General features: G+C 45.0%; 5 protein-coding genes and 1 long non-coding RNA gene across 10 annotated transcripts; 2 read left to right on the forward strand and 4 right to left on the reverse strand.

Moving 5' to 3' along the window:
• Positions 1-962: 962 nt before the first annotated feature.
• On the reverse strand, positions 963-9,555 carry LOC103718048. 3 transcript variants are annotated; one of them, XR_003387822.2, is made up of 5 exons: positions 3,602-9,555; positions 3,147-3,240; positions 2,343-2,449; positions 2,068-2,186; positions 963-1,946 (listed from the first exon to the last, which is right to left on the reverse strand). It is a non-coding gene; the product is annotated as an uncharacterized LOC103718048 (long non-coding RNA). The 3 variants fall into 3 exon arrangements; XR_005511213.1 differs by having other exon boundaries at positions 3,463-9,555; XR_605769.3 differs by having other exon boundaries at positions 3,147-9,555.
• A 2,140-nt stretch (positions 9,556-11,695) lies between these two features.
• Positions 11,696-13,465, forward strand: LOC103718796 (peptide-N4-(N-acetyl-beta-glucosaminyl)asparagine amidase A-like). Its single transcript, XM_008807776.4, has one exon. The coding sequence runs from the start codon at positions 11,696-11,698 to the stop codon at positions 13,463-13,465; it is 1,770 nt and encodes a 589-aa protein (XP_008805998.2).
• A 13,661-nt stretch (positions 13,466-27,126) lies between these two features.
• Positions 27,127-28,914, reverse strand: LOC103718804 (peptide-N4-(N-acetyl-beta-glucosaminyl)asparagine amidase A-like). The gene has a single exon (XM_008807788.2). The coding sequence runs from the start codon at positions 28,912-28,914 to the stop codon at positions 27,127-27,129; it is 1,788 nt and encodes a 595-aa protein (XP_008806010.2).
• A 2,315-nt stretch (positions 28,915-31,229) lies between these two features.
• Positions 31,230-34,075, reverse strand: LOC103718811 (peptide-N4-(N-acetyl-beta-glucosaminyl)asparagine amidase A-like). Its single transcript, XM_008807799.2, has one exon. It carries the CDS (start codon positions 33,260-33,262, stop codon positions 31,415-31,417), a length of 1,848 nt encoding a protein of 615 aa, XP_008806021.2. The 5' UTR covers positions 33,263-34,075; the 3' UTR covers positions 31,230-31,414.
• Positions 34,076-37,375: 3,300 nt separating this feature from the next.
• LOC103718056 (ubiquitin-activating enzyme E1 1-like) lies at positions 37,376-51,134 on the forward strand. 3 transcript variants are annotated; one of them, XM_039124954.1, is made up of 7 exons: positions 37,376-37,629; positions 37,709-38,158; positions 39,715-39,932; positions 47,011-47,805; positions 47,915-48,783; positions 49,215-49,647; positions 50,299-51,110. In XM_039124954.1, exons 2-7 carry the CDS (start codon positions 37,849-37,851, stop codon positions 50,893-50,895), a joined length of 3,222 nt encoding a protein of 1,073 aa, XP_038980882.1. In that variant the 5' UTR covers positions 37,376-37,629; positions 37,709-37,848; the 3' UTR covers positions 50,896-51,110. The 3 variants fall into 3 exon arrangements, with proteins under 3 accessions (XP_038980882.1, XP_008804930.2, XP_026664906.2); XM_008806708.4 differs by having other exon boundaries at positions 37,498-37,629; positions 37,836-38,158; positions 50,299-51,134; XM_026809105.2 differs by lacking the exon at positions 37,376-37,629 and having other exon boundaries at positions 50,299-51,134.
• A 1,329-nt stretch (positions 51,135-52,463) lies between these two features.
• On the reverse strand, positions 52,464-55,246 carry LOC103718067 (protein VAPYRIN-like). The gene is made up of 2 exons (XM_008806718.4): positions 54,120-55,246; positions 52,464-53,060 (listed from the first exon to the last, which is right to left on the reverse strand). The coding sequence occupies exons 1-2, from the start codon at positions 55,041-55,043 to the stop codon at positions 52,611-52,613; spliced, it is 1,374 nt and encodes a 457-aa protein (XP_008804940.2). The 5' UTR covers positions 55,044-55,246; the 3' UTR covers positions 52,464-52,610.
• Between the last annotated feature and the right edge of the window lie 8,442 nt (positions 55,247-63,688).

Consider the following 63,688-nt stretch of genomic DNA (forward strand, 5'->3'; position numbering starts at 1 on the left):
CCGCATTGATCCATAAAAAAAAAAAAAAAAAAACAAGTGCAAATTTCGTATTGAGGTTAGCCAGTTAGCCTAGGGATAAGCCGGCTCTCTTAGAATGTCTTGATCTTAATTTTACCAAATTTGTTGGTATAGGCGTGTGAGGAGAGAGAGATTTTTTTTACCGTCCTTTAATTTTTGTTTAGACATTGAAGAACATCATTTTACCACAAGCTGTTTATCAAGATCAATGCCCCCATTATCCTGCATCTGAATATTGAATACAGGATAATTACAGAGGTTATGACTGATTGGTTCTTTAATTATATGTCTAGGGCTCCAACATGTTCTATCTTATACTAAATTCAATGCAGAAACATATATAATCCTATGCAGAACGAACCCGGACTGCTTAAAAGAATTTCTATCATTTATTTTTCGAGATTCTTCCAAAGTTCTTTCTTGTTGAAGCTTCCTTTGTTGTTACATTGAAGGACGTTTTGGAAGAAGATAATTTCTCACAAAGTAACAAGACAAGATGAAAAGAGGAATAATTCAGTTACACATACATGTCACTTTTAGTATGTTGTTCCTCGTAATCATTAAGGTCTACTTGAGATATATAGCCGCCTTGTAGATGACAAACATAGGATTCGCTTGCATTCTTTTAACCAAAGGGCAGAGTAAATAATATTGCATCTATTGATCTTTAGGCTTTTATTTATTGGCCTTCCTTTTGTTAGCTATTGTTTTAAGGTAGACACTCCAATAATTTTATTGAAAGAAGTTCTGTTTATATTTTAATCTAAAGTAGCTCAATCATGAATACAAAGTCAACTGCACTTCGTCCTTTAAAAATATTTTATATATGAACTGTGCGAAGGTCTCAATTCCTTAGGTTGGGGTGTCTGCCTAAAAATTGGATTGGGATACCAAAGCAACATGGCATGGTTTTCACCACTGCCGCTGAACATGGGAAGTCCAGGAGACATATAACCCTCCCGTTGATGCTTGAGAAACGGGAGGGTGTGTGATCCACATAAATTTCATTAAGATGATGAAATCAAGGAAGTACAAGATATTAGAAAAGAAAGAAATGCAAAGAGAGGGTAAGTTAAATGTACCAGATACTAGAAACAAGTAAAGCTAGAGGAGAGATTCAAGTAAAGAAACTACTTCAGCCATTTTGCCATCGATGTTGTTGGTGCATGGCTGAAACAGCTGAATTTGTGTGCTCAAGACATCCATAGAGCTGGTGACTGTTATCAAAATAAGGCCGCTCTGTTCTTCCCAATTGCCATATGATGCAGAATTCAAGCGAACACAGATCAAGTGGATAGCCAGGAATAAATCCCCAGGTGATCAGAGAGAGAAATATCTCTCACAATTATGATCTACCACGACCTAGATATTGGAGCTATCTGAACCTTTCTTTCACCATCGACTTGAATCTACCACCATTTGTGTATTGGTAACCTGAGCTCCAATACCATATTAACTTACTGCTAAATATTAAAAGCTCAAGCTGATAGGAAAAAAAATCAACAATGTATATAAAGCTTAACGAATCCACCTAGACTTAGAGTGTCCCCCATTTCAATTCCCTCATTCCCCTAGCCTTCTCCTTTCATTATATTCAAATCAAACCACCTGGTTACATGCACTGGTACGTACTCAAGCCTTCTCTGAATCCATGTTCTTCAATAACAACAGTCCAACTACCAACGCTACCTTTTTCCCCACCATTCTGAGAAGTCCTCAAAACGGCTCCACTGTACTCCCTCATGTTCCCCGCCACTTTGTTGTAGGTTCATGGATCACCATCGCATCAAAAGTGGCAGGTCAATTCAATCACCCTAACCACCGCTCTTCATTCTATTCTGGTCTTGTTTGAACTCCGCATTTTTCTGTTTTGGAAACACTTTTGTTATCTGTTGTCACCTCAAACTTCTGTTTAACAAAGTAAAGTTCTGTAGATCAAATGCAGAAAAACATAATGAGAAACATTGCCATGTTTTTTATACAGAACTTAGTTTTCATATAGTCACACTGCATTACGACAATTATTTTATGGAAAATGTTATAGATCACCTGTTGCCGACCGCTGCTCAGTTTACAGGAAGACATGGAAGCTGGTGATTGGTTGCATGCAGGTGAGGCCCGACTCATCAACCCCTCCATGTTAGACACCAGTCCGAGACAGCCACATCCTGGGTGAATCAAACAGTGATCAGATTGTTAGCAAGTAATCAATATCATAACTCTTTATCTTATAAATACATGGTATATTAAAACATGAAACTCATGCAGGAAAAATAAGTTATGTTTTTTTCCAAAAAAGTAAAGCAGGGAGTTTAGATATGTACTGTGAAATTACACATTTTCACTCCCTTTACTTTCTGATGTCCATTAGCAGCCAGATGTCAAAACTTCTTAAGCAGCTAAATTCCTCTACCCAAAGGCTCCAAAGGCTCTTAACCAAAAAAAAAAAAAAGGCAACATTAATATCACCAGCAACTTCCAAAATTAATGCAAGATGAACCAGAAAAACACAAAAAAAAAAAGACCAATTTGAGGAGACTAGACAGTTAGCCAACATAAGGCCATTACATTTGTGGTGGCTTGCCACCATTTTGCCAAAAAAAAAAAAAAAAAGCAAGCAAGCAAGCAACCAGAGGATAATAACATTTCTCAATCTACTCTAGTTCCTGATAGTTGCTGCTCAACCCTACTTGAGGAACTTACTGATCATCCAACTTAAGCATAAATTTTTCTAAAATTTTCATTGCCTACAACTTAGGCCACTCCAGCATTTATTGTGCATTGGCCTCTCAATTTGGCATTGACGCTAAATTTCCTGAGAAGCCCCTACCGCAAACACTTTCATATAGCTACTGCAAAACGACTGGGAAATCACCGAGAGTCATTCTTTCATAGTGCATCCCCCTTTCAATTTTACTCCAAAGAATGCGGAAAAAGGTTTAGCATTGCCACTGAGTATTTAAAAGCAATCAAAGCTTGAAGAAGGTAACAAATGTTTGCTAAAAAAAGGAAGGTAAGAAGTCACAAACTTTGAAAGGTTCATCATTCTGAAATAAAATATATACATCAAAATATGGACATCAAAGCAACAAAATAACAGCATGATCAGATAGCATCACCCAGCTTACAGAACAATTGGTAGGCTGGCTCCATTTTGAACAACTTTGTGCGTGTGAATGGTCCGTCTTGCCCCACCAGCTGGCCAATGTCTTCATCGGTAAGCTGTAGATGGAACTACTTTCATTAGGCAACAGGCAACCATTCAGCAGATCTTTTTTTCTGAACCATTCAACCATTCACCCTTACAAACTAATGGGTGTAAACAAATAGCGCGCCCCTCCACTAAAATGGGTTGGCTGTAACATTCTAATATTGTAATAATCAACCTAAAACCTATAGTCGTACCCAAAAAAAAGGGGAAAAAACAGTATGTTACATTCATACCCAAAAAAAAGGGGGGGGGGGGACAGTATGTTCCCGTCCAGCTCATGAGTTGAGCAGTTATGATCTATTTGATTGACCAATCATCTTCCAGGGTGGCCAGGAAATTTTCTGCAGCTCAGTTAATAATGCAAGACAATACCTCAAGGGAAGTTCCTTGATGCTCAGCTGCCCTCTAGATTGGTACAGATGTTTCCAAGCTTCTGTAGTCCCACAGTGACTCCACATAAATTATGTGTTCCCATCCACTCTCAAGTCCTTAACTGGCAAAAAACAATCTCCAGAATACTGTTTGCAACAGTTAAATGATGACTATGAGAGCTGCCATGCTAGCAACAATAAGTTGTTATTAATATTGTTAACTAGATGGTTTTAATGACAGCCAAGAAGCTCATATGGAACTTCTCGGCAATCTAGAATAACCAGTATGACACTGACCCAGATCATGATCTGTCACCTGGTTAGCTTGTGGCTCCCAAACCTGTCCATTTCAGCTTCTCTGGCTTAAGATACCACAGGTTTTGCAATAACAGTCACCAGTTTCATTTAAGGTTGCAGCAAGGCCATCAATTGCAATAGTTGCTCCTAGCCAAGCCAACAGAATGTTTGATGCTCCACAAGTATTGATTTGAACTTTCAAATTTATATACAGGTTAATGTTATAAATTCTTTGTGATGCTTCACATCCACAACCAGATCATATGTCAAAGCAAGACTTTCAAAATCCTTCACATTGATCCAAAAGGATCACTGAACTCGATGTGGACCACTTCGGCCACTATGGGTAAGGCTAGACAGGGTCTAGGAGCGAGATCCACCATATTAGAAAGCCAAATCGTATGCCAAATTTTTGGAGGTTATAACTTGGTCGTACGATGCCAGATTGAGATGATCTTTTTTTAAAAATTTGGTAATATTTCGAGATCTACGATGTGGCGCTGCCCCTTAAAGGGGACCGTGCACTTAGTGATCAGGCCCAAATTCCATTGGGCCCTGAATTAGGAGAACTTATATCCTACACCGCAAGCACCACGTGGCTGTGCACTACGCCAATCACCGCGTCTCCTTCCTATAGACCCCATTCATCATACGCTCGTCTTAATGATTGGCCCACAAGAAAGAGATGCGGTGATTAGCGTGGTGCACGGCCACATTGGTGCACACAGTGTAAGATATAATTTGCTCCAAAACAGGCAAATCAGATTGAATTTTTTTTCAGGAAAGGCTTTGACCGAAAGTATCTTCCAAGTCCAGAAGAATCAAGTAAAGCGACAGAAAGCAGTTAATGTAGAAGGTTGAGATCCACCTCCAGTAAAATTTTAGCTTTTTCGAGTTTATTTCTACTAATCATGTCTAATTTAGGAAAGTGGGTTCTATTAAAACTACGAGAAAAATCCAACTGAAATTGTGCAAGGATAGAACTCATCATTATAAATAGAGGCCATGTACCACAATTTTATCTTCATCAATGAAAGAAAGAGGACGAACACCCAACTTTCGTCATTTTTTTTGCCTTTTAATTTTTTTTGAGAGATTTGAGTTGAGCAGATTGAGGAAACTCTTCTTTCTCTCCGATCAGATTACACATTGACCTTCCTCTAACGGTCATGCAGAAAACTGCAAATGGCATTGCTATGACAAGAGTTGCAAATTGAGGAAAATGGCCAAAGAAAACCCAAGAATACCTAGAACATTGCTGTAGGAAAAGCTAAAAGAAAATATGAATAATGGTGTATCCCATAAAAGAAATGATAAATTCAATCAAAAATAACAGGTGGGGGCAGATTGGCATAAAATAATTTCTTATAGTTCTGAATTCTTTAACATTGATCGTCCTTTGATGGTCATGCACGAAATTGGAGATGGCTTTGTTATGGCAAGGGTCATGGAGTAAGCAAGAAGACCAAAGGAAGCCCAAAAATATCCAGATGCATTGCATGTGAGAGAGGTAAAGAAGAAACTTTGCCTAATAGTTTATCACGCAAAGGAATGATAGAGTCAACCACAAATAACAAGATGGGACAGATTGGCCACTAGTTCATTATAGTTCCATGCATCCTAACAATTACAACAGTATCAGTCCTTCCACAAGTCTCATGCTCTCACTAGATAAAACGATAAACAATCCTCTGGTAACACATCAGTTTAATCCATCACTTAATTTTAATGAGAATGTGTGCCCTGACTTTTTTTTGCTAACTTAAATAGTAAATCTAGGCAAACAGCATCAATTACTCCATAGTCTCTCATGGCACCAAACTGTGACTAGAGCCTCATTTCCACTAAACTTGCATTTTATACTTTTATCAGTTGGCGTAATGCTCAAAAAATTTTCCTTTTACAACATTACATGATTCTTAGATTATCAGCACAGATTCCCTCAGTCTTCTATATGATTATCAGAAGTCAATAAATGTGGCCCTATGCATGGGACTCTTGCACTCACCTGAGCTGTTTCTTTGTAATTAGTGCTCCTATATGTATGTCTTTTATGTTCATAGAATCATTGGACCCACTCTCCCCTTGACACCAACAAGTTACCAATAAGGATAATTTATTGTTTTTTTCTCTCCAAGTTCATTTCCAAGTGACACCAAACCTGTAGTATAGTCTTGATGCTTGGCCTTCTTTAGCATAAAAGGGAGAAGAGCTGATCACTTAATATCCATGCCATCAATAAATTGATATCAGATATTTTTCTGATATTCTAAAATTTCGTGATTTCATAAAATCATTTGGTAATCTAGTTTTATACAGACCAAAACACTCCCATAGCTTTCCAATAATTCTTCTATGTTACCATCAGATATTGGTATATCTATACTTCTGCAACATTTGCAAAGTTTTTATTGTTTCCACTATCTTTATTAAGTGTGGTTTTCCTTGTCCTGGTTTAACAACTATTGGAGGTATTGTTCAACTCACAAAGCTCAGCTTCTCTTGATAGAACCTACAAATCTTTTTTTTTTGGCCATTTATCAGTTGCTCTATGCATTAATCCTGATATCATGTGTCATTTCTTCATTGTTGTTTTGATGCAAGTCTATGTCCAGTGACCATCTTTCAAGCCTTGAGATTCCACCTCTGATTTTCCTTAGATGCATGCTGCATGAATTCAGAACTCTCCAGAAACATTTTTTAGCCACTCAACATACCGAGAAAAATCCAAGCTTTGTTAAATAACTGTGAAAGTTAGGTGACTTGGTGATAACCGCAGATTATCTTTTATAAGCTGTGAAAATTTAATATATTTAATTTTGTTCATGATAATTTAAATGGATCTTATGAATTGCATTTAGATTTGTCATAATAGAAGTTCCTTTCAGTTGTTAGCTTCCTCAATAGTTGAAGGGGGGGTACTTTGACCTGTTTCAAACCCAAGAAAATTGATGTAACTATCAGCTTGCAGAAGACACTGGTACCCACAGCATTGGTTCTCCTGTCATGGTCCTAGATAGTGCTCCATCACTAAATTAAATTATTCAGGCAAAAAGAGTTAATAAAATAGCATACAACAAAAAGACTTAGTATTAAGGCTAACGGATGCTTTCACCAAAAAACAGCTGTAGCTACTCTGGGTATTTAAATGACACAAATTTACATACAATTAGCAACTATTCAGCCCTAAGTGAAATCTTAGAAGCTTTCTGCATGTGAGGGAATGAAAGAGAATGAAGGAACAAAAAACAAAAATTTGCGTCCATAGTTCATAGTAGCACAAGGAACTGGATAGGGCACAAGAAAAGAGAGAGATTAAGTCCAATAAACATTCTTTTCTAAGAAAGTAATATAGAATTGTATATTGAGAGTCAGGGATATCATGCTATATATGCCATTCTCCAACATGCAATATAAGAGACTAATATTAGATTAAAAAACCATATCACACTAATAGGTTATTGCAACATCAAGTCATTCTGATCTAATTCCATCCATTTATTAGAATATTCAGATGTTACAAAAACATTAGTATGTAGGACACCTTTGCCTATCCGCTGCCACCACCACCACCCCCTGCCCGCAGCGGCAGCAAAACAACCAACACATGCATGCACATATACACATATCTTCTTTATCAATTCGGTGTGATACTTGTTTCAGTCGGTTATATAAGTCTTCAAATAAGCCCTCAAGCACTGATTGTTGGGCTGCGTTATATCTCACATGTCACACATATGACAGATTCTAACATATGCACTTCAACCGAGCGGCAGTACACCCCAGACCTCATGGTTTATGTCGATATTCTTCCTTAGCAATATTATATATTCATGGCTAATTAGAACAAATAAACATGAGACCTACCATCAGTGTATGTCAAGTGCTATATGGCACTAATTATGAGCCACACTAACCACTATGTATCTTATGCAATGAGCTAATGAACCAAAAATAAAGAGATCAATTGCAAAGAATTATTCATGCTATCCAATGCTGTGAGTCGATGGTGTTACTTGGAAGAAGTTTCACATCCTAAATTTACAAAGAAACTAAGCGGGGTAAAGTATATGCCAGTTATGCTCTTGCCCCCAAGGTAAATCCAACCAGATGATAAGCCTATTGGTGAGGCAAATGCTTAGGTTTCTTATTCCAAATTAGATCAAGAAGATGTACTTGCCAGAGGGAACGTGCAAAATGGTTGAGTTGGTAAATTCACCAGGAGTTGGACACCAGTGACTCAAGTTCAAATCCCGCTTTCAACCCAATTGAGTCCCAGTTTCCTACTAGCTCCCCCCCCCCCCCCCCAAAAAAAAAAGAGCTAAGGCTAGAGGCAGGCAGGGGTATGGGAACAAATTTGTGACCGTACTGTAGAATCAGTCCAGGAAAAGCTCTTTTTGCACAAGTCATGTCTCTGAAAACAGAATTGGCATTAGAACACATCCTGCAAATCCAATCAATATCTCTATCGACTAGAATACTTACCCCACACTTATATTAAGAATCCCCCTCTTCGTTCCCCAATCTCTCAAAGTCATTCCCCCAATGAAGCCCTGTTATGAAAATTTAAACTCATTGTCCCCCGGCACATCCTTTTCAAGCCTCCGCACTCTACTCAGTTGACAAGTTGCAGTCAAGCATCGTCCCACTAGCCTTTACCACTCCATTTGGAACACTCCTCCATATATTAAAACTCATTTTTGGAATCTTGAGATGGAAACGTTGCCTACTAAAAGATAAGCAAGGAGTTTGACGCATCCTTCACCTAAGGAGGTCAAGTTCACCAGCTTACTCTTCCAATTGGTGGTTTCTCTTCCCAAAATCTCAATCAAGATTTCTATATTAGCCCTCCAATAATAACATCTCTAAAATGTTCCAAACAGGCCTTCAGAGCATTCTAAATCAACTCATACGATACCAGGGTATCCTTATTCACTTGCCTTCAATATAATTATAGTACATATGATGTCAGGGAAGAAGCATATGGCGGAGATATATAATTTTTAAGAGCAGAAATGTATAAGGAAAAATGCTTTTTTTTTGGGGCCTAGGGCCCTGCAGAAGCTCTCAAAATCAAATAACAATCAATTTTTCGAGATGGAAATCTTGTTTCTAGAACTACCTCAAAAAAGAAAACAATTGGATTGACAAAGCCCAGAAGGAAGGTCGTAACTTTTACACTTGAACTACCGAAAATGTTGTTGCTATTCACCGAAATAATGCTAAAAATTAAGCTTTTTATGACATTAAATCCTGGATTTTTTTTCTAAAAATTCAAGAAAAGAAGATAAAAATCAAGCCCTAAATTTACTTATAGCACCGATCAAATTAGTTTACTTAGTTTGGATGATATTGAACCCTAAATCGAAGAAAATACCAACCATACGCATTATAAAGAAAAGGAGGAAAAATAGATTCCAAACTCAGAGAGATCAGCAAGAGAGACAAATATAATCAGGCAAAGAGATGCCTGCGAGAAGCCCTTCTTCCAGGGTTGCCTATGCGGATCTGCGAGAAGAGCCTTTATCTAGGGTTTAGAAGGAAACTCGTTTTACATCGTGGAAGCATCGAATGCGAACACGCGCACCGGGGGGGAGGCGTGGAGAGAGAGAGAGATGGGGCGCTTTCAGGAAGCGTGGGGAAGGAGCGATTGTCGTAATCTTATGAACTCGTACGCGATATTTCTAGCGTCCAAGAGGTTATACGTAAATATAAAACCTGCATTACGTTGCCGACTTCATTTGGTAAATGGGTGCTTCAAAGAAACTTATTTCTAGCACCCTATTTGAATAATAAATTACTTATTAGTCCGTAAGTCAGCAAGCTCCAAATCAAGCCACCAAGTGTTAGTTACTTATGAGCTGTTGAGTTACAACATAATTCGCTATATCAATATGCATCGAACGAATTCGATACTAACACTCGGTACGACGAAAAAATTTTGTATCATACCGATACATTATTAGTAAGATAGGGCGGTACATGTCCGATGCCAAGACGATGAATCTTAGCTATGAGCACCATATAAAACTAACAAGTTACTTTATTTGGATTATCTTGAGGAAAAATATTTTTAGGTTCTTGACCATGCAAAAATTCATTTAGCAATCTCTTATAAACTTTACTTAAAAAGGAAAATTGACCCACTTTGTTTTTACATGGAGTGTTGGGGAAAATTATTTTTAGTTAGCAGGTTAAACGGCTAATTACCTAAAAATCTTCTATTTACATGTTTTCCATAAAGTTGGCACACCTGCTAACTCCATTTCATTATGTATACGTGTGTGTGAAGAAAAAAATTACTTATAGCTCCCTGGTTTAATAACTCATCACTTATGACTTTCTGACTTACAAGCATCGCATAAAGTTAACCAAATTAAACAATATGGACGAAGCAAGTGAATAATACATCTGATGCATGTGGTTGTACAGATAAATAGATAGGCATATGGAACTCACCGCCACACTCCCATTTGGAATTTTTTTTACCATCTATTGAATATTTAAATGCTAAATTACGAACAAATGCTTAACTTATAATTTTTATATGAAATTGAGAAAGCCTACCCACTTTCACTTGCACCGCTAAGGGCCTAGTGGCAAAATTGAGTTGCTTGAGGGATGGAGCCTGATGTGCATCCTCAGTCTTCGGTGTTAATTGGGGAAGGAAAAGCAATGGCTAATCAAACTTACATTTGTAAGTGCTCAATAAGTTGCCATTGTTTCAGCATCCAGTGTTGAGAAGGGTACAACCCGTGTAGTGGGTCAATCATCGGATACTACACCAAGTTCATATCTGCTTTAACTCAGATCTAAATGAGAGAGACTTGCAACCATGATTGGGGGTGGAATGCTTAATCGTTTAACCTATTTAAATTATTTCAACACACTGTGGATAAGATAGATGGCCTGTTTGACAAAATGGTAAGACTTGAATCTGAATTTTTAATATGTTTAATAAATATGTCGAGTTTCTGTTGACAAATTTTTGATATATCGTATATCCAACCCAATTTGTATTTTGTTCGACTCGATCCGATTGCCACCCTCAAGGTTATGTTCTTCCATATTTGACATGATGAATATCATTTTTCCAAACCAATATATCTATAGAGATGAAAAGCATGCCTATTATTCAAATCATGCCTATCTTTACAATGAGCAGGTTAACTGCCAATGGTAAAAATAAAAAAAAAATAACACCATCACCAGCCGTTGTTAATGCGGTCCTCGATGTTTTTAGACCACATATCACATTTATCTGAGTCCTCACAGAAACCATTTGAAACTTCTTCCATAGTTGTCAATAATCCCTCGGTTCATGTCAAATGATTACAAGTTGTGCAGCGTATCAGCTATTATACGATGGTTGTTCTCATCAGAGGACGCAAGGCTTGTAATCAACTAATAATTGTACGCGGTGCATGTGCCTACTATGTGCTCGTGTAAATTGCTAACTGAATAAAAGAACACGAATAAAATAATATAAATGATTGATCACTCTCTTTCTTCAATTCTTTCACTTGGATTCTGTTACCCGCTTCATAGTACAAATAGCCGGATGAAAGAGAACCGAAATGGCACTGAAGAATCCTATTCCTACCATTCTTTGTTCCTGCGTCAAAAAAGATAGAAAGCAGGGCAGAAATAAACATGATACACATTTAAACCCTCTCTGCAATACCAATCAACAGGTAATGCAATTCTTCCCTATATATACAACCCTCACAATGATCTGTCTCACAGCAACAAGCCATTATTCCCGTGTCAATATAGGTCCGAAAGGAAGGAATAAGAGATGCATCTCAAACACAGGGAATTCTCAATCCCCTCCTTATTCCTCCCTCTGTTCCTCCTCTGTTCCTCTGTCCATGGAACCTTGGCCACAGATGCTAGCCTCGAGTTCTTGGACCCGACACTCCCTCCGGCTCTCCCGAGCCAGACCCCGAAATGCTCTGTTCTCGTCCTTCAGCAGGATTTCACCGGCACGGTTGGCACCTCCCCCGTCACCACGAACTACACCCACCCCGTCGACTGCCCCGCCCCATGGACCCGCGTCGTGCTGGAGCTCTCCTTATCTGCCTCCGGCGTCCCCGTCCAGAAGGACCGCATCGCTGCTGTCTGGATCGACGGCGCTGAGATCCTCCGGACTAGTACTCCATTCACTATAAACCACAGCGCCTTTTGGAAGGTCCACAAGGACGTCACTCGCTACACCGCCCTCCTCCGCCGGCTCAGTGGCGGCGGCGGTACCGTCTCCATGATGCTTGGAAACTCCAATTCCAAACCCCCGGGCGTCTTCACCGCCAATGTCTCTCTCCACTTCTACCGTGGAGCACTGTCTGCTAAGTCCATCAACAATGGTCACCCAAGCGTTAAAGGTCTCTACCGCGAGCCCGCCGACCATGTCATCCCCATTTCGCAAGAGAAGGCGAGCAACGGCAGCAGCTTTTGGTTCCAGATCAGCGGCAACTCCGACATTTCAACGGCCTCGGTCGTAATTCCCAGGAACACATACCGTGCAGTACTGGAGATCCTTGCGTCCTACCACGCCGACGACGAGTTCTGGTATGCCAACCCGCTCCAGACGGAGTACCTGCAGGGCGGCCTCGGCGAGACAAGGGCCAACGGCGGTTTACGCCAGCTGTACGCGACCATCGACGGAAAGTTCGTCGGTGGCCACATACCGTTCGCTGTCATATACCCAGGATCCATCAACCCCTATTTCTGGTCCCCGGTCGCCGCCATCGGAGCCTTCGACATGCCTACCTACGACCTCGAGGTGACCCCATTCCTCGGGCTTGTGGTCGACGGCCAGCCACATGAAATCGGGCTCGGTGTCAAGCACAGCCAGTCCTACTGGCTCCTCACCGCCAACCTCCACCTGTGGGTCGACCGGTGGTCGGACGCCGTGGAGGCGATGCTGGTGGACTACCGAGCGCCGCCGCTGAGAGTGAACCCCCAAGCAGAGTGGAGGAACCAGGATGGGAGCTCGGAGATCGACGCCGAGGGGCTGCTCAGGTTCGTTGGATGGGTAAGCTCGTCCAAAGGGAATGTCACCACCCTGGTGAGGCAGAAGGTGACGTTCAAGAGCCAAGTGGTGGTCCAGAACAGGGGAACAGTAAGACAAGTGGAGATGATAAACAAGGAGGCCATGACGGTGGGGGTGCACAGAGGAAAAAACCAGGTGGTGGGGCGGGTGCAGCTCTTCATGGACGCGCCGCTCCAGGTGCAGACGTCGACGGTGAATGCGGCCGGAGGGGCGGTGCTCCGGAACACGAGGCTGTACCACCAGCTGGAGGAAGTGCTGAAATTGAACGATAACATGGCGGTGAGCACGAGCATGCTGACGGACCGGCAAGACGCAGAGGGGACGGTGTTGATGCATGATGGCATGCCGGTGTGGGGTGGTGGGAGCACCAAGTCATCCTACAAGTACAGAGATGAGAACACTTGCTATCTCCGGACGGTGGACGCCGCCGGTGGTGCGGTCAAAAACGACGTCACAAGCGCGTCGTGCGCAGCGGCCTCCGCCGCGCAGGCCTGGGTTTGTCTGGGTCACTTTTGATGCCTCTTGCTATGGTCATTTTCTTTCAGTCATCCAGCTTAAGATATAATCCTAAACTTCAATATTGTATTATTCTAAATTGAAGTAGAAATATTTATGTTCCTAAACATCAGCATAAAAAAAATTTATCCCACCTAAGGAGACAAGGTCAGATGAGGCCGAGAAATTAAACCTTGCACCACGTCGGTGGTGCACCACAGAAACAAATAGAGAACAAGAGGATAACAAGACAGGGAAAAGAACGAACTGGGTCATAGAGATCATATTATATATCTTGTATTATACCTTGAATTTGTTTTGGGCCAAATCTAGAACGCGCCTGGTACAAAGACTTAAGTCACTACGCCCCTGCCCAGCCGACCAAGGACCCGCCTGGGCATCACGCAGTATAACAGACCACGCAAGGTGAAAGGGCATGAACCTTCAAAGAGAGGGGCCTTCAAACTCATATGCTCCACATTTCTGCTATTATTATTCAGATATGTTACCAAGATTAATTGTGCCTTGTGGTTGACACGAATGATTGTTTCTCAACTAATGAGACTGTGAAGGTAATTATGATAAAAGAAAAGGATAAAAAGAAAAAACATTAGCAAGAAACGTGGGAGGATAATGTCCAGTGCTAAACCTACAAAAATGAATGCTGATGGTTTGTGCCTAGATACTGCACCCTTTTTAGTTACTGCAGCCTATGTATCAATTGGATTTGGCCAATTTTTAGAATGAGACCTTGTAACTTCACATTTTCTACATTTATAAACGGGTCAAACTTGGGTTCGATCCGTGGGATATCCACATCCAAACTTGATAAGAAAAATAAATTTCAGATGCAAGTTCAGATCCATCAAAATAAGTAGGCTGCAAATCACTTTCAAACTCGATTAATAATTGTTGCTGGTGGTCCAAACCGAGAACGATTGACACGACGGTGTGAACGGGGTTCCGCCTGAGTTGTCTTGGTTGGTGCTGGTTGCGCTCCACCTTCCGCCAAGGAACCTGCAAACAAGCCTTGCACCACCACCAGGGTGGTGATGGCCCTCCGACGGTCAAGTCAGAGGAGATTGGAGGAGGAGAGATGATAATCACAAGTGGGAGAGAGTGCTCTGGGAGGTATTGCTTACCCCCCCCTTCTCCCCCCAGCCGCATATATACCTGGCTGGGAGGTCTCTCAGGGGGGTTTGTCGTCGTGGGGCACGATAGAATGGCCACTGACATGGCCGTTACGGGGCGTCGTGGAGCAGCGCTGGGTACGGTCATGGCAGGGCGTAGTGGAGCTCCGCTTTGTACGGTTGATACAGGAGATCGTGGGCAGCATCGGGTACAGCCGTTGCAGGGAGTAGTGGAGCAGGAGGCCGCGGCGTGCCTCTGGAGAATAGCCTGTCGTTATCAAAAGATCTCCGACTCGGGGTCGGAATGCTGGATCATAGGGCAGCCGACCCGGGGTCGGGCTGCGAAGCCGAGGAGGTCCGACTCGGGGTCGGAGTGCTGGATCATAGGGCAGCCGACCCGGGGTCGGGCTGCGGAGCCGAGGAGGTCCGACTCGGAGTCGGAGTGCTGGATCATAGGGCAGCCGACCCGGGGTCGGGCTGCGGAGCCGAGGAGGTCCGACTCGGGGTCGGAGTGCTGGATCATAGGGCAGCTGTAGCTTTCCTGGATACGCGTGCCGATCACGTGGGGCATGGCGGCTCAATTCCCCCATAACAGTAGCCCCCCACTTCCGAGCCTGGAACCAGAAGGGGAACAGGTGAAGGGAGTGATGTTTCGAGATTGCCGCCATCCTTCGGAGAGGCGCGCGCGCTTCAAGCTTCCCGCCTTCTTTATGGCGTATGGCGGTTGCTGCTGACCTGGCAACCTGAGGATTTCGGCGGACATCCTTCCTTAATGGTGTCGATTCGCCTTTGGGGTGCGAGCGACCCTTCGGCGGCCAGGCGTCTTCTGGCGTCATCGAGGTGTCACTTGCCCTCTCGCCTATTTAATCGGGGGCCCTCCCCCGTCCGTCTTCTTCTTTACGGACATTTTCGAGTTTCTCCTTTGCGCTACCATTGTTGCCGCCGAAACGTTCGCTTGCTTTTCCTTTGACGCTCTCGGAGCCGTTCTTCCTCCTCTTCAAGTGAGTTTCCCACTCTTCTACTTTGAGCTCTTCATACTTTTTCTTTTTGTACTAGTGCACCCCAGTCGTTCCGGCCTTTCCCTCCTTCTTGACCCCGTCCTGACCGTAGATTGGCCATTAGGGATGGGCGAAGTGGGAGCAGATAGCATCAAGTCAAAACTGGTCGCCGAGGACTTAGACGGATTTGTGGCTCGGTACCACCTTCCCGAGGCCTGCAATGTCACGCTCCCAGGGCCTGAGGAGAGGATGTCTCATCCTCCTCGAGGGAAGATCGCCATCAATGAGGGCATCCTCCAGGCCGGGTTCCGCTTTCCCCCTTCAGACCTAGTCTTACAGGTGCTCCGGGGTTTAGGAATGGCACCGACGCAACTGGTGCCGAACTCGTGGCGTGCTCTGACGGTCTTCCAGGTTCTCTGTCGCTTGCATGCGATTCCCGCCACCTTGAACGTTTTCTGGGAGCTCTACGGCCTGAGCGGCCACCCCCAGGACAAAGGGTGGTGGTGCTTCGCAGCGCGGCGAGGGTGCGGCCTTGTCAAGGAGGGTCCTACCTCCATTCACCACTGGAAGGAGCGCTTCTTTTTCGTTGATGCAGACCCCTCCTGGGAAATCAGGGCAATCTGGGGGACGCCGGTGAAGTCCCCAATTGGCCTGTCGAAGTTGTCGAGGGAGGAATCCGAGGGCGTCGCCGCCTTGAAGGGGTTGGTCGCCGAGGGCCAGCTTCCCCCGGTGGGCCGCCTTATTTCTGAGGATACCTTGGTGAACGTCGGTTTGAGCTCGGTCCCCACCGACCGTGAGTCCGCCATCGTTTCTTTAGCTCTTTTCTTCTCTTTCGTTCCTTCTTCCTTTCGGTTTCTCAGTCCCTGACCATCCCGTCCTTCTTGCAGAGGTCGACGACGTCATGCGGTCGGTGAAGTCGAAGGCTGTTGGTAGGGCGTCCCTGCTGGAAGCAGTCCGGAGGAGGAAACGAGCTCTTCCGAGCGGGGCCCCACCGGCGAAGAAGTCCCGTAAGGAGATACCTCCGATGCCGACCGACGAGTCCGGGCCCACCGGTCAGGGAGATGTCGTGGGCACCGACCGGCAGCTGACGCTGTATCAGCCCTCCGGTGGTAAGGTTGCCGCTACTCCGGAGGTGCCACCTGAGCCTGCTCAAGACGGACGGGTCGGACGTGATCGGTCCCCGACCCGGCCTTCGACTCGGTCGGCTCCTGATGACTCGAGGAGGGGCGCGCCGAGGCCCCGGCCGAGCGGGACCCTATCAATTCCTGGGGCGACCCCCGCCCCGAGCGCGATCAGCCGGACTCTTCCCCAGGCGATGGATAAGGGTAAGGCTGCAGAACCACCATCCGGCTCCGGGGAGAAATCGGAGTCTGCCTTCACTACCGATGGCGCCCGAAATCTCATCGAAACAGTGTTGCTGGAGAAGGACCGTCGGCGGGTCCGGGAGTTGGATGTCTCTGACGTTGGGGCCGCCAGCTGCGTCTGTCTCATGTCGGTGAGTGTTCTTCTGGCCGTCTTTCACCATTTATTGGCTCTGTTGTTCTCCGCCTGACTCCCTTATTTTTCCTATTTCTTAGCTCGCCCAGTACATGATCCGTCTGGAGGAGTGCTACAAGGAACAGGCGGGGCTTTTGGCGAAGGCCGAGGACCGGCTGAAAGCAATGGAAGAGGGAGGCCGGGCTGCGGCAGGCAGGACGACCGGGGACCTCGAGGCGAGGCTCCGGGAGGCCGAAGAGCGGGCACTCGGCTTCGCCGCCCTGGAGGAGCAACTGTCAGAGGCTCGGGAGCAACTCAAAGCCGCCTCGGGCCTCGAAAGCAGGGTCAAGAAGGCGGAGGAACGGGCTGAAAAGCAGTCCCGGAAGATCGCGGACTATCGAGAGCGGTGGGAGAAGGCCCAGCGGTCTGCCGACAACGCCTGCGACCGAATCCGCTCTTTTGAAGCCAAACTAGGCGAACTGGAGTCGGCCCTGGAGAAGTCATGCACGGACGTCCAAGAGCTCCGTTCGCGCCTGAAGGAAGCCGAGGCCGCTCGGGTTGCTACCGAGGCGAAGCATAAAGAGGCTCAGGCTGATCTGCTGAGGGTCTCCTCTGAGGCCGAAGGCCGGATTGTGGCGAAGGTCTTGGAGGCCAAGGCTCAGATTATGGAGCGAGCTGAGGCGGAGCTGGCCGAGAAGAGGGCGGAAATCGGGCGTCAGGCGGTAGAGGCTTATCGCCAGTCCGCCGAGTTCGCCCATGATATGTCGGAGGCAGTGCGGACCTATCGCCAGTCTGACGAGTTTGTCCATGACGCGTCGGACGCGGGGGCCGAAGCCTTCACCTTGGGCTTCGAGGAGGGCCTGGCAAGGGTGTCGGCTAAGTATCCCGAAGTTGACCTGAGCGAGATCTCCCTCCTGGACTCCTCTCCGGCGCCATCGCCTGCTGGTTCTCCTGCTGCTTCCCTACCTCCCGCGGACGAGCCCGGCGTTCCCGACCCGGGAGTTCCTCCAAGCTGACCTCTTGTACCTTTTATTGTCTTTTTTATTTTGTATGTCGGCGTTTTGCCCAATTGTATGGGCCTCGGCCCTGAAAATTAATGCACGTTGAATATTTCTTCATCTCGCCCTCGTCCTCTTTTTTTTTTTTTTTTAGCTCTTGGTTGCTTCTTGCTGACTTTTGATTCCCGAAGTTCTTCCGGCGCTAGGCCAGGCATCCGAGGGTTAAACCTCAGGAAACTCTTCCGGCGCTAAGCCAGGCATCCGAGGGTTAGGCCTCAGGAAATTCTTCCGGCGCTAAGCCAGGCATCCGAGGGTTAGGCCTCAGGAAATTCTTCCGGCGCTAAGCCAGGCATCCGAGGGTTAGGCCTCAGGAAACTCTTCCGGCGCTGAGCCAGGCATCCGAGGGTTAGGCCTCAGGAAACTCTTCCGGCGCTAGGCCAGGCATCCGAGGGTTAGGCCTAAGGAAACTCTTCCGGCGCTAAGCCAGGCATCCGAGGGTTAGGCCTCAGGAAATTCTTCCGGCGCTAAGCCAGGCATCCGAGGGTTAGGCCTCAGGAAACTCTTCCGGCGCTGAGCCAGGCATCCGAGGGTTAGGCCTCAGGCAACTCTTCCGGCGCTAGGCCAGGCATCCGAGGGTTAGTCCTCAGGAAATTCTTCCGGCGCTAAGCCAGGCATCCGAGGGTTAGGCCTCAGGAAATTCTTCCGCTCGCTGGTCGGCCAAGGCTGGCGCAAGCCGAAGCGACCGGTCGGGGCTTCCGGCTAGTCTGCTCCCGGGATGATCATCGGGTTAGCCAGGCATCTGAGGGTTGTCAAGCCTCAAGGAAATTCCGCTCGTTGGTCGGCCAAGGCTGGCGCAAGCCGAGGCGACCGGTCGGGGCTTCCGGCTAGTCTGCTCCCGGGATGATCATCGGGTTAGCCAGGCATCCGAGGGCCGAGCCTCGGGAGATTCCACTCGTTGGTCGGCCTAGGCTGGCGCAAGCCGAGGCGACCGGTCGGGGCTTCCGGCTAGTCTGCTCCCGGGATGATCATCGGGTTAGCCAGGCATCTGAGGGTTGTCAAGCCTCAGGGAAATTCCGCTCGTTGGTCGGCCAAGGCTGGCGCAAGCCGAGGCGACCGGTCGGGGCTTCCGGCTAGTCTGCTCCCGGGATGATCATCGGGTTAGCCAGGCATCCGAGGGCCGAGCCTCGGGAGATTCCACTCGTTGGTCGGCCTAGGCTGGCGCAAGCCGAGGCGACCGGTCGGGGCTTCCGGCTAGTCTGCTCCCGGGATGATCATCGGGTTAGCCAGGCATCTGAGGGTTGTCAAGCCTCAGGAAAATTCCGCTCGTTGGTCGGCCAAGGCTGGCGCAAGCCGAGGCGACCGGTCGGGGCTTCCGGCTAGTCTGCTCCCGGGATGATCATCGGGTTAGCCAGGCATCTGAGGGTTGTCAAGCCTCAGGGAAATTCCGCTCGTTGGTCGGCCAAGGCTGGCGCAAGCCGAGACGACCGGTCGGGGCTTCCGGCTAGTCTGCTCCCGGGATGATCATCGGGTTAGCCAGGCATCCGAGGGCCGAGCCTCGGGACATTCCACTCGTTGGTCGGCCACTTGTCGCTCGCCGCCCATCGGGGTTTCTCTGTGCCCAGCCGCGACCGTGTTTCTCCTCTCCTCCAAGCGTTGCCTGGGGGGAACACGAGAAGGGTATTAAACGCTAATTAATGCGTTACCTGGGAAATCGGATCGCCAGTTGCTGCTGGTGAGGAGTGTTAGTTGAGCGGCCGCGATACGCGGGTTCTTCGAGGAGGATGCGGCCTGGGCGCGAGCGGAGACACGTGGACCTAGGGGTATACGTCACCCGGATCGTCCTTTTTAAATTGTCTTTCTGGCCTTGTTGTTCTACTGGTAATACATCCGCAGGTTAGCGGAATTCCAGCCCCTTGGAATTTCTCGGCCATCTAGGGCTTCCAACTGGTAGGAGCCAGGTCGGTTTACCCAACGAACTTTATACGGGCCTTCCCAATTTGGCGCTAGCTTCCCACCTTCCGTAGGTTGAGATGCCTTAGCTCGCCTCAGCACCAGATCTCCAATTCTGAAAAGCTTCGGTCGGACTTTGGAGTTGTAATATCGGGCCACCCTCTGCTGATACATTGCCATCCGTACCTGAGCCATTTCCCTTGCCTCTTCCAAGAGATCCAAGTTCCCTCGGAGTTGCTCTGAATTGGCCTCGGGTCGGTGCGCGGCCACCCGAGGCGAGGGGAGTCCGAGCTCCACGGGGGCAACGGCTTCCGTGCCATAGGTTAGGCTGAAAGGCGTCTCTCCAGTAGGAGTCCGTTGTGTGGTCCGATACGCCCAAAGGACATTCTCGAGTTCCTCGACCCAAGCTTGCCCCGTCCGGCCGATCCGCGCTTTGATACCTTGGAGGATTGTCCGATTTGTGACCTCGGCCTCGCCGTTGGTTTGGGGATGCGACACGGATGTGAACCGATGCTCGATCCCGAATTCCTCGCAGAAGTCCCGGAAGTGCTTGTTATCAAACTGTCGACCGTTATCCGAGATGAGGACCCGAGGTACTCCAAATCGGACAATGATGTTCTTCTTCACGAACTTCCGGACTTGTGCCTCCGTGATGGTGGCCAGTGGCTCTGCCTCCACCCACTTGGTGAAGTAGTCGATGGCGACAATCAAAAATTTTCGCTGGGCCGAAGCGACGGGGAATGGTCCGAGGATATCCATTTCCCACTGTGCGAAGGGCCAGGGCGCGGTGATTGGCGCCAAGGGGACAGAGGGGACTCTCTGGACGTTGGCGTGGCGCTGGCAGGCGTCGCATTTCCGCACGTGGTCCTTCGAGTCCTCCAACAAGGTCGGCCAATAGTAGCCTTGCCTCATGATCTTATGCGCCAAGGACCTAGCCCCCAAGTGCGATCCGCAGATGCCTTCGTGGACTTCGCCGAGGGCGTAGGCCGCTTCCGCGGGGCGGAGGCACCTTAAGAGGGGGGCGGTAAACGAGGTCCGATACAGCCTCCCTTCATAAAGTACGTAGTGGGCGGACTTCTTTACAAGCCGCCGGGCCTGATCTTCGTCTTCAGGGAGGATTCCTTCGGCGAGGTAGGCGACGAGCGGGTCCATCCAAGACGGCTCGGGATCAATTGCCATCACCGCTCCAGCCCCGTCAATGCTCGGGGCATCCAGGGTCTCCAGGTAGATTGCCCTCGACAAGTTGTGCGCGTCTGCGTCCACTAGGCGGGACAACCTGTCGGCCCTGGCATTTTCGCTCCTCGGGACCTGCTGAATGTCAACACTGCCGAGGTCGGGAATGAGTGTTTGCACCTTCCGGACGTAGCTCTGCATGGTCGGGCTCCGCGCCTCGAACTCCCCTCGAACCTGCCCGACCACCAGCTGGGAGTCGGTGAAGACTTTCAGACGCCGGATGCCGAGCTCCTTGGCGAGTTTGAGTCCCGCGACTAGGGCCTCGTACTCCGCCTCATTGTTGGTCACTGGAAATCCGAACCTCAAGGCATACTCGGCTATCACTCCATCGGGATTGGTGAGGACCAGCCCAGCCCCTCCACCTTCAGGGTTCGACGACCCGTCAATGTGGAGCGTCCAGATCGGGAGATCGAGGCTGGGTGTCTCCGGCGGCTTAGGTTCCGCCTCCTGCACAGTGCACTCAGCGAGAAAGTCCGCGAGCACCTGGGCCTTGATGGCTGGTCGGGGCTGGTAGCGGATGTCGAACTCACCAAGTTCTACTGCCCACTTCACCAGCCGTCCCGCATTCTCTGGATTGCTGAGAATCTGCCGCAGTGGTTGATCGGTCAAAAGGGTGACAGAATGAGCCTGGAAATAGGGGCGAAGCCTCCTGGTCGCAGTCAGCAGCGCGAAGGCGATCTTCTCAGCCTTCGTGTACCGCGTCTCGGCATCCCGGAGGACTCGGCTGATGTAGTATACAGGCTTCTGAAGTCTTGCCTCTTCCCGAACCAGTACTGCGCTGACTGCGGTTGGGAAGACCGCCAGGTAAAGGTAGAGCATCTCCCCCTCTTGCGGCTTGGACAGCAGGGGAGGAGACGCCATGTACTCCTTGAGCTGGTCGAACGCCGCATGACATTCGGCCGTCCAGAGGAAGTCTTTTGGGCGCTTCAACACCTTGAAGAATGGTTGGCAGCGTTCGGCCGACTTTGCCACAAATCGTCCGAGCGCGGCGACCCTTCCAGCGAGCTCCTGAACCTCCTTCACTTTGGTCGGAGGGGACATATCTTGGATGGCTTTGATCTTGTCCGGGTTGGCCTCGATCCCGCGCTGGTTGACAATGAAACCGAGGAACCTCCCGGCCGAAGCACCAAAAGCGCACTTCGCTGGGTTTAGCTTCATGCGAAACTTTCGCAAGGTGGTGAAAGTCTCCTCCAGATCTGCAATGTGCTGGTCTGCATGGCGGCTTTTTACCAGCATATCGTCCACGTACACCTCCATATTCCGGCCGATCTGCTCCTTGAAGATTTTATTGACGAGGCGCTGGTAAGTGGCGCCAGCGTTCTTCAGACCGAAGGGCATTACCTTGTAACAGTACAGCCCCCGGTCTGTTATGAAGGCAGTTTTCTCCTCGTCCTGTGGAGCCATCATTATTTGGTTGTAGCCGGAGAAGGCGTCCATAAAAGACAGTAGCTGATATCCGGAAGTCGCGTCGACCAGTTGGTCTATCCGTGGAAGCGGAAAGCTATCCTTGGGGCACGCCTTGTTCAGGTCGGTGTAGTCGACGCACATCCTCCACTTCCCGCTCGCCTTCCGGACAAGTACGACGTTTGCCAGCCACTCGGGGTAGCTCACCTCTCTTATGAAACCTGCCTCCAAGAGTTTGTCTACCTCCTGGTCGACCACCCGGATCCGATCCGGGGCACAGTGTCTCTTCTTTTGCTTTACTGGTCGGTGGGTCGGGTCGACGTTGAGGGCGTGAGAAACGACCTCCGGGTCGATCCCAGGTACATCGGCCGCCGACCAGGCAAACACATCTGCATTGGCTCGGAGGAATTCCACTAACCGGAGCCGAGCTTCCAAGTCGAGGTTGGCACCGACCCGGACCGTGCGGTCCGGGCGGCCTTCTTCGAGGGGAACTTCGATTACGCCCTCGGCCGGCTCCCCGTGCCGCAAGGCCACTTCGTCTCTGGCGTCAAGTGACTCGACGCTTAGGGCCTCCATGGGCTTCTTCCCTTTGAGAGTTGCTAGGAAACACTGCCGTGCGGTCGGCTGGTCACCTCGGACCTCTCCAATCCCAGCCGCTGTGGGGAACCGCATGAGCAAATGGTAGGTAGAAACCACCGCGCGAAGGGCGTTCAGTCCGGGTCGTCCGAGGATAGCGTTGTAGGCCGAGGGGACACGGACGACCAAGAACCCGAGCCGCACCGTGGCTTCTGCGGGTGCAATGCCCGCAGTCACAGGCAGCTTGATGACACCTTCGGCCGAGATAGCGTCTCCAGTGAATCCTATGAGGGGGGTGGATGTTTTGTGCAACAATTGTCGGGAAAAGCCCATCTTTTGGAAGGCCTCGTAATACAAAATATCAGCTGAGCTTCCACTATCCACAAGAACACGCCTTACATCATAGTCCGCCATAGTGAGAGAGATCACCATGGCGTCATCGTGGGGAGTCTGAACCCCCTTTACATCTTCATCACAAAAAGTGATTACATTTCCGACCCGCTGCCTCTTCGCGACGGCCACTCCTGATACTTCCGCCGAGCCCCCTGCGTTCCTCACGGGCCGAGAGCAGCCCCCAGTGATGGTGTGGATCACTCCCGCAACGGGTCGATTCTGCTCCCGAGGCTCCTGAGGGGCCGGGTCGGCTGGACGCGGGTCTGCGGGGGGACGTCGGTCGTTTACATATCGACCGAGACGCCCTCGGCGAATGAGAGCCTCGATCTCGTCCCGAAGCTGGAAGCAGTCTTCGGTATCGTGGCCGTGGTCTCGGTGGTACTCACAGTACGCCCGAGAAGGCTTCCTCCCAGGGATCTTCTTCATCTGCCTCGGGACCGGGAGGTCCTCCCGCCCCTTGACCTCCATGAGGATCTGGGCCCGGGGGGCCAGGAGTGGGGTGTACCGGTTGAAGCGTCGGTGCGGAGAACGAGGGCGTGTGGCGCCGTGGTTCCTTGCTGGTGACGGGCTTCTGCGCCGGCGTTGAGGCGTCGGGCTCCTCCTCTGGGGTGCCTCTTTTCGCCTTTTCTTCCCGGGCTTTAGAGGGGCCTCGGCGGCCTCCTTGTTCCGGTGGGAGGCTGCCTCCTCGGCGTCTGCATACTGGTTTGCCCGAGACAACAGCTCCGGAAAGCTCCGCGGCAGGCGTTTGTCCAGGGAGAAGGTGAGTCTGCCCTTCCGGAAGCCTCGCTTCAGGGCTGAGAGAGCCACCTCCTGGCTCAAATTCCGGACCTCCAGTGTTGCCTTGTTGAAGCGGGTGAGATAATCCCGCAGGCTCTCTCCCTCGTTCTGCCGGACATCGAAGAGGGAGTCGGAGACCAGTCTTCGCCGGCTACTGACGGCGAAATGGCTGATGAAGAGACGGGTGAACTGGTGGAAGGACTGGATGGAATTAGCCTCCAGGCCGGCGAACCACGCCCTTGCCGGGCCGCGGAGGGTCGCCGGGAAGGCCTTGCAGAGGAGAGGATCCGATGCTCCATGGAGGAGCATAAGAGTCCTGAAACTCTCCACGTGGTCCCGTGGGTCCGCCGCCCCGTCGTAGGGTTCGATCGCCGGCATTTTGAATCCCGGCGGGTTTAGGGTTCGCAGGATCCTTGAGGCAAGCGCCGGCTGGGAGGAGATTTCCAAGTCGGCGAAGGGATCTTTGGAGTGGCCCTTCAGGACCTGGAGCTGTCTGTGGAGATCGTCCACCCGCCGGTCCAGGGAGCGCGACCGGTGGGTGGGAGACAAGGAGCGGCGCGAGGGGGACCGACTGGAGTGCGGGCCCCTCGAGGACTGGGGTGTCTGAGAACGCGCCCGGGTCCGCCTCTCGTACCCCGCGCAGCTCCGATGAGAAGGTCCTGGCAGAATGGACCGCACTCGAGAATCCTCCCCGCGCCGGCGCTCCTCTCCATGGGAGAGGAAGGAGCGCGGGTTGTGAGGAAGAGGCGAGTGCTCGGGGAGCAGCGGCTCCTGAGCCCGCTGCGGCACCCGAGAGATCACACCCTGCAGATTCTGCACTGCCTCCGCGAGGGTGCGAACCTGCTGGGCTAGCTGGTCGAACTGAGCAGGTTCGACCGTCTGAATGGGAGGAGAAGCGGTGGAATGCTGCTGAGAGTGTGTTGGGGACGCAGCAGCCTCCCGGCCAGAGGCGCGAGAGGCTCCGCGACCGGAAGCATTGGAAGCTCCGCGACCACCTCGCCGTGCCATTACGATCGTTCTGAGATTCGTCCCTTCCTCTAGCGCCAACTGTTGCTGGTGGTCCAAACCGAGAACGATTGACACGACGGTGTGAACGGGGTTCCGCCTGAGTTGTCTTGGTTGGTGCTGGTTGCGCTCCACCTTCCGCCAAGGAACCTGCAAACAAGCCTTGCACCACCACCAGGGTGGTGATGGCCCTCCGACGGTCAAGTCAGAGGAGATTGGAGGAGGAGAGATGATAATCACAAGTGGGAGAGAGTGCTCTGGGAGGTATTGCTTACCCCCCCTTCTCCCCCCAGCCGCATATATACCTGGCTGGGAGGTCTCTCAGGGGGGTTTGTCGTCGTGGGGCACGATAGAATGGCCACTGACATGGCCGTTACGGGGCGTCGTGGAGCAGCGCTGGGTACGGTCATGGCAGGGCGTAGTGGAGCTCCGCTTTGTACGGTTGATACAGGAGATCGTGGGCAGCATCGGGTACAGCCGTTGCAGGGAGTAGTGGAGCAGGAGGCCGCGGCGTGCCTCTGGAGAATAGCCTGTCGTTATCAAAAGATCTCCGACTCGGGGTCGGAATGCTGGATCATAGGGCAGCCGACCCGGGGTCGGGCTGCGAAGCCGAGGAGGTCCGACTCGGGGTCGGAGTGCTGGATCATAGGGCAGCCGACCCGGGGTCGGGCTGCGGAGCCGAGGAGGTCCGACTCGGAGTCGGAGTGCTGGATCATAGGGCAGCCGACCCGGGGTCGGGCTGCGGAGCCGAGGAGGTCCGACTCGGGGTCGGAGTGCTGGATCATAGGGCAGCTGTAGCTTTCCTGGATACGCGTGCCGATCACGTGGGGCATGGCGGCTCAATTCCCCCATAACAATAATCATTTTGAAGTCTGAATTCAAGTTTGAGATTCAATTTGGTGCATGATTTCAAGGATCACCGGGCTAGTCAAAGATTCACAATTTCCACAAATGAAAGGGCTCTTATTTACAATAGTCCATATATACTAAAAATATAGTCGATTGTGATGAAAAAGGTACACGATATGAAGAGTAAATGATTGATTTTTTTTAAAAAAAAAACAATACAAACAGATTTCAGAAACATTGCCCCTTCCCTTGTCTCATGTCGCGTGTTTAATTTGATTAAAATGTAACCAAAATCAAGTGCCAGCTAGGGTTGTGGAAATTAAATGGCAATCGACCAGAGTTAAAAAGAGAATGCATAAAATAAAAGCATAAATTCGAACACGAAGAAAAGGAATTAATCCCAGTCATGTAATTTGTCTCCTAGTTGAGTTGAGCTTGAACCAGCAGTTTATTTCATGAGTGAACAAATGAGCTAAGTTTCATTGCAATTAAGTTATACCCACTTACCTATGTACATGTGTAATCAATCGTACTTGTTTTGTAAGTTTCAAAAAAGAAGAAGAAGAAGAAGAAAAACAAGAAGAAGAAATAATTACGTAGGGACAATTATGACCCACAAGATAGTAACATCTTCATCACATGTAAGCAACCCATGTTAGCTCTATGAGCATGACTCCAATTGATGCCCCACGGCAAAGGTGATAACCGTAGATTAATTGCTACAAAAAACAAAGCGTTTATTATTACACAACTATAAGAACTCTTCTCAGCTACAGCAAATAGCATAGGTCAATCACTTATTATACCTCAAAGGCTGCTTACCAATCCTAACATAATGATATAATCGAGCTACCAGGGCAAGCTGGTGAATGGAACAGCTAGCGACCTAAATCCTAAGCCGAGGCAACCGCAGAGCACTGAGGGCTGGCGACATCGAACTTCACCACGCCGCCGGCAGCATTTACCGTGCGGAGATAGCAAGTATTCTCATCCCTGTACTTGTACGACGACCTTGTGCTCCCGCTCCCCCAAACCGGCGCTCCGTCGTGCATCAGCACCGACCCCTCGGCGTCCTGCCGGTCGGTCAGCGAGCTCGTGCTCACCGCCATGTTCTCGTTCAAGTTCACAATCTCCTGCAGCTGGTGGTACAGCCTCGTCTTCTCGAACACCGCCCCGCCGATGGCGTTCACGCTCGACGTCTGCACCTGGAGCGGCGCCTCGATGAAGACCTGCACCCTCCCCACTGTTTGGTGCCCCTTGGCCACCGCCACCGTCGTCCTCTCCTTGTTTGTCATCTCCACCTGTTTCACTGCCCCCCGGTTCTGGACCTCCACCTGGCTCTTGAACTTCACCTTCTGCCTCACCGTGGTGGTGATGTTTCCCTTCGACGAGCTCACCCACCCCGAGAACCGGATCAGCCCCTCGGCGTTCACCTCCGACTGCCCGTCTGGGTTCCGCCACTCGGCGTGCCGGTTAATTTGGAGCGGCGGTGATGAGTACTCCACCAGGCCGGCTTCCACTACGTCGGACCATGCATCCACCCATAAATGGAGGTTTCCACTCAGCAACCAGTAAGGTTGGCTGTCCTTCACCCCGAGCCCGATTTCGTGTGGCTGCCCGTCCAACAATAGCCCCAAGAATGGCGTTATATCGAGGTCGTAAGATGGGATGTCGAAGGCGCCAATGGCGGTCACCGGGGACCAGAAGTAGGGGTTGATCGAGCCAGGGTATATAACGGCGAACGGAATGTGGCCGCCAACAAACTTTCCGTCAATGGTCGCGTATAACTGGCGGAAACCGCCATTGGCTCGGGACGTGCCGAGCTGCCCCTGGAATGAGGATCGAAGCGGGTTTGTGTACCAGAACTCATCGTCGGCGTGGTACGAGCTGAAGATCTCGATCACAGCGCGGTAGGTGTTTCTGGGAATGGTGACCGACGCCGCGGGCACATGGGAGTCGTTGTTGACCAGAAGCCAGAAACCGCCGCCCTCAGCGCCTTTTTCACAAGAAATGGGGATGATGAGGTCGGCCGGCTCGCGGTAAAGGCCTTTGACAGTCGGATGGGCGGTGCCGATGGTTGCCGGGCGGGCAACGGGGACGGCACCCCGGTAGAAGTGGAGGGAGACGTTGGCGGAGAAGACGCCGGGGAAGGAGGTGACGTTGGAGTTCTCCAGCCTCATGGTGACGGTGCCGGCGTCACCGAGGTGGCGGAGGAGCGAGGTGTAGCGGGTGACATCCTTGTGGACCTTCCAGAAAGCGCCGCCGGGGAAGGTGGGGACGGGTGTGGTGGTGCGGATGACCTCAGCGCCGTTGACCCATACGGCGGCGACGCGGTCCCTCTGGACGTCGGAGACGGAGAAGGAGAGCTCGAGGACGACACGGGTCCAGGGGGCGGGGCAGTCGGGAGGCTGGGTGTAGTTGGCGGTGGCGGGGGGAGAGCCAACTGTGTCAGCGAAGTCGCGCTGTAGGACGAGGACAGAGCACTTGGGGTTGGTCTCTCTGGGGATGGCCGGGGGGAGGGTAGGGTCCAAGAACTCCAGGCTGACGTTTGTGGCAGGAACTTGGTGCAGTTTGAATGAGGAGGTGAAGCATGACGCCCCGGAGAAACAGAGAGAAGTGAAGATAAAGAGTAGAATGAGTGGGGCCGCAGCAGAGCGGAGGTGGCTGTGGTTGAGATGCATCTCTGATGCTTGACTCGGAGCTCTTGTGATTAAAGTGGAATAATGGAGATGGCCTTGGATAATAGTAGAAGAACCATGAGACGCGAAGGATTTCTTGTTGTGAGAGAGTGCAGTCTTTTACTTGGGTATATATAGGCCAGAATTACACTGTTTTTTGGTTTAGAAGAAAGGAAAGGGAAGGGAAATGTGGAACATATTTATCCGTTTTCTTTGTTTGTGGATGAATTAGCCTGCACTTTTACGGCACTTGAGAACAGGGGAAGTGTGGAGGAGGAACTTTCGTGGTGGTTCGTATTTTTCTCTTGCGCTCCAGTTGTGGGTTCTCTTTCTGCTGCGTACGAATTTCATCGACTGGGGCGTCCGAAGGAATCCAAGACCATCGATGGTGGAGCGAATGTATAACGTTTTTGGTTTTACAGGTGAACAGAAGATGATAAATGATAGGATTTATAATTTATTTCTTTTTTTGGGGCTCGTTTGAGATATATTATGAGATACGGAGGAGTCTACCTTCCATGTCTTTTTTAGCCGTTAGCGGACTGTTCGGAACTGGGAGTGCGCCTCAGCTTTCTCTGGTCTATTATAGAGATGGACGTCTATAGACGATTTTCTCATCCTTCTGAAAAATTTCTTCCGGAGGCTCAGCCTTGTGGAGGAAGGGATTAGGACGACTTATCTGGCTTATTACTATTGACTAGATAGAAATGCCTAAGTCTTTGAGAACAGAAGAGCACATATGAGGCTGGTGGCGGATAGGGCCCTTCTTTATATGGCGGAGGTCTTTGGCATCACTGCGTCGTCGTCCCTTGGGTTAGCTAAGAAAATCTAGGGCTCTCATTCCGCTCTTATAACGTCCAAAACTATGTTCGTCTCCTGAGAGCCCCCATGTTCCAGTTTCTCAAGGTAAACTTCGACGGTAATGTCGGTGAGAGAAGGGGTAGCGGCAGTGCCGGATTTGTTATCAGATATCAGGAGGCCAGATTTGTGGCGGCGGAAGATCAGCGAATCTTTGATCAAACCGTGATCGGTGTCGAGGTCAGAGCCGCAAAGGAGGGTGTCTCCTATACGAGGCGAGTACTGGGCGCAGACCTATTGTCCTTGAGAGGGATTCAGCCATGGTGATCGAGTGGATCCAAGATACGGGCCGTGCTGCCGGTGGAATTCGGTTGATTCATGACATCCGCAGTCTTTTGGGTGAGTGCGCCTTCCATCGAGCTACTCATGTTTACAGAGAGTCAAACAATGCAACAGACTGGGTGGCATTCTTTACGGCTCATCATTCTGGTAATTTTATTTGGGATAACCACATCTCGGTCCCGTCTCCTTTGCATTTGTTCCTCCTTTCTCTTGTTCTGAAAATGAGACAATAGCAATCCCAAGAAACATATATTGAATATCAAACTATATGTATCATTCAGTAAATGTACATTTGGCCTTCACTAAATGTATATTTAACCATATCTAAATTTAAGGTCACTTTAGATTACTAATAGTCCTAGAGAGGAAAAAATGATAAACCCTTTCTTATAATATCAATGATGGAGTGGCTTTTTTCCTCTCTGTTTCCGTGGGAAGATGAAAGGCTTTCTCATGCGCTGACATGAAACATTACTTTGGCAATTGTCAAGCAGGCCATTAAATGAAATATGTGGATTTGATAGGAAATTAGTTTCCATGTCAGAACTGGATAACAAGAAGTGATATTCACTACAATAATATTGATCCGGACAACATGTTCTACGCGATCGACTTTTATAATACTTACTAGATAAATGATCTATCAGACTCTATTAATATACTAGGTTGCTTCAACCATAAATATAGATACTTTACTAGTTTTGATAATCTAGTTATCATAAATTATCGATTTGCTTCCATCTTTTGAATCTTGATCCCATACCGCGAAGGAATCATCGTTTGGAAGTAGTTGAGTTAGCTACAAAGGGACCTTAGTAGAGGGAAGTGCCACTTCATATAGTGCAATGCCAGTACCCGAAGTAATCAATCGATGGCAGTACACCCTATTCGAATCTCTCAAAACAAAATTTGGCGACCACTAACATTAGGATAGAGTATTCCCTTTTAAAGCTGATTTGACTTATTCATGCTCTTAAGTCTTATGAATCATAGCTTCTTATTTTAGTTAAATTCTATCTTGCTGTTCCACTATTTCTACTCAACTCTTAATATTTTGGTCATAAACTGGATCTTAAAATAATTGCTAGCAAGAATAATGAAGGTTTCTGATAAGAAAATGAAATTACCCTACCAAACAGTCAGAGGAATATATTTTACTAAAATACTAAACTCTGAATATGTTATTTAACCTGATTAGCTAAAACAGAGGATAAAATCCCACAATATGGTACACGGACCGGATCACAAGCAAACATGGACCCAATACAACACCAGCCGAGGGACTTCAGCTGCGGAGGGCCGAGAAACCGATCCAACCCAAACCTCAGGAACCCAACCATTTGTGGTTCGCAAGCTGGTTCGGCTACGAGTCCAAAACCGACACACATGAAGCCGTCTCCGCGTCATCTCGAACCGTCCCGCCCACCATGATCACCGTTCGGAGATGACAAGCCTTATCGTCCCTATACTTGTAAGTTGACTCGGTATCTCCGCTCCCCCACTTGGCCACCCGGTCCTCCATCAGCGCCGAGCCCTCCGAGTCCTGCCGGTCCGTCATCGTGCTGTAAGCCACCTCCTTCCCCACCGCCACGCTCGTTGTCTCCTGTAACTTATGGTACATCTTCGTCTTCTCGAACACGGACCCCCCGCCGCCGTTCGAACTCATCGTCTCCATCATCAGCGGTGCCTCGGTCTCCACTTGCACTCTTCCGATCACCTTGTGGTTCTTCTCCGTCCTTACGTTCGTTCTTGACTTTACCTCCATTGATGCTTGCTTTATAGATCCCTGACGATGAACTTCCACCCGGCTCTTGAACTTTAGCCGTTGCTTTACGCTCGTGGTAATGTTCCCTTTTGATGAGCTCACCCAGCCGGAGAACCGGATGATCACCTGCCCGTCGATCGAGGACTTGCCGTCTAGGTCTCTCCAGGCGGCCTGCCGGCTTAGCTTCAGTGGCGGGACCTTGTACCGGACCAATGCTCCCTCGACGCCGTCCGACCATGCATCGAGCCATAGGTGGAGGTTGGCTGACACGAGCCAGTACGGCTGGCTGTCTCTGACGGTCAGCCCGAAATGGTGCTCGGGTCCGTCGAGCAATTTCCCCACAAATGGCGTGAGGTCAAGGTCGTAGGAAGGGTGGTCGTAGGCGCCGAGGGCGGCGACCGGCGCCCAGAAGAAGGGATTGATCGAGCCGGGGTATATGACGGGGAAGGGAACGACCGCGCCAGCGAAGCGCTTGTCGATTGTGACAACCACCTGGCGGAACCCGCCGTTCGCCTTGCTCGATGGCGACGTGAGGCCGCCGCGAGGACCGTTCGTGCGGAGCGGGTTGGCGTACCAGTACTCGTCGTCCCCGTGGTGGGAGACGTAGATCTCGAGCACTGCACGGTAGGTGTTGTTGGGGATTAGGACAGTGGTCAATTGCACGTCAGACTCATTGCGGATCTTGAACCAGGAACCGGGACCGCAGTCCCCGAGCTCATTGGAGATAGGAATGATTAAATCCGCCGGCTCTCTGTATAAACCTTTGATGGTTGGGTGAGCTGAGAGCCGCCCACTCCCTAACTGTCCGTTCGCGTGCGCATTTGTTGGTAGTTTTAAGCTCGGGCTTCGGCCGGCGTCATCGGATAATGCGCCGCGGTAGAAGTGGAGGGAGACGTTGACGGAGTAGACGCCAGGGAGGGTGGCGTTGGAGTTCTCGAGCATCATGGAGAAGGTGGTGGCGGAGCGGAGGACGGCGGTGTAGCGGGTGACATCCTTGCGGACGTGCCAGAAGACACCTGGGGCCATGGGGAGGGGGGTGCTGGTGCGGAGGATCTCGGCGCCATCGACCCAGATGGCGGCGATGCGGTCCATCTGGACGTCGGAGGCAGTGGCAGAGAGCTCCAGGATGACACGAGACCATGGGGCGGGGCAGTCGGCGGGTGGGGCGTAGTCAACGGAGGCCGGTGGGAAGCCGAGGGTATCGGCGAAGTCTTCCCGGAGGACGACAGTGGAGCACTTGGGGTTCACGGTGGGGATGAGAGGGGGGAGAGTGGGGTCCATGTACTCGAGGGTCGTGTTCTGAGGGGCGGCGGGTGGTGGGGGGAAGGGGAAGCTTGTGGAGAGGGAAGGAGGAGAGGCGGTGGTTGAACAACCCATGAACAATAGAAAGAATAGCAGAGCGGGGAGTAAGGAGTTAGCTCTGAGGTGATGGTGGTTGGCACTCATCGTTTTTGGTGGACTTTGAATTTGGAATGGAGAAAGGGGAAAGGAGACTGGAGACTAATCTGGAGCTGTGTGGTATGGTTTTAATCTGGCCTAGTGGGAAGGGAGGTGAGATTTTACTTATTGTGGGATTAATTCCATCTGGATGGTGGGATAGACGAGAGAAATATATAGGCTGGTGAATAGCAGAGAAGTAATTGCCTTTGTCTCCTTGTGATGGTAAATTTCGTCGAGGGGAGATGGAGAAGGTGCGAGTACGACCGTTTAAAACGTTTAACTGTTTAGTTTGGTACAGTTTTGATATTTTTACAATATGGGAAAACAGCAGGAGATTGTTTCGATCCTTCGAGGATAATTCCTAGAGAAGGTATCAGGCGTAGCGCGCTTGCATCAATTGTCGTGCATCCGGTGAGACATTCTCTCGAACGGGTGGTGGGTATAGCTGATGGCGTACGAGGGGGCGGAGAAGCTGAAGGCTCCGATGGCTCAGGCGGAGGCGGTCCCTAGCCCGCGACTCCCAAGGTCGAAAGAGGGGAGTTCTTCTTGGGCATCCATGGCAAAGGACGCTCCGAAGCAGCATACATGGATTTCCCACCACATCTCAGAGCCTCAGAGGGCGAGGTGGCGAGACTCAAGAAACTCTTTCCGACGGTCGCGGAGGTGCCGCGTGGACCAGTTGAAGGAATCACGGTCAGTCTGGCTGAGGAGTTGAAAGTCGGACTGAGCTACAATGTAGATTGCCTCCCACTATAGTTTCAAAAATATTTTTCATCTATTATGCCGCGTCACTATCCATATGCCACGTCCTCACCAATCGGCCTTAATCACCTATATAAATATTTTCTGCTATGTAATCGGTCACGTAATCCCTGGTAAATATCAGCAAAGACTTCCAATGAGAGAAAGTGGTTGGAATCCTGAGGAATTAAAATAATTGAGAAACAATTAGGGACTAAATTTGAGATTTTTGAAGTTTATGAACTTATTAAAAATCTGATCTAAACTTTGAAGACAAAAAGCACGATTAACCTTTTTTTCTTTAGACTTAACAACAATAAGGTTTGCGATCTCTTACTCTCTTATTCTCCAACTCTAGCACTTTGATGTAGTTAAGGGTTCCCATACCTACCAACTATTTAAATCAAAGATCCAATTGCCTAATAAGTGGACTCATGAGGAAAATCCATATGATGAAAGATCGTCAAAGGCAATTCAACATGTATCGGTCCAAAAGAAACTTTCACGATGTTCGGGCTTTGCAATGCATCTTGAGTCACCCAAAACAGAGGTAGATGCAGAAGTTGTGAATAATTAATCGAAGATTATCAATACAAACTTTTAGAAAATTGCAAAAATGCCATTTTATGGAACATAATTAATAGGACATTTTTTTTAAAATTTTTGTCCAGATTTCTATATTTCTTTCTTCTACAAACTCCTTTAGCTGAGTTGAAAATCTAGTAGGAGTTTAGAATCATTTTTTTTATATTTATTTAATATTTATCATTTTATTATTTTAGGAAATTTGTATCCTAAAGGAATTAGGAAATTTCCTAAAGAAATTAGGGTAGTCTATTGACTTTATGAGATCTCACTTATAAAATAATTATAATTGTGCTTTTTTGAAATCAATTAATTATCAATAATTTTTTTATTTTTTGCTTGATGTTATTCCTTGCTCGCTATGGTGTAAGATGATGATCATATAAGAAGTGATTGATGCGAGGTCAAAAACTTTGAGCATTCCATTAATTATTCTATTTTTAGATTTATTTTTGTGGATCCCATCCATATATAGACTTTTCTGGCTTGTTTGCATCACATCCTCACTCCATCTTAGAGCTGATTATGGGCTAAGCTTGGGCACAGAAAATATCAAATTTTACATGTACATAAATAGAGTTTAGGCCTGGGACCAACCCATGACTAGCTCTACTCTATCTCCTCCCATACTCTTTTCTCTATCAATCTTGTCAGATCCAGCATGAACTTCCCAATCAAACCCTAAGGGTGTGTAGTGCCCCAAGTACATTCGGTCGGTCATTGACCTTTACACTTGATCAACCAATTAATGGATCAGTGGTATGATAAGAGATCTTTAGCATTTTCTTCAACTCATGCCACTGAAATGAACTTAGCCTTGGAAAATGATGCAGCATATAGAGTCTTGCTACTTGTCAATATGTCATAAAAGAAGAAACAATTGAGTTCGGGATGTTGTGCTACCGGGCATTGGATTAGTCCTATCAAATAGCCAATTCTTTGAAATTATGATGATGTGCAAGGCTAAAGGATGAAATCATGGAGCCGTTCACCAATGGAGTTATTATGTCAAGGTATGATTGCAAAAATCTATCATGCACAATTAGTATGATGAGGTATGATTTTTGTGGAGGCATACCTTATAACAATCCCGGCACACCATCATTTCACAACTCGACTCAACATAGCTCAACTAACTTGTAATCATGAACTAGTTTGATCAGCTACATAAATTTATTTACTCCATTCTGCTCAGCTTAAAACCATATTTTCTAAAATATTTTAAAATATCAAGTCTTTTCTTACTATTTTATCATATATGATTTTTGGTCTATTTCTACCATTTTTTATTCCTCCCATACATACATACATACATACATACATACGTACGTACGTATCATGTAAGTCTTCAATTTGTCCTTAGTCGATGCTCTTTTCATTTTTTCACAAATAACTTTATTTCTTGTTACCATTCATCTATCTCAACATTCTAAATTCAGCTAAACTTACATGGTGCATATGCTTTTTTTTAATTATCTTACATTCTGTACGATAAAGTATAGTTCATCATATGATTGTCCTATACAATTTTTCTTTCAACTTGGTAGATATTTTATATTCAACATAATATTTCAATTGCATTTTTCATTTTATTCAATACCTTAATCTCACTAATAATATCCTCTTCATTCTCCCTTTTTTTTTGCTAAATAATCAACTTATAAATACCAAAAATGACTATTCTTAAGAACTTCATGATTTATACTAAAAATATATTTTATGCATTCTTTTTTTATTTTATCGATCTATTTTTTTTTTTTTTTGATTCAATACACTTTTCTATAATTTCAGTCAAATGCCAGGCGGCTCGCTCAAGCCCAAAGCGTTTCGTACAGATCCGAGCCTAGTTTTTAAGCCTGGCGGGATAGGCCGGGCCTGAAATTTGAGCCCATCCATTGAATGGGCTGGGCTCGGCTTTGCATTAACCAGCCCAATCCCAATATTTGTATAATATATAATATATAATATATTATATATTATATAATATAGAATACCTTCTTCCTCACCTTTTTCGCCCACGGCCTGTCTCCTCTCTCCGCCCCGGCTCTAAATCCATCCCTTTGGTTGCTGCCCAGGGCATTGGATCCATCAAGGCCGATGACATCGACAGCTATGGTGCGACCACAGTCACCCTGGGCGACGGTGAACTCCATGGCCGTGCTCTCCGCAAGGGTCCGAAAGCCCTCTGCCTTAATCGATATGGTGAGCGAAGAGGTCCTCGCCGTCGTCATTTGGCACGATAAAGCCGAACTCCTATGCCCCGTTCCATTGTCCTCCTCGGTCGATCGCTCCTGTTCGCCATTGGAAAGGAGGAGGCGGAGAAAAAACCATCGTGGATGAGGAAGCGGAGGTCCGAGATCTGGCCCAAAAGCTTGAAACCTGATATGTAGTGGGCTCAGGCCTAGGAAGGAGGTTGGATGTGGACTCAACTAAACGTCATGAGCTGGGCCAGAGCCGTCTGTTGAAATTAATTATTAGTTAAGGGTTTCACATCACATGAACCGGCCAGTGTAAATGGAATGTTTTCTCTTTCCTGGTTTCTTTCCCCCTTCTACAAGGCACCCGATTAAAGTCGGAACCGAATTCCCTTCTGTCGCCGCCCCATGACTGAGCGCATTCCAGAACCTGCCATGGACAATGGTCGATTACCTTAGCTATATAATATCGTTCAAAAACAAAGCGTCGAAAATTGTAATGCGCGACAAGCCCATGTATTTTCCCCAACGCCTTCAATGAGCTTTATGACAACATCACAGGCCTTGTATGCTACCCTTCTATCCCATCCGTCGGCTCTCTCTATAAATATGGGAGGAGGGGTACAGATGCTAATCCAAGGGCCTCCGCGAAAGCCCAACCCCTCCCCCATCTCTCTTCCCCTCTCCCCTTCTCGCCTCCTCTCAAAATCGCTGAGCGCAGGAAGGAAAGCATAAAGTAAACGGAAAAAAAAGGAGATCAACCGTGCGACGGCGAAGAAGAGGAGAGCCCTCTGATTCCCCTTATCTCCTCCTCCTCCGATATCGCTCTTGCCGCGCCGCAAGATCCCCTCGGTACGTTCTCCATCTCCTCCTCCTCCTCCTCCTCTCGCTCTCTTGATGGCGATCGGGTTACGATTAGGGTTAGTGTTAGGGCTTTTGGTGCCGGTTCTGCTCGGGATCCTGTCGGTGGTTCTGGCGGCGGATCGCGATCTGTTGTTCTTTCGTCGTTTCTTGCTGTTTCTGATCCTTGGAGTGGGCTTTGTGGGGGTTTTGAGCAGCGCGCTGCTCTATATGCTTCCAAGAAAGAGAGTTGTGGAAGCCGAGGTTGAAGACCAGGTCGCCGACGCAAGCTTGCTGAAGAAGACGAGGACGGACTGCTTGATCTCTTCGGCTTCTACGGAAGCGGCAGCGGAGGAGAGCAACCACAGCGAGCCAGCCAACGGCATGGACATGGAGTGCGACGCCAACGGGAGCAACCCTCCGGAGATCGACGAGGATCTCCACAGCAGGCAGCTCGCCGTGTACGGCAGGGAGACGATGCGCCGGCTCTTCGCCTCCAACGTCCTCATCTCCGGGCTCAACGGCCTTGGAGCGGAGATTGGTAAATTTGTGGATCTCTTGATATTTACTTCTTTCTTTTCTTTTCTTTCTTGGTATTGATCTGATTCGGGATGAAATTAGTGAACTTTGTTTTGCCTAGAGTCCGTTTCTTTATTCTAGTGATAAATATAACTGTCCGTCGATCTTCTCTATTTTAAGAACAACCTTCATTTCTTGGTTGTTAGCCTGACCGCAAAGCCTCTGATGTGGACGCTATCCTTACCCTTTTCTTTATTTCCGGGTTTTAGTTCAATATTTTCTTTGTTGGGATATTTCTTCTTGGGCTATTGCCAATTAGGGCTCCAATGATAACGGCATGATGTATAACAGTGTGGTTGATCATTTCTTTTTTGTTGGAGGAATGTTAAGATTTGCTACTACATGATGCTGATTTGCATGAGTATAGGTTGAATCATGAGCGTTCCGTGCTCTCTAAGATTATTACTGACCTGGTCGATGATTTCTATATTATGGTATTTATCTTTCCATATGCACCATTTTTGCGTGGATATAGCTTCTTTAGATGCTGCTTCTTTTCTGTTGGTTTTTGGGATGGGTGCTTACACCAAACCAATGGACCAGGGTCCGCTGTGCTGTTAGCGGGCTCGGTATACGAGTCGGTACGGGCCCGTGTCGTGCTCTGCCGGGCCTGTACCGACACAGGAGATTGTGGGAGAGAGAAAAAAAAAAGAGCGAGCGGGGGAGGGAGGGAGGCCGGTACGGCTCGGGATGTTCCTCTCCCTTTCCCTCTCACTCCTTCCCCTGTTCGCTCTCTCTTTTCTTCTCTTTCTCCTTCGGTGACGGCGTTTCGGTTTTTTTGCCGGAACCGTCCCGGTAAGCCGCCGGTACGGCTCGGGATATTCCGAACCGGACGGTTCGGGATGGTTCCACCAACCTTGCAGCGGGCCTTTTCTTTAACTTTTCTGTAATTTTGATCTTGTTGAGGTATTCGATCAATGTTACTCTGGTTGATGATGATACTTATGGCAGCAAGGTGTATTTCATGTATTCTATGTTCGTTTTACTTAATCTAAATTTTTTGGATCCAATACGCTTTTCCATAATTTCAACATATTATGAAATAAATTATTAGTTAAGGATTTCACATCAAAGAAACTGGCCATGGTAAATGGAATGTTTTCTTGTTCCTTTACTAAAGCTATATTTCATGTATTTTATGCTCGCATATTTCACTGATTTCTATATTATGGTTTTTCTCTTTCCATAATATATTTTACTTAATGGAATGTTCATATATTTCACCAATTTATATAATATGGTATTTGTCTTTCCATATGTGCCATTTTTGCGTAGATGTAGCTTCTATTAAAATGCTGCTTCTTTTTTGTTGGTTTTTGAGATGGATGCTTGCACCAAACCTGTGGAACTTTTCTTTATCTTTTCTGTAATTTGGATTTTGTAAAGATAGCCAGATCATGATATCTATGGCAGCAAGGTATCAGTTGTGAAATTTGTGCCGGTTTGTGTCTAGATTTCTGTTGGTCAATGTTTAATGGGGTGACTTGGATTTCATCCAATATTATTTTTCTTCTGCAGCAAAGAATCTTGTTCTTGCTGGTGTGAAATCTGTGACCTTGCATGATGAAGGGAATGTAGAAATGTGGGATTTATCCAGCAACTTTTTCTTCTCTGAGGGCGATGTTGGTAAGAACCGTGCTCTTGCCTGTGTCCAGAAGCTGCAAGAGCTCAACAATGCTGTTATAATTTCTACCCTAACTGAAACTTTGTCCAAAGAGCATCTCTCTAATTTCCAGGTTGGTCTCTTTCGCAATAAACAGCACTTTATATATTTTTAGCTGTGGTCCCTGTTATAACTTTATATTGGTGGCAAATTTCTACGAAACTGATACTTTGTGGTCTGCATTATCTTAGTGATCATTCTTGTTCACATACCCATGCTGCCATCTTGCTTTTACTATATGGAACCTGTATTTGTTGCCTACATAAACTTCAGTGCCGCCTAAACATTCTCTCTAGAAATTTTAATGGATATAACAGAAGCATCCTATGCAATTTTTTGAAGCCTGAGGTATGACAGAGATAGAAATGCTATTAGGTTATGACTGTATGTGTAGAAGTACTTACACATGATGTTTAGTTGAATATTTCTAAGGAACTGAACCTGAATTTTCAGAATGCGTCTGGTGACTTTTTTGATCTGTGCATCATGTGACATCCTTATCCAGGTTACAATTGTCGGTGCAAATAAATTAGGTCTCCAAAATAGCTGTTTATTATGGATTGGCATCGAAATATGGAATGACTCTTGATATGAAGCAATAGAACGTGTACTAGATTTTTATTATAATAATATGATAGAATTACCTATTTTTGGAATTCAATCATGATGTTGGTGATATGCTAATTGTGTTTTAGTGATTACAACCATCTAGGTTGTCTTGATGCTTATGGTGTTTGTGCATCTCCTGTTCATTTGCTGATAGATTCTGTAAAATTTACAATTTTGTGTATATTTGGCAATTGAGCTACAAGGTATTTCACTTAGTCTTTTTTTTTTTAGTCATGGACAAGTTAAAATTGTTATTTCAAAGTCTATTCAGGAGTTGCTTTTTTTCTAATAATATGCTTTCTAAAATCATTTGATGGTTGGAGCAGTCTTCTTATGACTATAACATTTGACTCCACGGATTTTGAGAAATCAACAGGATTTCCATCTTTGATGTGATCGTCTAGTGTGGATACTCCTACCTGCTGGTGCTGCCGCCATTACTTGATGATTATTTAGAATATAGACCTAAATTGCTAAGAAGATTATCTGTTTGAGTTATTTATAGCCATTGGAATTGAATTGATAAGATTTATTTAATTACCAACATTATATTATAATTATGACCATTCTTCTTACAAATGATAAATCATGGAGAAGGATCTGATATATAGGTTGTTATATTTCTTTTAATTTAGTTATATTTGGACTACTTATGGATTTCTAGCTGGCTCATAAGTTTTCCTTTTCTTTTGCTTTTTTGTAACATTTTTTCGTCATTTTATGTTTAACTTTTGATATAACATTAGAGATGTTCCTAAATAGGAATGCTTGGTGAATGAAGATTTGTAAAGTTGACCCTAAGTAGCTGGAATAGCATTGGATGTTAATGCTTAAGGCTATGAGAAAATTCCTTTTTTAACCCCTCAATCATCAAGTCCAAAATTGCTAGTCCTAATGCATAAATGATGTCATGAAGTGTATAAATGCTTTTTATTTTTCTTAAGTAATTCAATTTCCATTTTGAATTGTTGAAGAAAACAAGTTTTTACTTTCTAGTATCATTATAATTGTCATATTTGGCTTGTGAAACTATTGCCTTTGGCATATCATTGCCAAATCCATGATTAAAATATTGATGCTTCTTCCCATGTGCATAATATAAATTTTATTAGAAATTTTGGCAGTATTAGTGAGGAAACAAGTAAACATGGTCAAGCTCAGTCAACCAGAATATAAAAATCCTAGAAGTTGACTTGAGTGTGGCCCCATTTGAATCTAATTCAAAGTTGTGCTGTGAGCCTAATTTCATTGAGTCTTGAATCGAGGATCATTTAGCCTTTTGATGAGGGAGAGGGAGATGGCAGATGTTGAGAGATTGAAGATTTTACACATGATTTCACAAGTAATGTTCGCACGAACAATTATGGTGCGAGTAGTAATTTGCCCAATTAAGAGGTTAATTTTTGATGTTAGGGGATCTTTAGATCAAATTTTGATTATTGATCGAGTCATCAATTGTCTTTCATTTTTTTTCTTTAGTTATATGTAATTCTGCTATTAGTACCAGATCAACCCGAACCGTCTAGTTCGAGGTGCACCAATCTAAATCGGTGTGGAATCGGGTCAGTTTGGCCTTGCGGTTTGAGAACCTGTGAACTTGTTTAAACTGCTAGGTGATGGTTTTGCTCGGTTTGGAATAGTTCGGGTCAGTTCATGCCATCCCGTGGCCAAAAAGAGGGAAGGCCACAAGACGCTACTCTCCTCTCTTTTCTTCAAGAGGGAAGAGTGGGTTTTGTGAGGAAAACATCATATATTTTACGTAAGATTAGGTTCGTAATAAATTTTTTAAATCTTTTCATTAATTTAAAGGCATCAAAAGTGAGATGCTCTTGATCAAAATCAGCAATTCTGTAGAGAATGACAAAAGCTAGGACATGTAGATTTTTACGGGGAAAAAGGATCTTGTTTGTTCATCTAGAAGAGGGATGTTGAATACACACAACCACAAGATTTAATATTTGAACAAAAATCTTGCCAACCATTAATAACCTTTTTCATAAGCTATGTGATGCCCTTAAGTAAAATAATTCGTGTTGCGTAGTTGAACCATTAACAAATAAATTCACTTTTTGTAAACAGTGATTGGAGAAGGCAACCTCTCACATATTAGCATGAAGAACAAAATGCCCCTAAGCGGTAGCCTTTTGTCATTTAGGAACCTTGAGTTCTATATTGTTTTAACTCTTAATGAGAATAATGGTTGCATAAACAAAATTAAAGCTTAAGAAAACTCTAGACTATTTGGTTAGACCAATGCCTCTCTAGTAGCTGCTAATTCTAAACCGGTCCGTGACAATTAGAGAGAGATACGGTTGGAGCAAGACAATAACTAGACCTTTGGGTATCATGTCCATTTATGTATCGAGATAATGTAGTCTATGTAAATATATGAAATGAAGGCAAAAAAGTAGAGTGAAAAGTAAGGGAAGGATGACTAAAGTCAAATGCAAGAGTTCAAGAAGAAGGCCACAATTGGAAGAAAGATATGGACAATGAAAACGAGGGCATACAACGATATGCATTTGAATACCGAGTTATGTCTATATTTAGTTATTAGAATTGCATGTACTAAGCAGTCATACATTCTCCTGGGACCAATATAAAATAAAATAATATTAAATGCTCTTAAAACCATAATTTAAAAATCTATAAATCTTAAAAATCAAAAATTGAAAATAAAAAAATAGTGAATCATACCGAATGAGTATGCATCTGCTATTGCATGTTGATATGGTTGGGCTCGGAACCATATTGTAGCTGTACCTAACTGATATGGTCTTGTATACACACATTAAATTGATATGGTTGTGGATCTTTAATTCAGTTATTAGTTTTTGAGTAGAGGGGCATTTTAGTCATGAAAATTCATTAAAGTCCTATTTAATGTAGCTGGTGTCCTATGCTAAGACCAATGAAAAAAGGGCTGCTGCATAAGGGTGCTCTCTCTCTCTCTCTCTCTCTCTCTCTCTCTCTTTTTCTCCTTCTATGATGGAATCCAGGTGCAAGACTCTCCAGATAGAGGCTGTGCGATCCTTTCTATCCTTCCTCTTGGCCTTTTCCTTTTCTGTTTTCAGTGCCCTTTCTTCCTTGCTGTTAGAGCCTTGTTTCCCTTCTCTGCTGGTTGGAAAACAATACCTGAGTCATTTCCTTGTTCCAAAGGTTGTTGTGATAACCATCCTAAAACCAGGGGCTGCTAAATATATCCATGGAAACAGCTGGCCTGTTAGACGGATCACAATTATCTGATCTGTTGCTAGACTCCATTCTTTCATTCCTTATCTGCATCTTATAAATTTCTTTTACTTTTGATTTTCTTTTCTTTCTTTTTTTTTGGTTCCTCGTGTTGATCCAAATCAATTCTATTGATATGTAAACATCCTGTTATCCAGTTATAGACCTCACAACTCAGATCAATCATTCAAGAGCCCTTCAAATCCTTTTGTTTGCCTTTTAGATTTCTGTCCACTAGTTAAATGCTAGTGTCATATCTCCAGGTTCATCTTCGCATTTGTCATCAGTTTTGTGGGTCATATCTCCTGGTTCAGTTTTGTGTTGAAATTCCAGCTTTCTTAGTTCAGATGTATGGAAAACTCATGTCTGAAATTGGATTTGCAGCAACCTATAGGTTGGTAGTTAGAGTTGGTTGAAATTTGATTTGTTTCATAAGTTGTATACTCCAATTGATTAGGTTAGGGTGACCTAGAACCCACCAACCCTCTCACCCGCAATGTGCATCCCAAAGAAATTAACTCACACCAAAAAAAGAAAAGAAAAATGAGTCTGTGCTTGAATCGTTGACCCAAATTACTATCGGTCATACTTATTGACTTGATGTGCATGAGAAATACATTACTTTCAGATCATCACTAATATTTGGATGGGGTATTGTCGAGCCATATTATTTTTATAATATCTAACAAGTCAGTGAACCCTGTGATCCATAGTTCAAATTGTGAATGTGCTACTTGGTTTATATATACACATTACACACGTTTATTATCGATTCTATGTTCTATATTACTGCAAATTTGTTAGAACAAGGGGCACCGTGTACTGTCATCATGGGGAGCATGCATGATAGAGACTAAGAAGGTGGTATACTTTGTTACCATGAGACTGAGTTTTATTGGAGCAGTAGTATTGGCAGGGACTTAGTCATGGTTAGACCCAGATTCATAGTACATGTGTTAGACGGGAAATAAATTGAAACCTAATTTACAACCCTATATCTATACCTGGTAGTGGACTGAAAAATAATTGGGTATTGGTTCAAGTGTTGGGCGGTAATCAGGTTTCCCATATTTATTGATCTGTTCTTTGTTATATTTTTAAAAATATTTTGAAGTTTATAAATGCATGACAAATATGTCTCCTGAGCAATAAGAATCTTAATGCCATTTATCACCATTCTTTTACATGGGGGTCTGATATTGTCGGTGGTGATTGAATGGGCATTACATATGCTCAGTCACACCAAATATTAGTTACTGCCAGCTTATGGGGCCTACATGTTGGAGGGCTCTATTGATGTGGTGCATATGAGCCAAATCATTATGCTGACTGTATGGTTGACTAATGAATTTAATTGTTTGGTTGAACCAACACATTGAGGTAATAAAGTATATGCAAATAATGCTGCTCGCACTTCTGGTAGAAATATCTTTGTTTTGTCATCTTCAAACTGCTGGAAACCTAGGATCTTTTTTTTTTAAAAAAAAAACTTTCTTTTTTCATGTTGTTTTCAGATTACCTGAATAAGGTTATAGGCAATCATTGAGCTCAAAAATCGCATCCTAGTGCATCATGTAATTGAGTCAGTTCATAATTAGTCAGAGATTGACAATGTATGTACCTTGTAGCTAGGCTCCCTCATATCTAGTTTTCTGCTATGGAAATTGTGTATTTCATGAGTTTACCTTGTGATATACTCAGTGATTTGGAAAAGTAATCATGTTTTGGCTTGGATATTTACTGCATTTTTTAAAATGTTTACTTTAATTTGAGGCTGCTGCTGTATAGTCTAGTGTTATATTTACATTCTGGGTAATATTTCATGCCTAAATAATCCATAGATTAAGTTCAGGAATTTCATACAGTGATCTGCCTTATGTTTTCCTCATCACTCTACCCTGTAGTTCTCATATAACATTCTTTCTTGCTTAATGTTATTTAACCTGGCTGCTAAATTGCCTTCTCTTTTGTATATTGGAGTGATCCCTGAATGTACAATCATCACCAAAATTTTGTTGACAAACCTTTTTTTAGCTGCATTAGACCATCATCGATGGCCATTAGATCCACTTTTTAAGCGACGCGAAGTGTGAAGTCAGGACTTGTTACAGTTGTCCTAGTCCTGAGAATAGCTTCATTATCTTGCCCCCTGTTTCTCAAGTTCTGCATAGCACTTTTATATTTAACCTGTCAGTAGGTATCTGGTTCACTTTAGCAAACTGACCGAGCACACCAAGATTCTTCATGCTAGGCTTCTAGTGGCCAAATATTTGTTGCGATTATCGAAAGATGGTGCTAGCTGGATCCTTGACATGCAGTCCTCATCCTTTTAATATGTTAAGAATTATTCTTCTCTTTCCTATGTTCTTAGAAAATGTTAGCAACCATTGTTTTTCACAAGGTTAGTTATTTTGTTATTGAGTCATGGTGCTTTTTGGTGTCTTGATAAAAACATAATGCGTTAATTTTTGCCTTGTTTATATCTTTCAGTATCAATGCCAGGAAATTTTTTGAGAAAGTATTTTCCACTTCAAACAACTATCTGATCCAGTTGGTATCCATTTCATTATTATTATTATTATTTTGGCCTCGTCATATCCTTTTTGTGACCACCTATATATGCTTAGGAACTCTGATCATTTGGTAGCATTTATAAATGAATGGTAATAATTAATATGACAGATTACTTTCACCTTTAATATTTGGTTCTTGTGGAAGTAATTTTCTGGTCAACATGTTTAGGAAATTTGAATCGGTTTGGAGTTTGTGCTTAATACATTTGTTTCGTATCATTGTCCAAAATTTTATGCATATCCACAAGTTTGACGGTATCAAACATGAGACTTGGGGCTAGGTGGATTGCGCAGACACCACAAATGAACACCATTATAGACTGCTAAGAAGATAGTTATAATCATCTTTTCAATATTTTGGAATAACTAACTAGATTGCTCAGACCACAAATGAACACCATTATAGGCTGCTAGCACTAAATAGTTATAATCATTTCTCATTATTTAAGAATAAATCTGTCAACTGGCTCTTGGTTACATTAACTGCAAATTGATGCAAATATGTTGCATCTATCTTCATATTTATACCATATCCATCAGTTGTGCTTGATAATGTCATTGAAGTCCTTCCATCACTAAACTATTGTAATGATTATTCTGTCGTTCGGAATTAAGGCATTCTATGGCCTTTTAAAAAAAAAGCAACCATGCCATCATTTTTTCAATTAGTATTGTTACTGAATTTTTGCATCAGAATTTATACTTCATGGATAAATCACCCATGAGCTTGTTTTGCAGGCAGTGGTTTTCACTGATATTAGCTTGGAAAAAGCAATTGAGTATGATGATTACTGTCGCAGTCAGCTGCCTCCAATTGCCTTCATTAAATCTGAAGTACGAGGCCTTTTTGGGAGTGTATTTTGTGATTTTGGACCAGAGTTTACAGTGTTTGATGTTGATGGAGAGGAACCACATACAGGTATTATTGCATCCATCAGCAATGACAATCCTGCACTTGTTTCATGTGTTGATGATGAGCGGCTCGAGTTCCAGGATGGGGATCTTGTTGTGTTTTCTGAGGTCCAGGGAATGACAGAGCTAAACGACGGAAAGCCTAGAAAAGTTAAGAATGCAAGACCATTTTCATTTACTCTCGAAGAAGACACGACACAGTTTGGCGCTTATACTAAGGGGGGTATAGTTACACAAGTAAAGCAACCCAAGGTCCTCCAGTTCAAATCTTTAAGAGACACTCTCAGGGATCCAGGGGATTTCCTTCTCAGTGATTTCTCCAAATTTGACCGCCCACCTTTACTGCACTTGGCTTTTCAAGCATTGGATAAGTTTAGGTGTGATTTGGGGCGATTTCCTGTTGCTGGATCTGAGGATGATGTTCAGAAGCTAATTGCTTTGGCTGTCCGTATCAATGAAAGCCCGGGTGATGGTAAGCTGGAACAGATTGATAAGAAGCTTCTGCACCATTTCTCCCATGGTTCAAGGGCCATTTTGAATCCTATGGCCGCAATGTTTGGTGGTATTGTTGGGCAAGAAGTTGTTAAAGCTTGCTCTGGGAAATTCCATCCACTTTTCCAGGTGAAATTTCAGGCATCTTATATCCTTTTGTTGTGCAAGTTCACCTGTATGCTATGCAATTTTTTGTTTTTTAATTATTTCCTAACACATGCTATGCAAATCTTTGCAGTTCTTTTACTTCGATTCAGTCGAATCCCTCCCTACTGAACCTCTGGAGCCTGGTGACCTAAAGCCAATGAACTGCCGCTATGATGCTCAAATCTCTGTGTTTGGATCGAAATTTCAAAAGAAACTTGAAGAGGCCAAAATATTCATGGTGGGTTCTGGTGCTCTCGGATGTGAATTTCTGAAGAACCTAGCATTAATGGGAGTTTGTTGCAGCCAGAAAGGAAAGCTAACCATAACAGATGATGATGTCATTGAAAAGAGTAATCTCAGCCGTCAATTTCTCTTCCGTGATTGGAATATTGGGCAGGCTAAATCCACTGTAGCTGCTTCTGCTGCCATGGCAATCAACCCAGCTCTCCATATTGAGGCTCTTCAAAACAGAGCAAGCCCAGAGACAGAAAATGTGTTTGATGATGCGTTTTGGGAGAGCTTGGATGCTGTTATTAATGCATTGGACAATGTGACTGCAAGAATGTACATTGACTCTAGGTGCTTATATTTTCAAAAGCCACTTCTGGAATCTGGTACTCTAGGTGCCAAGTGTAACACACAGATGGTCATTCCTCACTTGACTGAGAATTATGGGGCCTCCAGAGATCCACCTGAGAAACAGGCTCCTATGTGCACAGTTCACTCTTTCCCTCATAACATTGATCACTGCCTAACGTGGGCCCGATCTGAGTTTGAGGGTTTGCTCGAGAAAACACCGAATGAAGTCAATACTTTCCTATCCAACCCAAGTGCATACGCTTCTGCCATGAAAAATGCAGGTGATGCCCAGGCGAGGGATCTACTTGAACGTGTTCTTGAATGCCTTGACAGTGATTGGTGTGAAACATTCCAAGATTGCATCACTTGGGCACGACTGAAGTAAGGCTCCTATTCTTTTCTAATGGAATGTTTTATCATATATTACAATCTTGCAATGAATGCCTTCGGACACAATTTTTCGTCTTTATATGATGATGTCAAACTGCAGATAATGTTTTTCTTCTTTATAAGAACCCACAAGTCTTTATGAAAATTTTGGCACTTAATGAGTTTTATTTCCTAAAGGCTTGATAACATGCATACCAGATTTGAGCCGTTAATTTATTTTTTTTAATTCTATTTTTTCTCTTTTTTTGGTTAAAAATGGCCGGTTCCTTGTTTACATTTTAGGTAGATCCCACTAACTCTCAGTGCCACAAGTTTTTCAAATCCCCATTATTCCTCATATTCAAGGCTTGCAACTTTTTCTTTTGCTTCATGTGTTTTTTTGTTTCTTTCACGAAGTCTAGAATTTTTTAAAAAATTCTCAGGTTTGAAGATTACTTTTCTGATCGGGTGAAGCAGTTAACATTTACTTTCCCTGAGGACTCAGCCACCAGCACAGGTGCACCATTCTGGTCTGCTCCTAAACGTTTTCCGAGGCCACTGCAGTTCTCATCTAGCGACCCCAGCCACCTCCACTTCGTAGTGGCTGCTGCTATATTAAGAGCGGAGACATTTGGAATTCCCATTCCTGACTGGGCCAAGAACCCAAAGAAATTGGCTGATGCTGTAGATGCGGTTGTAGTCCCTGATTTTCAGCCCAAGATGGGAGTTAAAATTGTAACGGATGAGAAAGCCACTAGCCTGTCCACCGCCTCCATTGATGATGCTGCCGTCATCAATGATCTCATTGCAAAGTTGGAAGAGTGCGCTAAGAAGCTGCCCCCTGGATTCCGGATGAACCCAATTCAGTTTGAGAAGGTTGCTTTCTATTTTCACAAAGCTGCATGACATTTTTTTCTTGAAGCACGTCTCAAGAATCACACATATTTTGTAGTCAAAACTTGCAGAACTTGTTGAAACGCACATATAGTTGTCTCTCCAGCACTGGTTACTGCATTTTGAGTATCAGCTTTAAAATTTTCTCATTTTAATCGAATGCTTAGCTTTTCTAGACTGCCTCTAGTCTTTACTTTCATGATTAATGTTTTGTTGATATTTTCATGTCTTTTAAATGATAAACCAGCTCCATCAAGTTACCTCGCCCTTTCAAACTTTTAGCTACAAAGTCTAGTTTTTCTTATTTGCATGCAATTTCTCCTTGCTTTCACGGTGCTACAAATGGTTATAGTTATAATCTTTTGTTTTAACTCGCAAATATGGGACTACTGGGTTTCTTTCTAGGTTTGGTCATTGCATCTCTATATGCTCTTTCCGTTACAATACTTTAACTTGTCCCCATCATTCATGAATTTTTAGTCATTTTCTGTAGATTCATATTTGTATTCTGGGAATGGTGTTGGATTTCCATGCACGATTTAGTTTCTTAAAACTGATACATTATTCTTTTATTTCACTTGGAAACTTCTTAATTGCAAAGTAAATGATTTTCTTATTTACTGAATTTTTCAGGATGATGATACAAACTACCATATGGACTTCATAGCTGGTCTTGCTAACATGCGTGCACGGAACTATAGTATTCCTGAAGTTGATAAGCTGAAGGCCAAGTTCATTGCTGGGAGGATTATCCCAGCCATTGCCACTTCCACGGCCATGGCAACTGGTCTTGTCTGCCTCGAGCTTTTCAAGGTTCTTGCTGGTGGGCATAAGCTGGAGGACTACCGAAACACTTTTGCTAACCTTGCTCTCCCTCTCTTCTCTATGGCCGAGCCAGTCCCACCCAAGACCATTAAACATCGGGATATGAGCTGGACAGTCTGGGATCGCTGGATCATCAAAGGTGATCTTACACTCAGGGAGCTCCTTCAGTGGCTCGAAGACAAAGGTCTAAATGCCTACAGCATCTCTTGTGGTACTTCTTTGCTTTACAATAGCATGTTTCCTAGGCACAAGGATCGGATGGACAAGAAGGTGGTTGATGTGGCAAAGGAGGTTGCCAGAGTGGAGGTGCCACCATACAGGCGCCATCTGGATGTCGTGGTGGCTTGTGAGGATGATGAGGATAATGACATTGATATTCCACTAATTTCCATTTACTTCCGGTAAATTCAGTCTTTCAGATCAAATGAAACCTGACATGTTAAAATCCTATTTTTCCTTAGTCTGTTTAGTGTAATGTACTTGGAGAAATGGAGGATGATTCTCATTATCTTTAAGACTTTCAGTTGTATCGAGAACAAGGCATGAGAACTTTATCTCTGCTATTCCCTGCAATCTTGTTTGCCTGAGTTAATATATACTTTAAACATTGGAAGAGTAAACTTAGAATTGCTTTCCTGTTTCAAGTTGTATGTCTGCTTTTGTGGCTTGATGTTGCATATATCATGCAATCTTGTTGGATGAATATTTGTTGGTTTTGTTTTCAGCATGATATTTTTGTGTCCAAATGAGTTGCGTACATGCTTGCAAAATTGATTCTCATGATGGTAAGACTATTTCACTTGCATTTGTTTCAGACTGGTCTTTACGAGGCTTGTGTGCTCTTCCTGAATGTATATTCTAACTATTTGAATGTTGTGCAATGTATGGGCGTAATATTTATGAGGAAGGATTTGAAATGTTCTCCTCATAAAGAAATGTAATCTGTTGAGCTTTATATTATTTCTGATCATCCAATCATGCGACTAGAGTTAAACCAGAGGCACCTGAAATTAGGGGCAGCACTTGGATTAGGGCGGGTCAGGGTAGATGTGGGTTGGGTCAAAAGTTCAAACCAACCTGTAGAACCTAATTTGTTTATTAATTAATTAATTTGATTCGTTCCCTATAACTTGTTTATTAACCAGATGAATCTAGGTTTAATAAGTTATAAGTGAGTTTTTAATGGGTTAAATGGATTTAAATAAATTAAATAGGTTAAGCGACTCAGGTTAAATAGGATATAAATAGGTTAAGCAGATTTTAAATATATTAAATAAATTTTAAATAGGTAAAATGGATTAAACATGTAATTTGATTCAACTCAATCTAAATATTAAACTGGTTAAACGGGTCTGACTCCGATCTGAATGCCGAATAGGTTATACAGATTGAAAGGCTCGTTGAGATGTAGAGTTTTGTCTGAATCGGATGATGCAATGGTAGAAATGCTGTGGTTGGTGAATTGTGCCGAGAATCTGCTGATAAGTTGGCAATTTAACGAATTTTACCAGGTAATGCATTCATAATCAATGTAAGGTGGGTGGCTGACTATGTACCGAGTCTGCAGTGATATGCTGTTGGTTTTATACATGAGAGTATGGAAGCGCCAGCTTGTCACGACGAGATTCTTGCACAATTGCTTGTAAATATGCTGCCGTGATTTCAGCTACATCGCGCTTGCGCCTGGACGCAAGCGATCCGAAGTTATGAGAGGACCCGCTTGGAGTTGCGATTTGTTTCATCTTCCAACACCCTTTTTCTTCCCAGTTACACGAAATTTTTAAATTTTCAGTTTATAATTTATATAAATTGAGCCTACAGGTTGTATAATTTCCTTGTCCACCCAGCCGGCAAATTCGCGTTAGTTCTGCCAACTTCCACTTGATTCTTGGTGCACAAATGGGAATCTGCTATTCTATGACCTGCCCGCAGGTCTTGGTGTAAGCTTCGGTAAGCGGACCCAAATAACTGGCTGGAATGGTGGAAAACAAGTTTAATCCTTTTGGAATGTACTCTACAAAAAACTAGCTAGAGAATCTTGTTTAGTTTGCAGGATGAACAAAAGAAATAAAAGCAAGCAAGAAAGAAAGATTTGCTGGCCGTAGGATGACGTGCGTTAATTAATTGCGTGAGGTTGCTGAAGAAGATGATGATGCTATGCATGAGGAAGAGGTTGCTCCCCTACTCAGCAGCAGCTGTGACATGGCATCGTAGCCCATGGACGTTGCCATCAAGTAAGGCGTGGCCCCTCTCTTGGTCTTGGCATCGATGTTGGCTCCCATATCTATCAGCAGCTGCACAGTCTCCAGGTGGCCGCCCTCCACCGCTAGGTGGAGCGGCGTGTGCCCTTCGACGTCCTGGCACTCCATCTCCATGCCAAACTCGATGAGCAGCGACACGACGTCCCGGTGCCCCTTGATCGCAGCAGAGTGAAGTGCCGTCATCCCATACTGGTCATGCCCATGGACTCCGATGCGCTTCTTCAGCAAGGATTCGAGGCGCCCGAGGTCTCCTCTCCTTGATGCTGTCATGACCATCTCCCCACGTTCCAGAATCTCCACCACCTCTAGCTGCGTTGAAGCATGAACTGCTGCGTCAGCAACTTCTAATACTGCTTCTTAGATGTAATTATGGGCACTTGTAGTACTAGAGACCGTACGTAAATTGAAGGCCTTGGTCAATTTAGACGTACATTCTCCACCCAATAATTTTCGAGTGGAATAGCTGCCGAAAGCCAGAAGAGAGCACCGCAGTGCTCTTCATTTCCGTTGGGATAACGGGTTGAACGGGAGAGAGAGAGAGAGAGAGAGAGATCTCGGACTCATCCGACACGCTACTGGTTCGATTTGCTTGTACGGATGCGGAGGAATAGTAAATGGGCTTCGCATACAAAACAAAACGAAAGGAAACAAAGGGAGGGAATTTTGAGAATAACTAATGCAGATATTAGTCCCACTTGAGATTCTCGGAGAGCTAATATGCCGAGTTTCCAACCTCATCATAACAACTGGCGAAAAGGAGATCATTTTCTAGGATAAATTGTACATCCACTACAACTGCAACTTGCTGATATATAAATGATAAGTGAATTTTAAATTCATAGTTTGACACCACGAACATACAGATTTTTGTAAGCACCTTTAAATAGAGAATTCTACGGGGGCTGGGCACTGACAAAATATTTCTCGTGCCAGCGCAGAAAGATGAAATAATTGATGCCGTAGATATAAGAAATATAAAATGCACAGGGGGTTAAATGCATGTCCTTCCGTGGAAATTAGTTTGATTGACGGACAGATGGACAAATAACTGTGAAAAATCACGGTTAATACCTGTTGAAACGGTGAAAAGCTACATGCCGGGATGGCAAGCCCTCTATAAGCAGAAGTTTATGGGCATTATATCCACCGATAAGGATTTATTGTTTCTTACGGTAAAACTACGTGGTTTGATGTGAAACATTTAGAACGTTTGGAAAGAAAGAAGTATCTATCCATAACGTATAATGTTGGTATAATGTCGTTAAGAGGGCAGGCTAAGAGTGCTTGATTACTTTTTTACCATTTGGTAGACCGTTAACTTGTCGCACGAAAAAAATAACCGGTGTCAGGTGAAAGAGTCGTACTCACATGTCCCTTGTCTCGGGCGACGTCGAGCGGTGTCCGGCCCCGCGCGGTGGCGATGCTCGCGTCCGCCCGCATTTCCAGAAGCGCCGCCACCATCTCCGCGTCCCCGTTCACCGCCGCCCGGTACAACGCCGTCCGCCCGTCCCCGCTCCTCGCGTTCTTCTCGGCCCCCCTCTCCACCAGCGCCCTCGCGCATCTCACGTGCCCCCTCCCGGCCGCCGCATGCAGCGCCGTCCTCCCCTCCCCGTCCCTCGCGTCCACTCCCCACTCTTCTATCGCCCTCAAGAGCTCCTCGTGCTCCCCTGCCGCGGCCGCCGCGTGCACTGCCGTCCACCCCCTCGGCGTCGACGCCGCCGCCTCGCCTTCCCCGTTGGGCTTCTCTTTAAGAGGCTTGGAGGAGGGGGAGGGGGGGAGGTGGAGGCCGGAGTCGAGGAGGAGGGGGCGAAGGGAGGGGTCGGCGGAGCGGAGGAGGGCCGCGGAGTCGGCGGGGGGGAGACGGGGGAGGAGGGAGGGCTGGCGGCGGAGGAGGTGGCGGACGGCGGCGGCGTCGCCGAGGGCGGCGGCGTGGCGGAGGAGGAAGGGCCCGACGTAGGCGACCTTGAGGCGGGTGTCGTGGGCGGCGTCGAAGGAGGCGGAGAGGGAGGCTTTGATGAGGAAGCGATCGGAGGGGGAGCGGGGGAAGGAGGGAGGGGGGAGGGGCTGGGGGCGAAGAATGACTTGTAGGACAGCGGAGGAGAGCGGGGGTAGGACGCCGTTGGGGGGGTTGACGTGGAACTTGTGGGGGGCCGAGGTCTGCACCTTGAACGTCACGGCCGCCGTCGGGTGCAGCGACTGGAGGTGGAGGTCCGACCGGCACTTCACTCCCGTCTTGAACTCGATCACCACCTCCGTCTCCGCCACCTCCACCAGCTTCCCCACCGCCGCCATTCATCCAAAACTAAAAACCCAACGCAAACCAGAGAGATTGAGAGAGGGTGAGAGATGGTGTTGGGAAAGGAATCGTGGGAGCAGAACCTCAAATCAAGTGTCAGGAATTTTTGTCGGGTTGTAGGAAAGAGAGTGGATCTGGAATTGGCATCGGAAAAGATTAGATGGGAGGCCGAAAAGAGAGGGAGGTAACAGGACAAGCGAGTGAAACGAATATATTCTGCGGTTAACTCCTCGGTAACAGTCTATAGATTAACGGCAAGAACAAGGAAAGATCTTTCCGGATACGGGGACTATACAAAGGACAGGATTCATCTTGGCAGCCAATCCTTTGTGGCAATTTGGATTCATAGCAAATTTTGATCAGAATTTCAAATTCAAGATTCATTGTTAATATAAAAAAAATCATGTTCATTGTAATGCACGTGGTGGTATAGAAAAAATTATTATAAATCACCTTGTAAAATTTAATATTCCACCGATTAATTGGCATTTCTTCTCCAAAGAATTGGAGGGCAGAGGTCTCGAGTTCAAATCTTACCCAAAAAAATAAATTCAAAATTCCTCGCTTGTTCTCAAGAAAATCTTACAATTATATAATTAGCAAATATGCGCTATGATATCTAATCCCTCACTCTTCTCCGCCATGATAGTTAAGGGCATTTTCTCGCGATATAAACTTAGTAGGACCCAAAAATTGGCTGCACTCTTTTCCAATTCAAAACAAATATATGCTATACAATGTTTAGTTGGCACACAAAATAGAATAGCATGCCATATTTTGCTATGGTCACTTCATCCTAACATAGCATCATACGTTGCCTAACGGTTGATTTTTAGTATGCAATAATTCTTTGTAATAGTAAGTTCCTAGAAGCTCTTGCACGTAAGAATAGAATTAAAATTAGATGTCACTATCAATAATAAGTTTTAATATAAAATATCATTCTTCTATTATATCTAAATTTGATGTGATGTGCGTGAACTCTCCGTATCTCTCACTAAAAGTACGACCATATAGAATGAATAGAACTTATTTAGTTCGTATTTAATTTAGATGAAAGGAAAGGCAAAAGTGGACTCGATCTCGAGAATTTATACTTGCTTAATCATTCGCATATTAATTCATTCATTTCCTTGTCATGGTTGCATGCCAAACTATAGCCCTTTTTTTTATTTAAAAAAAGAGGAGGGGCTAAAATGGGCACCCAAATTTTGTTGAGCTTATGAACAGAATGAGGTTTGCATGGAGATAACTAGAAGATGGTGGTTAGTTTTTTTTTTTTTTTTTTGTTTGGGTGGTAAAGTGAATAGAAGACAATCTTTTTATCCGGCTGTTTCCCTGACAGCTGCGAAGTCTAGTCCAGAAAGCAAACTTTGATGCATGCATGCCATGGCGAGGCTGTTCCGGCATTGCTTTAGAGATCTATGGACGAAGATCATTTGCCCAAGTCAAGCAAAGAGCCTCGAGATTTGCATGTAGGGGATTGCTAATCTTCAAACAAGAAACTGGTGCCAAACTTGGGATGTGAAAGCACAAGAAAAGAGTAGATGAGGACAGGTGGACTTCGGCAAAGATTGGCAGAGCACACAGCTTGGTGGTGCAGGCCACCCTGTGTTGAATCAAGTTTTCTCTTGTAATCTTGTAGGCAGGGGAAATTGCCATGTTCTAGCTACCCGACCATGTCTTTCCTTCTATAGCCTTAATAATTTAAACGAGGTTACAAGAATAGTTGCACACATACCCTCTTAGTAGGATACCATCAGGCATAGAAAAACTTCTTTTCAAATAAAAACATGAAGTGAAGACATCTTAGTAGGATACTATCAGGCATAGAAAAACTTCTTTTCAAATAAAAACATGAAGTGAAGCCATGGAGTCTAGGAGGCTGGTTTCACAACATTGATCATAATTCAGCACTCTTTCTGCCATGCTTCCTTGTTTCATGCTTTCAATATCAATTTGCCAGTTTTATTATTTTGGCTCAAAACTTGTATGATTTTGCACCACTCGGACTTGTATCTGCCGGCTGACATTCAGTTGCACCGGGTCTTGGAAATATGTCTTAAACTTTAGAAGACAAAAAAGTATGATCAATTGAAAAGTAAAGAGATACTTCATATTCAATTGGAGTTTTCAAGAAAAAAGAAATAGAAAAATAGTGTTCTTATGAAAATAAGATTTTCACATTTTATGTAAAAAAAAAAAACTATATGAAATATAGAAGAGTCCAATTTCTATCGACTGAAAATTAGAATAATTTTTTTAAAGTGCCCTTAAATTTTTCGATAGAATATGATAATATATTTTTCCATGTTATTAGTATAATAAATATTTTACATATATTTTTTAAAAAATAAATATTCAACTAATTATAAGTCAATATGGAACGCGCTATTTTTTTTTGTTATCGATTAAATATATAAAAATTATTTTCTCAAATATTATATATTTAGGTATTAATATTTCAGAAAAAAAATATGACATTGAGAAAAAAAAAAATCGCGATCCGAACGGTAATCCTGAAGGTGACGTCTCGCAATAACCTAAAGCTTAAAAAAAAAAAAAAAAAACAATGACCACCCTTCAAGCTAGGCCCAATCAAATCTGTCGCCTATCATCGATCCACTGTTAACACGTGAGTTGCTTTGGATTGTGATAAGTCGTCCCCTGCGAAGATGGCACGCATCGCATGCTCCTGGGGTCCTCCATGAGCATCCGATTGTCACGCTTCCGTTCTCCCGACTGCTCTCTCTTTTGTCTCTACCGTCTGGAACAAGGCATAAGGTTTCCTCCCCTTCAGTGCTCTGACCTTCCAAACCTTCGCACATATACAAACTAATTTTCTTTCATCTATGCTGAATTGCTAATATCTTCATATAATTAATTTATGACGGAGGGTTCTTAGCAATTAATTCAGCATGAATAGAATATAGCAGGAATAGAGTTAGAAGCTTGCAACTTTGCTTTCGCTTTGTAGGTTTAATGGAGGAGGAATGAACGGTAGCTACTGTTGGCACACGTGCCAAAGCAAGGGGTCGGTAGGTCATGTGGAATTTATTTGCCCAGCTAAGCACCACATGGTCTCTTGGGTCATCAGGGCTGGGCGTGGACACGTTGCCGGTTGTCATCCTTCGATGACATCGGGCTTTTGTGGTGGAATTATGTCCCGGGTCTTATGGGACGAGTCTTCGTTACGTGCATGTTTAGTACCGTAAAATACTCTGCATGTTGATCGGTAACCATAGTATTATTCGTGTAGGAATGGGGAGGCTCTCGTACAATCTCTCAACCGTGTGTTAGAGAAACCAATGATGAGGTTCAGAGAGTGTGCGAGATGAGCGTGTGGCAGCTATCCGAGCATGCGCAACTCCCTGTAGTGTAAAATATGAACCATAGAGGATCTGGAGCCGTCAAAATAAGGTTCATTAAGCATAAGCTTTTGTGCTATCTAATAGAGAAAATTAACATGTTATGAATATTGCACATTATTTCCATTGCATAGCAAAAGGACAGGATTCAGCAAACAGCACGTGGGATGGATGAGATTGTTAGTGTACATTCTCTAAGTTTGACGCCGCTAAAATTTGAATCCGGGATCTTTTCCGAGAAAAAAAGTCCTTATGAGAGGTGCAGAATATATTTCCTCGGATTCAAGAGAGAAATTAGCTATTGATTACTCGAATTTTAACATAATATTAGGATCCTCGTGCATAATATTTTAACGAATATTTGATGGATGGCTGTTGATCATCAAATGGTAAATATTATTTTCTCTTTCACAGCCTACGAATCCTCCTCAAGTCACAAGTAACGAGGTGAACCGGGTTTGATAGCAAGACATCAAAGCGGTTTATATGGGCTTGAAAGCCGCTTTAACACCGGTTCCGGGGAGCCTAGTAGGTCCAAACACTATTGGGCCTCGAGTGTATTCGACAACTCGAAGCCTTGATCCAGATCCTAAAATATGTTAGGCCCATGGACGATGCTTGGGCTCCGAAAGCGAAATGCCCAAAATAGTTGGGCTTTGACTTGGTATTTGGAGCGAACACGCTCTCCCAGGTCCCAGGTCCCAACGAACCCAACCCCCGCCAAAATCGCTACTTCTCCCTCCCGCCTCTCGCGCCTCGAGTGAGCCCGCGAGAAGAATACGCTCCCACGCCGCTCTCAGATCGAGATCTCATTCCCTTTCTCCTTCCTCTCCGAAGAAGAGAAAGCTCAAAGAGAGATCAAGAATTCGAAGAGATCCAGAGGGAGAACTGGCTCTTCGTCTACGTCGCCCACGCCCTCCTCGTCTTCTTCGTCATCCCCTTCACCATGTTCTACTATGAAGGTGACCTCGACAAGTGTTTCTCCCTTTCTTTAATCCCCTATTCACTCCTCCTCTTGACCTGCTTACAAGGGGCCCAATGACTCACATAATAAACTCTCCTACATCATTTACTTTCCACCGCTATTCTTCTTAATTTCTTCATTTTTTTCCTTTTATTTAAAAAAAAAATGAGAAGGAAGGGGGAACCCATCCATAACTCTATACTGCTATTTGATTTTAAGTAGCATGAAAATAGAGAAGCATGAGAATGCTAGAAATTCTGGAGAACTTTTTGCTTCATTTTCCATATGCCATCTTGTTAGCTAATTGACATTCTCGCGACGGTCCATACTTAAAAGTGTGATTGGTGGTAGTTGGTGATTTCCTTTGCAGTGTGATTCAGCTCAGGAAATATTTGGCCACACACTGCAGTTCTCTTCGCGGAATCAAATACCTGTACAAGTCAGCCAAAATTTGTCACTTTAGTTAATGACTCTAGCATGAACAAATAGAAACAAGTGACTTAATTGTCTACAGGAGAATGAAAACATAACCTAGAGTCCTAATTGTATTTGTTTTAAATGTCTTCCGCAGGGTATAATGTGTTCCAATGGTTACTTCTTTTTTTTTGGCAATACTCACTGTCATCTATCATGCAGTTTAGGATCTGACTTTTTTTGAAAATAACTATCCAATTTAGTTTATTTGAAGTTTGCTGTACCTTCGTTGTATCCCCTCAGGGTTGGAAAAGGCAAAATCCTAGTGCTTGGTTTCAGCTTTCTGAGTGAAACTTGTGCTGGTGTACATTGGTGGGTCTGATCCATTCAATTTATTAAGTGGTTCATTATGCAGGAGTGGTACAATATTTTAATATACTTGACCCATTCCACTAAAACTTCCCAATTACCAGAAAATGCAAGCCAGGGCTGTTGAAGATGTTGGAGTTGATCCCGGTGTTGATGCCGCATTGTTCTGCTATAGGCTTTCATTTCTTCATCTTTGAAATTAAGCTTATGTATTAGTAGCTGGCTAACCATATAGCGTAAATTTCTGTTATTTGAATTGACAGAGAAAAAATAATCTTTTTTTTTTTCAAAAATCAAATATTAACTACATGTCCTCCTTTAAAAAAAATACATGTCTATTTCTTGTATCCCTGAATTTTAAGTCTGTAATCCTGCATACGTTCATTTATACATCTCTAACCGTATACGTTCATTTAAGCGCAATTGCTGGTTCCAAGAAGTTTTTTGGAAAGTTTCTTTTATGCTGCCATGAGGTAGTCAACCTACTTTAGATCTGTAGAGCAGAATTACGATTATTTCTTACAGGTAAGCTCATCCCTGATGTCCGTGGGATATTTCATATATGGAAGGAAGATGCAACACAATGCTTGAAACCAAGATTCGCTATTTCAATATCGAATTCAGTACCAATGCCATATTAGCACAGTATCAGTACAGTACGGTATAGAATTTTTTTGGCATACCAAATATCGGTACGTCATCCGTATTTGATATCGGTACCGAACTAGTACAGATACATTGGAGAGTCCCAAATTAAACCAATGGAATTCTGTCCGCTAGAATAAGAAAAAAAGTGCTTTCGAATTGATCTCATCCTTATAATGATAATTTACAATACCTCGCTCCTTATACGGGAGCGGCTCTGGCTGAATATTTTATGTATCGTGAACGACATATTTTAAAATAACGGCCCTATTGTTCCAATGGAGAGGAGAACCTATAATTAGCTTTTCGGGAAATTTCCAAACGAACAATTTCAACGAAAAGATGAATAGGTACACTTCGGTTCGGACTGGTACGGCATACTATGCTTGAAACAGTATATCTCAATGCAGCACAAGCACACACAAGTTACAAAAAAACCATTAAAATTGTAATTGTGGTATCCTCTGTATCTTGGATTTGGAAGATCAACAACCCCTCCAAGACGTTGAACTCGTGTTTTCCACCAAATGCACATCATATCATCTTAATAGGGTACTATGGATATGATTGGACTGTCCAATCTCCTCCTCAAAAAATATTAATAGGAAACCGAATCATGTGTTTGATTTCCCCTTGACTGATGATTTGCCTGTTGATCAGTCGCCTTACTTCATCATCAAATTTACTTTTTTCGTTTTCTTCACAGCTAAGATAGAAACAGTAAAACAACAAGAGCAGGAAAATAGAAAAAGATAGATTATGATTAATTTTTTTTTATACTTTTTGAGGAAAATAGACTATGATTATTTACCTACTAGTTCTTACTTTTGGGAAACATGGTGGAATAATGAACAAGCACCTACAAATTCTCACCATTTTCCAAGCCAACCTTCTGGGATACCACAATTATTTAACTAATACCTCTACTCTTTGATATTAAGCCAAGAATTGCCATGCCAGTTTCAATTTTTCCTTTGATTCATCTTCACTTGGATCCACATCACACATAGCTATCATGGTGTGCGGGTCCCAACCAGAAACATGCAGCAAAAATGTCAGGCTGGACCAAAGCATACAGAAAATCGCTGTCGTGAGCACATGCGTCGCACATGCTCCATGCCAAAGTTGCATTCATTAATTCCATGTTTGTACTGGGTCACGTCATGAAACGGCTTTTCCAGGTACAAGGTGAATGATTTGGTAAAGGTTTTGAAGAGAATTTCTATGCGTTTATCCTCAAAGATATCCCTTTCCATGCACCCTATTCATGTTATCATGAAGTGCTTTACACTCAAAGCAAGCACCAAAGATTGCTATAACAATTCTTTATTCATTTAGGTCAATTTAAAGTCCGTCGTGCATGAAGTATCATCTAAGGTCCAACCAAATCAATAGAAATTGATCATATAAACCACAAGGTTAGTACTCATACGAGTGGAAACAACTAGGCCACTATCTCTTTATCGACCAAGCCAGGGAAGGGTTCTATCTTTCGCACGAGAGAAGGATTTATTTTTTTCCAGTGAATTCATTGTTGGATTGCGTAATAGTTGCTTCACAATCTGCGCACACAAACGGATGAAGAAGATCAGAGTGTTTTGAGAGCAGGATGTGATCAAGCTGGGAAACCATGTAAACTAGTTTAATTAGTAAAGGCAGGGATATTTTTCTTAGAAAAAGATAAAAAAATTATTAGAAATAAATTCTGGGATTATCATGGAGATTTGTTTTATTAATTCATTACTATTCTTATTCATTTATTTGCATTGCGGCCTGTCTTAATTGTGAGATAATTTTTTAAATAACGAGGTTATAATCGTGCAAGTAGGAATCGTCGCTTTCGTGGAAGTCTTATTTTGGTCTCCCCGGGCAATGCCCTCCCTAAAGTATACCTGCAGCTTTTTGCATCTCATCACGTGCAAGCAACGTGCACCTTTCTGCCGATCTAATCCATCTCCACCCAATGGTCAGAGGTCAATATGCCCGTAACCAATGCGTTGCTTCGTTTCCAAGTTCCAAGATATAGAAGAATTTATTCATTCCCATTTGAGCAACTATAAACCCTATTCTTAGTTGTCTTGGTACAAAGTACAAACCTTCTTACTTGCACCTTGAGCGGCACTCGTGTACACTCTACCTCATGTCCATTATGTTATCATCATTCAAGTTAATCAAAAAAGGTATAGGTTAAAGAATATACCTATAAGAATCCATGCAGACGTGTATTTAGTTTTACATTAGTTATTCGCTGAAAAGATATTAAATGCTTATACAGGATCAATAAACCCAAATAATACCTTCCGACTAGCTATTTTGGATTAGGTCTTGAGTTATTACAAATAATATTAAAGCAGATTCGGTCCATAACTCATGTAGACTAGGGAACACTGAAGTACAGATTTATTGGGACTGACCATAGGCTGATCGTGATATTAATGATTAGATTTAAATGAATTTGAACCCTTAGCCTGACGAGGACGTCAGGATTTAAATGGGAGGAGTATGTGAGGATATGTGCCGACGTGTATTTAGTCCTATATTAGTTATTTGTTAAGAAGATCTTGGGTAGGCTAGCCATTTTGGATGAGACCTCGATTGTTACAATACCAATAAAGAGATACAACTTATAACATGGTAATCCAAGCATCAAAGTCATAAGTTGGCATTTGGAATTAACAAGGAAGAAGGAAGATACACACTAGGAAAAAAAGGCAAACTAGTTGAAGAAGTTGACAATTTGAGGAAATTCATCTCTCTTGCATGGTTTGCATATAGGCCATGTATTGATCAATATTAGGCTGCAAAAGGCAACATAATTGATAACAAAACCTACCACTTTACCTAATGGCAATCCAAGTCATGAATCATGCACGATGCCGGC

This window comes from Phoenix dactylifera, chromosome 3 (assembly GCF_009389715.1).
Source record: "Phoenix dactylifera cultivar Barhee BC4 chromosome 3, palm_55x_up_171113_PBpolish2nd_filt_p, whole genome shotgun sequence".
NCBI classification, from domain to species: Eukaryota; Viridiplantae; Streptophyta; class Magnoliopsida; order Arecales; family Arecaceae; genus Phoenix; species Phoenix dactylifera.

What these genes read in the sequence shown, in the direction of transcription:
- LOC103718804 (XM_008807788.2), bottom strand. Translation starts at nt 28,914, where the DNA reads ATGCATCTCAACCACAGCCACCTCCGCTCTGCTGCGGCCCCACTCATT.
- LOC103718796 (XM_008807776.4), top strand. Translation starts at nt 11,696, where the DNA reads ATGCATCTCAAACACAGGGAATTCTCAATCCCCTCCTTATTCCTCCCT.
- LOC103718056 (XM_039124954.1), top strand. Translation starts at nt 37,849, where the DNA reads ATGCTTCCAAGAAAGAGAGTTGTGGAAGCCGAGGTTGAAGACCAGGTC. An exon ending in ATCACTTGGGCACGACTGAA is followed by an intron (nt 48,784 to 49,214) that starts GTAAGGCTCCTA and finishes AAAAATTCTCAG; the next exon opens with GTTTGAAGATTACTTTTCTG. An exon ending in ACCCAATTCAGTTTGAGAAG is followed by an intron (nt 49,648 to 50,298) that starts GTTGCTTTCTAT and finishes TGAATTTTTCAG; the next exon opens with GATGATGATACAAACTACCA.
- LOC103718067 (XM_008806718.4), bottom strand. Translation starts at nt 55,043, where the DNA reads ATGGCGGCGGTGGGGAAGCTGGTGGAGGTGGCGGAGACGGAGGTGGTG. An exon ending in TCGCCCGAGACAAGGGACAT is followed by an intron (nt 53,061 to 54,119) that starts GTGAGTACGACT and finishes GCTTCAACGCAG; the next exon opens with CTAGAGGTGGTGGAGATTCT.
- LOC103718811 (XM_008807799.2), bottom strand. Translation starts at nt 33,262, where the DNA reads ATGAGTGCCAACCACCATCACCTCAGAGCTAACTCCTTACTCCCCGCT.